The sequence below is a fragment of the Cornus florida genome, unplaced genomic scaffold, assembly GCF_030987335.1.
Source record: "Cornus florida cultivar Cherokee Brave unplaced genomic scaffold, ASM3098733v1 CherokeeBrave_3.0.0_Hap2_Chr03, whole genome shotgun sequence".
Taxonomy (NCBI): Eukaryota; Viridiplantae; Streptophyta; class Magnoliopsida; order Cornales; family Cornaceae; genus Cornus; species Cornus florida.
Window position 1 is genome coordinate 60,761,832 of NW_026775573.1, and position 72,089 is coordinate 60,833,920.

General features: G+C 35.0%; 3 protein-coding genes and 1 pseudogene across 4 annotated transcripts; 3 read left to right on the forward strand and 1 right to left on the reverse strand.

Annotated features, from left to right (window-relative positions):
- The first annotated feature begins 9,497 nt into the window (after positions 1-9,497).
- LOC132301659 (SNF1-related protein kinase regulatory subunit gamma-1-like) lies at positions 9,498-13,715 on the forward strand. Its single transcript, XM_059798898.1, has 7 exons — positions 9,498-9,681; positions 10,449-10,627; positions 11,045-11,152; positions 11,359-11,517; positions 11,860-11,942; positions 12,041-12,232; positions 12,999-13,715. Exons 1-7 carry the CDS (start codon positions 9,498-9,500, stop codon positions 13,384-13,386), a joined length of 1,293 nt encoding a protein of 430 aa, XP_059654881.1. The 3' UTR covers positions 13,387-13,715.
- A 3,720-nt stretch (positions 13,716-17,435) lies between these two features.
- Positions 17,436-24,017, forward strand: LOC132300634 (protein RER1A-like). Of its 2 annotated transcripts, none has more exons than XM_059797810.1 (4): positions 17,436-17,584; positions 18,094-18,463; positions 23,426-23,617; positions 23,788-24,017. In XM_059797810.1, exons 2-4 carry the CDS (start codon positions 18,114-18,116, stop codon positions 23,882-23,884), a joined length of 639 nt encoding a protein of 212 aa, XP_059653793.1. In that variant the 5' UTR covers positions 17,436-17,584; positions 18,094-18,113; the 3' UTR covers positions 23,885-24,017. The 2 variants fall into 2 exon arrangements, with proteins under 2 accessions (XP_059653793.1, XP_059653794.1); XM_059797811.1 differs by having other exon boundaries at positions 23,426-23,606.
- Positions 24,018-26,385: 2,368 nt separating this feature from the next.
- LOC132300635 (phenylcoumaran benzylic ether reductase Betv6) lies at positions 26,386-30,139 on the reverse strand. Its single transcript, XM_059797812.1, has 5 exons — positions 29,849-30,139; positions 29,408-29,542; positions 27,199-27,436; positions 26,811-27,014; positions 26,386-26,721 (listed from the first exon to the last, which is right to left on the reverse strand). Exons 1-5 carry the CDS (start codon positions 30,029-30,031, stop codon positions 26,555-26,557), a joined length of 927 nt encoding a protein of 308 aa, XP_059653795.1. The 5' UTR covers positions 30,032-30,139; the 3' UTR covers positions 26,386-26,554.
- Positions 30,140-66,167: 36,028 nt separating this feature from the next.
- Positions 66,168-66,266, forward strand: LOC132302077 (small nucleolar RNA R71; annotated as a pseudogene).
- The last annotated feature ends 5,823 nt before the right edge of the window (positions 66,267-72,089 follow it).

Genomic DNA, 72,089 nt, shown 5'->3' on the forward strand with positions numbered 1-72,089 from the left:
TGGAAATGGTAAATCTATACATATTTGGAATGATCATTGGTCCTTGCACTCCCTCAGAAACTTTCACCACCACAGGTTGATGTTCCCTTTTGTTTTGTTACGGATATGATTAACCACCAGCAGTCGACTTAGAAAGTGGACGTCTTGCACCAAGTTTTCTCTCCTCTTGAAGTTCAGGAAATTTTACACTTGCATGTTAGTCGATGGGACAAATCGGATGTTCAAATTTGGGCGCCTGAGAGGACGGGTAAATTTTCTGTTCAGTCCGCTTATCATCTTGCTATCTCAATGAGTATGTCTTCGATTAGTGCTTCGGCTAATTTTTCTTGGTCTTCAATTTGGCAGTGCAATACTTTATCAAAGGTGCAACATTTTCTCTGGAGGTGTTGTCATAATGCATTGCCTACTGGTGTCTCTTTGTTGGCGCGTGGTTGTGTTGTGCCGCCTTAATTTGTGTCCATGCTATGGGTTGGAGGAGGAGTCAGTTGTGCATCTTTTATTCTTGTGCCCTCATTCCATACGGGTATGGAAGTTGTCCCCGCTACGTTTTGATTTTTCAGCATCTGTTTTTCCCTCTTTCGTGGATGGGTGGTGTTTTATGGTGAAGCAGACTGTTTCCTCGATGAATTATTTGGGGGTTCTTGGAATAATATCATTTTGTGCTTAGTGTATTTGGAAAGCAAGGAATTGCTTAGTTTTTGAATGGGTGTTATGGAGGCCGGAGAAAGTGGATAAGGCCGTAGCAAGTTTTTGGGAGTTTAAGGAAGCTAAGTCCCAATGTACAGCTTTTGTCCCGGCAAAGGCCTCGCCATCGGTGGTTAGTTGGGTTCCTCCTAGTCTAGGTACGATTAAATGTAATTTTGATGCAAGTTTTTGTTCGGGATTGTCCATGGGTGAGGGAGGAGCTGTTTTTCGTGATTTTAAATTAATGGTTCTTCAGGCAGTTGTGTTTTGCCCGTTTTATGCTTCATCGGCCATGGCAGCGGAGGCTCTAGCTTTTCAGCAAGCTATTTATTGGGCTTCAATTTTGGGTCATTCTTCTTTATGGTTTGAATCTGATGCTAAGGTTGTTGTTAAAGTTGTGAGGGATGGAGCGCTTTGTCCATCTGAAAGCGTCTCTTTGTTTTGATATCAAGGCGGATCTTCAGCGTTTTCCTTGGGCTTCCTTAAGTCATGAGTGGCGTACGGGTAATCGGGTGGCTCATGCCTTGGCGATGCTTTCTCATGCCTTGGTTGCGGCTGATCGAGTGTTGCCTTCGATCTATTCCATCTCGGATAGTGCGCCTTGCTTGGATGATGTTTTAGGTTAAGGTTTTTATTGTTGGTTGTGTTTGTGGCTGGGTGTTTTGTTGTTTTGTTTGGTGTTGTTGCCAGAAAAAATAAAAATAAAAAAAATGTTTTGAGCACCACAAATTGACAAATATGAACCCTATTCTCTTCTTTCTCTCATCTCCATGTGCACTCTTAATCAACATTGCATCAGACTACATCCATACAATAAAGATATCGTTATAACACTCACACACCACATTTATGTCACAAATGCAATAATTATGTAACATATTATATCAAACACTACAACATTATTAAATGGCATTGCATCAAGAATTTATCACTTTAACTAGGGGAAAAAATAAATAAATAAATAAAATTATCACTTTATAAATTATTGCATATTGTTTTAAAATAGTTGTATTATACGCAATAAATGGCCCAGAAACCTTCGTACACTTTTCAAACCCACTGTGATCTCAATACACTTCCTCTACTAGACCATGATAACCCTAACCTTGACCAATGGATACCATCCGCTATCAAATCCTACGCCCTCATGCATACACTCAAAGCTCTGTTACCTTCCCTACTACCTGTGCATTGGCATAAACTGGTTTGGTTCTCACCTTCAATCCCTAAACGCAATTTCTGTCTCGGGACTGTAATCCAAGAAACGTTACTTACACTTGATAAATAAACAAGAATGCAACCTAATGTGTGTATTCTGTGTGTGAAAGCAAAAGAGAGCCATGAACACTTGCTTCACCATTTGTCAAACACATGGCAAAATTTTCTAATATGGGCATATCCTTAAATTGGAAACAAAAATGAAGGATATGAAAACTTACCTTGGCAAGTTATGTATACCACATTTGGAGGAGAGAAACAAAATCTCTCCTCCGAAGAAGACACTGAATGCCATTGTTGACAGCGCGAGATTGAGACTATTCTGTGTCAAAAGATGTAAATGCCCGTATGCCATAACCATTGCAGCTTATTGGAACCTACCAGGCTCTTTCTTTCAACCTCCCCACAACAATCCTTCCTTTCTTCTCTTTTGTCTAGACTTAACAGTGATGCTCTCATGTTTGTTGATTTGCCCGCCCAGGTTTAGATTTGAAGTCCTGTTCTTCAAATGGGAATGGATGGTGCACGTGGACTGATTATGTTTTGTTTGGGCCTGTCATGTGTATGGACTCTTTTGCTTAGGTTGGTTGTTCTGGTTTTGACTCATGGGCTTATATTGTAGCTTTGAGTTTTTGTGCTTCTCTCGTTTCTTGTTTTGGTCTTGGGCCTGGGTATGCCCCTTGTAAAATAATGTACCTAGTACAATTTTTGTTTTCTTTTATATATTAGTATATTACAGTTATTACTCACTTACTTACCAAAAAAATAAAAAATATAAATATAAATCACACGTAGACTTAAATTTTATTTTTATTCCTATTTGTTTTTAAATAAAACAATTCACTCACACACTGTTTTAAGTAAACCTTCCTTTGATTAGAGTGAATTAACAAGAAAGGAAAAGAGAATAAAATTTTTAAATTCTTTTGAGAGTTTGGTTAGACAAAAAATGAAATTTTTGAATGAAATTAGATTCTGCATCTTATGAATTTTTTTAAAACAACGTAAAAATATACCAAGTTAGAGTAGGTTGTTGTGAGAAACAACATAAAAATATGTTAATTTCTTATTATTCTGACCCAAGTTAGAGTAGATTGTTTACATATTAAGTGTTAGGTTATCATATGAAATATCTCCAATGAATGACATCAACTGAAAATTATACACTTAACCATTTATCAACTTATAAATTAATATTGAATAAGTTTTTTTTTTTTTTTTTTTTCGGAGAATGAAGCTAATATTAATAATTAAAGGAGCTGTACATATGAGGCCTTTGGCCCAAACAACTCATACATGATGGAACCAAAGCCCAAAGGCTAACAGATACAAGGGCTAGGCCCAATGAAATCAACAACAGAGCATCAAATAACGGCTAATTAGCCGTTAATGGTGGTCTGATACACATCCGGTGACTGGCTTTTGCAGCGATTGAAACTTAAGGCTTCAAATCTTCAATCAGGTGGACGCGGCGGCTATTGAATAAGTTCATAACTTATATTATATGATAATCCTCATTCATGATATTGAAGTTGAAATCACGACCAACAAATAAAAAATAAAAGGGTAAATTGCGCTCACCACTCTCAGGTTTGAGTTTAAGACACCGACTTATAATTTTAACACTGTTTGAACAATGTGACCCTTAATATTAAGAAAGTTAACAAGCACATCCCAAATCAATTTTTTGGACATTACTACCCTTTAACTTATGAATTGAACAATAAAAATATCATTTACCCATTCATTCCATCTCTAACCTTCTCAGTGTTCATCTCACCGAAAACTTCATCGCCACCTCCACCACCGCAACTTCCACCCTCTCTCGATTCGCAACCGGACCTCCCTCCGCAACCTACCTCCACCGCCACCGCCACCGCCACCGCCACCGCCACCGCCACACCACATCCACATTCTCATCGCCACCACCTCCTTCATCGCCACATCCACCACTGCAACTTCCATCCTCTCTCGATCCGTGACATCATCAACCCCAAACCCAACTTCTCCCAAACACAACCCTCTCAATCCTCACCAAACTCGACAGTGGCGCAAAGCCCGAGGAAACTGCTCTAACCCCCTCCTCTTCTTCCACACCCTCAAACCCCCAATCCGTAAATTAAACCCAATTCTCTCTCTATTTGACATTAATGGAAAATTTGTATTCCATACATCAATCTCCGGCTAAAAAATCACACATCTCCATCCATATCTACACAGATTTTTTTTACAGATAGGAAAAGTATGTTACAGAAAGAGAAAACAATCTGATCAAAATGAACTAAATTAATTATAAAATTGTAGATCTGAAGCTTAGAGGTTGGGAGGACGAAGTAGATCTGCCCAGCCTGAAGCTCATCGCCGGGAGCTAATGCCGGGATGAAGTCTTCGTAATACAGACGGTCGGAATTGCAGACGAATGAGGAATATAACGAATTCTCAGTCTAGAGAACTTGAGAGACTTACCGGAACTTCGTATTCTCGGAGAACGGCAAGATAGAGAGAGAATTGGGTTTGATTTACGGCCGTCCATCACTGTTCCACTGCCCGTCCACCGTTGTTCCGCGCTCTCTGCTACGAACCGTCCATATTCGATTCCAAACAGCCGTCGCTCACCGCCGCAGTTCATCGCCGATTCTGTCCATCCCATGCGTCACCGCCGCAATTCAGCCGACGTCACCACTCGACCGCCGCAGTTCAACGCCGATAGCGAACGGCGGGCACAATGGTCCTCAAACTCAGTTCCACCTCTGATTGCTTCCCCAAAACGGCGGCAGGGCCGGCTCTACTCTTAGGCGGTGGCCTAAGGCCCAGCTAATAGGAAGGGCCCAAAAATTTTAAAATTTACTTATATTAACTTCTATTATAATTATTGTTTAATATTATTAAACCCTAATAAATATAAAAAAATTTATATTAGGCCTCAAATCTTTATATCTTAAAATAATATTTTTGTTTATTCACTATTCGATTTTATATCAGGCCTCAAATATTTCTATTCTAAAATAACTTATTTTTTATCTTTTTTATCTCTCCTTATTTATTCCGATTTTATGTTAGGCCTCAAATATTTATATTCTAATTTAACTTCTTTTTTTTCTCTTTTCTCTCTTCTCTCTCGTTACGTTGAACTCTAATTAATACATAAATTTAATTTTACCCTCCAAAGATTTACTTCCTTATATGACTTTTTTTCCCTCTTTTTTCTACTCCCATTCACGTTTTACAATAAAAACAAAATAGAAATTTAATTTTAGGCCCTAAAAATTTGTATCATTAAATTTTTTTTTTTTTTTTTTCCTCTTTCTTTCTCTCTCATTCATATTTTTTACAGCAACACTAAAAACATTTTGGGTAAGATACACCAACAGTAAAATATTAAATATCTATTTAATATTGTTTGGAAAAATGATGAAATTTTTTCATTATTTATTTTATTTTTTATTATGTTTTATGTTTTTCTTTGAATAAGTCTTCTCCTCTCACTCTCATTGCAAGTTTACAGTTATTATGAACACATTTTTATTTTATTGAAAATTTGTAGAAGTATTGGATTTGGGTTTTCCAAATCAGGTTAAATGGTTCTTTTTCTTTAATTATTTTTTTTATTTTAATAACTTTTGTTATTATAAATTTGGGTGTATATATATTTGTATATTTTGTTTTTGAGTTATGACTAATTTTATTTATATTATTAAAAAGGCTACTTTTTTTTTTTTCGCCTAATGCAAATTAGATTGTAACTCCCGATATAGCAGTAAAAGCAAAACGTGTAGGTGGGTCGACTCATCAAGTTCCCATTGAAATAGGATCCACACAAAGAAAAGCACTTGCTATTCGTTGGTTATTAGCGGCATCCCGAAAACATCCAGGTTGGAATTTTTGCATTTAAATTAAGTTCCGAATTAGTGGATGCTGTCAAATTAGATTGAGCCGCCCCTGAACGGCGGGCATGATGGTCTAAGATTAGCGTCACCACCTTTGTGGTCGTTGTGAGTGGTCCGAGCTCTGCGTCGCTATATATATATATATATACAAATAGAAAAGTTCTCAGGCAATCCAAAAAAGCCGACTATTGAACAGTCTTTTAAGGGGGTAAGTGCATAAAACACCTTTAAGTATACTTTTTGTAGTAACTTTATCCTTTATTTAAAAAAGTGTGTAATAAACACACCTAATTTTTTAAAATTGTGTAAAATTATCCATTTGTCAGAAATCTTACATAAATTATTGTTGTAATACCAATCTTACCCTTTTACTCTTCCGAAAATAACCCATAAAACTGTGTCACTTTATAATTTAGCCTTCAATTATATATTAATATTTATAAAAAAATTGTATTGTTTCTGGTGGCTGTTGGCGACGATGATAATGAAGGTGAAGGAGGTGCCAGAACATGCAGAGATCGTCGGACCAGTTCTATGGCCACAGCTTTCTCTCATCTCATGTCATCACTTCGTATCTGCTTCACCCCCAAATGCAATTGTAACGAGTCAGCCATGGCTGCAGAATGCTCAAAGTTTTGAATGATCCGATCGAATAGCTTACCACTGGCATAATCCGTTGTTTATAATGACGTTGTCGGCGGCGGTGTTGATTGGGTGCTTTGCCATCAATTTCACATTTTATCGATTGCTTGACCAACAAATCCTTTACCTGAAGATGATGACCTCGATTCCCTAAGGTCACGGTCATCATGACGCCGGAGAGAAATTGAAGTCGGTTGAGTGTTTGGAAAGCCGATTTTGAAACTTCATCGAGTTAGCCAGAAATGCATAGGAGCCTTCATCGCCGTCCGGATACGGAATTCCAGCGTAGATCGACCGCAATTTGCCGCCTGCGAGCACCATCTCCGCATGCGGCTCAACACAGCTGCCATTTTCCGGTAGAGAGGAGACTAACGACGCCGTTCACCAAATTCACTATGCGACTATATGCTTTGAACAACAGTGATTGAAACAGAGCTTAAAGACAAAATAAAAAACAAACAAAAACCAAACAGAATGAGAAACAAATCAATTGAATAAGCAAACAGAAAACAAAGCTTTGATCAAATCAAATTAGGTTTTTGATTACCGACTCTCTTGTTCTCCGGCACGGCGGAGATGAAAGCCATGAGTTCATGGTTGCCTCAGCCACCGTCTCCCCCATTAACGCCACAGCCTCCGAGGTCACCGCCACCTGGGACATCTCTCTTCTGATAAAAAAATAACACCAAGCTCACCGACAGTCTAGATGCCTCACTCTTCTATGCCAATTTTCTCCTATAACCCAGACAGAATTGTAGCAAAACGACAATGTTATGTTTTATGGTCCTTTTTGGTCTTTTTACAAAATTTTGTATTTTTATATATTTTATAAAATTATTGACTAAGGGTACTTTGGTCATGTTTGATTTTAAATGTGCAATAGGGACTTAATTGCACCAAATTGAAACTTGAGGGGTGTTTTTTGCACGGGAGTGGTGTGATATGCATTATATGCATACTTGAGGGGTGTTTTTGCACTTAACCCGTCTTTTAAGTGAAGTATATTTTTAGGACTTAAAATCCATGTTGGTGGGACCACTTTTAAAAGGGCGGCTCTTTATTATGTCTCTCTCATCTCTTTGTCTCTCCAACCTAACTTCAAGTACCAAGAGGGGAGATCCGGCGAGAAGCTATTGACGGCACAGTAACCCACGGCCAGAAAACACACACCCACGTGTCCGGCGACACGTTTTCTCTCTCTTCTTTTAGTTTATCAAATTTTTTTCCTGCCGGTGAAGAAACAATCCCACGGGCTTTGTCGTAGCCGGCTTTCCCTATCCTTTGGCGATATGAGAGTTGGTGGATTAGATTTGGGTTTTGCTAGGATTCGACATCAATTGAATACTCCGATGATTGATTAAAAGAAGGGGGAAAAAGTGATAACGAGAGGGGAAAGGGTTTTGCAGAGTAAGGGACTAGAGAGAAAGGATGTGCGCATGAAGAGAGAGAAAGGTTTGTGCAGATTAGATTTCTGAACAACGACAATAATAGTGGAATTTCTGCAATGAGCCCGCAGGCAGTGGACGGATGGTAACAACGGCATGAAGTATTCTTACTGGCAAGCATGGAGTCCGGCAAAGACAACGACTGTAAAAGCCGAACAACCCGAACTGCCGGTAGCCAAGGATGAATCACACCGGCGTTTCTGTTTTAACCGGCGATGCAAGGAGAGTGATAAGGCAAACAACAGACTTAGTCTACGCCGAGAATTGGGTTTCAGTGGTCCCACCAATATGGATTTTAAGTTTTAAAAATAGACTTCACTTAAAAGACCATTCAGGAGTTCGCTTTTTGGATCGCTTGAGAGCCTCTCCCGATATCCAGATAGACATATATATATGTATATGTATATATATGCCTCTGTGTTGAGACTTAGGTGTGTGCAAACATTTGGGACTGGGTGTGCCCAGTTTTCGGTGAGATGAACGCACGAGAATGTTAGAGATGAAATGAATGGGTAAAATGGTATTTTTATTGGTCAATTCATAAGTCAATGGGTAGTAATGTCCAAAAAATTGGTTTGAAGTGTGTTTGTTAACTTTATCTATATTAGGGGGTGTCATTGTTCAAACAGTGTCAAAGTTGTATATAAATGTCTTAAACTCAAACCTGGGGTGGTGAGTGCAAATTACCCAAAATAAAAAAAAATTAATAATCTATATATTTTACTATTTATTTATTAAAATAAACATTAAATATAAAAGGGCATTCATATAACATAAATTTATTTATTTTATAAGTATTTGAAATTAAAACCGTATTTTGATAAGTAAAATCATTTTCTTTTCCTTTTTATGCTATTCAAATTAATAAAATAATATTTTTTCTCGCAATTTTTGTCAAAAAATTTCTTACTAAAATGTATGATGGAAATTGGGCATGAAATAGAAAATTGTATAAAAAAAGTTTAGTTTTCTAAAAATCATTTTCTAAAAACTCAGTTATAAAAAGATTCAGCCTTTACTTAATTTGTAACTCTGTGGACAATTTTCAATTATCAAAAAATTGAAAATAGAAAATTATATAAAAACTCTGCTTGATTCAGTTTTATAAAAGCTATTTTTAAAAACTTAATTATAAAAACACATGTTTTAAAATAATTATCTTTTATTAATATCTAAAATTTATTTTTTATTTTTCTGAATGTCTAAAATCTATCTTTAAAATTACAAAACAAAACCCGCCTTTAATTTTTCTTTCTTTTATTTCACTCCTTTCACTCCGACATAATTTTTGTATCTAACAAAACGGACCTGAAGCATAAGAAGGATGAATCTGATATTGATGGGCACCTGTCCGTGGTTACCTAAAATTGCGTCAGAAAGAATTATGATCCCCACACAAAGGGTACTGTAGACTTTTATGAAGCGCGGGTCCGTTACACGGTGCAAAGCAGACACATGGCGCATGCATGTATCTATTTATAAAGTTAGAAAACATAGACAGAGAGAAAGCGAAACGTGGAAAGCTTGAGCTTTGCCACATGTGCAATGAAGCAAACATGCGTATATAAAAACATATACGTAGTATATAAGAGGGAGAGATATCTCTTAGAACAAATTAAAGATGGATTTGAGAGGAATAGGGCAAGTGATGAAGGACTCAAAAGGTGATAACAACCACCCAGTTTCTTCTTCTTCTGATGGCCGTAGCAACCCACATGCGGATGCGGATTCAGCCACCGCCCTCCAACTCTTTCTCGATCGCATCCCCATCAACTCAATCCCCGGCATCAATAACTCATCCACCGGTAATTTAAATATATACATATATACACGCATGTTCTTATATATATTTATTATATATTTTCTTGGCTAAGTCACACATGTTCATATAAAGTATTATTATTGTCTTCATAGAGCTCAAAGATTCTGGTATGACCCACATTTTGTCAAATTTAATGCACGTCAAAATTGGAAGAAATTAAGTTGTCCAATTTCAAATCCAAATTAAGCACCATTTCTGTGCTTCCTGATGCAATAAATGCTTAATTATTATGCATTTCTAATCTCATATGTTGATTGATTAAAGACAATAGAGTATGTTTCAGTTGTTTTCTTATACTAGCAGATTTGACGTTGAAATTGAACTTATCCACAATGCAATGAAGTGTGTTTTGTATCTTTGGGTGTTCTTCAATTTTTAATAATATGCATGGTAATTGGCTGTTTCTTCAAATTTTATAGTGTTACTGACGATACGATTTTGGACGGATGATTTTAGGGTTATTTGCTAGGGGAAAAAAAAAAAAAATTGAAAACAGACATTATTTTTGGTTATGGAGTTGTCTAGATCGATCGATCAATGGAGCTCAAAGTTTGTGCAATCATTAGCAACATTTTTAACATAATCTGTAGAAAATGCATTTTTACACCCATTAACAACTTAAGGTTTTAGGGAAACGGGTTGTTAATACAAGTGGCAATCTGATACTGGAGCACATGATTTGTTCTTGAACATATATGTATGTATGTATATACTTCTATGATGGTTCTTTTGCAATTTGAACTTTGCAAGTTTCGGAACTCAAAAAGGGAGATTGCCTGGCGGATGCTATTCGTTTGATGTATAAGAAGAATGTGTTTGGTGCTCCTATAGCCGACGATGTGTTAGATAGTGATACCACCACCAATAAATTCTTGGATAAGTTCATGGGTTTCATTGATTTTCCTACCATGGTTCTCTGGTGTCTTGAGGTAATTTCCTTCACATTGGTTTTTATCGATTTTGTTAGCATGGTTCTTTCAGGAATACCAAAATTTTCTGAAATATTCAAAAAAAATTCTCAAATTTATCATATTTCATATTTCTATAATTATAGAATTAAGACCTCATGTTTTTCATATTTCTACCAAATGTTGTGTTTTTTTAGCTCAAAAATGTTTCCAAGATTATGATGTAATTGTTACTCGAATATTTTCCCAAATTGCAATTATTCTTGTACCGTAATTCTGAATTTGGTACTATGTTTCTTGGCCTCTTGAGGTAAATTTTTTTTCCTACAAGCCCAAATTCACATGCATTTGCATAAAAACAGCAAATTGATGGTTTATTACCAGTTAATGCTAGTAACTTGAGCATGCTGACAAAATTCACATAAATGGCCATCGCAGGAATGTGAAGACGTTCATATTCATACGAAAGATGAGGAAGGCAATGAGATGGGCAGCAACAGTTTCTTCTCCATGCTAGATCAGAATCCTCGGGTCGCCCAAACTAAGGTGTCTTTTCCCTTCACTCTGTTGTTGAATTGATTACATGCATCCACAATACTAACTACCAAATGCAGATTTTACACATCGGTTTTTAAGTACATGTTGAATTCTAAAACGAGATGTCAATACATATAGAATGTCCTGTCCAATTCATGGCTTTGTGCGTGTCTCTGCGCATTCTTTACCGCTTTGTTCGTTGTTTAAATGAGCAGATTGGTGAGCTAGCAAAGTCATTCCTTTGGGATCCTTTCTTCCCTGTAAATCTGGAAAACACTCTCTTCCATGTTATGCTGCTGCTTTCCAAGCACCCCCTTCAGTTCGTTCCTGTTACTGAGCAGTCCAGCTCTAAGGTCATTGGCTTCGTTTCGCAGGTAGCTTAACAAATTAGTAATTTTTATCTGTTTGTTGATATAGTAGTTTATAAACTAGACCGAAATGGTCTCATTTGGTATATGAATACATGAATGTGCACGAGAAAACAAATGAAAAAAAATTATCAATATTATCAGGTGATCTGATGTATTGGCTGGTTCAGATTGGAGGATTATTATTATTATTTATTTTTAGTGTGTCCTATTAAAGCATCAAATTGAGGTTCAAATGGCTTGACTCAAAGTGATTCCTTTGGGACGTGTGTTTTTCATCCGATAAATTTTTTTTATATGTATAAACTGCATATTGCAAGTCAATACGTAACTCTTTGCTTCTTGTAGAATGCAGTAATCCAGTTGCTCTTTCAATCAAGTGGACTGGAGTGGTTTGATAGCATTGCAGACAAGGCTCTATCAGAGTTCCAGTTGTGACCAAATTTATTACATTAAGAAATTTGTTTATATATATATATATCATATTAGTTGACCCATACGGAGACCAATTTGTTTGTTCTTTGTTCAGTTACGAAAATGACGAGCATGTTGTTCATGTTTATGGAGACCAGAGCATTGCAGAGGCCATCCACATTTTGTGGAAAAAAAGAATTGGAGCAGTTGCAGTTGTAGAACGTGAAACCAATAGGCTCATTGGTTGCGTGAGGAGCACCGACCTACATCTTCTTCTAGACAATGATGATCTGTTTAGCAACAGAAAGTAAGTTCCGTTTTATTTACCTTGTGGGAAAAAAAAGTAAGTTCTGTTCATTTCATTCTCTTCCGTTCTATGTTTTCCAGGGTTAGTTCTTTAGATCGCAAAAGAATTTGCTTGCCTCACTAGAAGTTATTAAAAAAATTTTAAAAATCCTAATAGACTACTTCAGGTTAGTACTGTACTTTCAAAATTAACAATCTGATCAAGACATACAATTATATTCCCTGAGGAGGTTCCACCCCGTGGAAACGTTCTTTAATGGAACTTTTAGCTTTATCCGGTCGTGACCATGAAACCACTGGATTCACTTGGGCTGGAAATGCCCGACTTTTTGAATTATCCGGTTAGGCAGTTAACTAGGGGCTCATGTTGCCCATGCCGGATTAGTGTATTCTGGGCTGGAGCAGGGATTCACAGATTTTTTGAACAAAACATCAATCTGCCTTTGAGTTGAGATTGGAATTGAATTTTGATTGAAGAAAGAGTAAGCCTATTTATTTCTAGCGGGGTTTGTTGCTAAAGCATGGGTGTTTTGTATCCATCGAACAAATACGGGTTGTAATTGTATAGTGGTATCTGAAAACATATCTTGGGGACGCCCTAAAGCGCTCGTGATAACATTACGAATATAGAAACCAAAACTGTGAAAGCCTAGAAATATATATATATATATATACATGCCCAGTTGAATTGCTTTGATGGACAATTATGAAGTAAACTTGTCGAGTAAGACGAGATGAAACTTGAATCTTGATTGACACAATTTCAGGAGTGTGACAGTGGAGAAATTCATTCATATGGACACCAGCAAAGTAGACTCTGATCCCACCATTGAACGAGACCTTGGGGCTCTTCTTTCAGCGGGGACTCCCGCTCTAAGAAACAACTTCCTTCCGAGGATGGACTCACCGGTCACCAACAGGAAAACCGACACTCTCAAGCAAGCCATGAAAAATTTAGCCGAGAGGAAATGCAATTTCAGTTTCCTAATTGACGAATCGCATCAAGTAAAAGGTATGCTCATATTGAGAGACATTATTACTCAGTTTTCGCCACCTTCTGTCGATTCAACGTTCAAAGGGGGTGGTTTCTTTGACACTGCATTAGAACAAACTGGGTGTCACGTAGAGAGAGGAACCATAATTTGTGATCATTGATATGTTATCTATTCAAGGCTCTATACTTTCATCAACAATCAAAATTTTTATTTTTTTCCCAATTTGTAGTGGCAAGTTGACTTCAGCATATAGATGTACAAACACTAATAATTTTTTTTTTTTTTTTTTGGGAATAGACAGTACGTAATCTCGGTTTTTTGTTGCATAGTGAAATATTTTCGCCAATCCTCATTATGGACGTATGTTATATGCTGAACAACGTAAATCTTTGTAGTTTGCATGGGTTTGTGGTAACATTCCAATTTATGATTGAAGCAGTTTATGCACATTAAAAATCACATAATTAAGCATCACTGAGTATCGAAAAGAAAAATTAAATAATGTCAGGACCCAAGCTGCCCTTTCCAAAAAGACCATTTACTTGTAATATATTTTTCCTTAAATATATACTTGTATGAGAAGTTGGTTCGAGTCAGTTAATTAACATAACTATTTTCTTTTAAACAAAAATAATAATTTTTACTTTTTTTTTTTAACACAACAAAAGAACATAATTAACAACGGTTCCAATTGTCCACAAGCTCATTCATTATATAATAAAGATAGGAAAGAAAGGGAAGTTTTGTCACTGCAAAATAAACATGTTCCCAACTTAAATCAAGGTGATATGTCTTCCCAAAAAGCAATGTACATGTTCGAGTCAAATGTTTATGTTATTTGTGCTTCATTGGGCAGAAAGGAAGGAAGGAGTGTTTTAGAGAAGATACGGAGGGAAAAATAAACTTTTTTCATTCAGTAAAGAGCAGACGATGAGAGAAAAGATGTTTTTCTCTTTTATAAATTTTCATCCTCCAAATAAAGATGATGGATGTTGTTTGGGTTGGTTACTTGAAACACATTCATATAAATATTCACCTAAAAAAAAAACGTACATAAAAAAATGAGGGTGACACATTCCCTTTTATAGGGATGCCCCATCCATTCCTTTCCCTCTCCCTTTTATATATTTTTCCATCCCTCCAACCAAACGAAGTATAATAGTTACACAACTTGGTCATCTACACATAGCATTGGAGGCCTATAAATAGGGTGATTGGGATTACATTCGATGTCAATTTCTTTAAATTATCATTTATCTTTTCATACATTACAATGTTTTGTATTAATTTCAATACAATTTTTTTCATTTAAAGTCTTTGCACTTCAATTCATTTGTATATTTTCGAATTACACTTCAATTCTTTTACATTTCTTACACTTGCATTATATTGCAATGTTTAGACTAAAAGTCTTTTCATTTAGGCATAAAGAATCTAGTTAAAGTTTTTTAATTTTTTTCTACTCAATCGTCTAAATGATATTTTGGTTTGATTCCTCAATTTTTTCTATGACCTGGCACGCCCTGTACACTTCCACAAACAATTCGTGAGCGAACAACTAATATCTCAAAAATTATTGCTCAATGTTATTCAATATTCAACAAGTAATAATTATATTTAGGGTTAAAATTATAAAATTCCTACTACTTTTAAATTTTGATCATAAAACTCTAACTTGTTTCGGAAAATTCCTACATTTTTAAAAAGTGATTCATATTACCCCAATATCCATATTACACCAGTTAACCGGGCTATGAAATGACAAATTTAACTTTACTATTTAATGTAAAATTTAAAATTTAAAATTATTTTTTAAATTTACAAAAATCAGGTTTTAGAGAGGGGGGTGAGTTTTAGAGAGGGGGTGAAGACTGAAGAAGAATGTTAAAGGGTATTTTTGTAATTTTTAAGAAAATAATTTTTAGTTTTTAATTTAACATTAAATATTAAGGTTAAATTTGTCATTTCATGGTCCGGTTAATGATCGGACACGGATATTAGGGCAGTTTGATCACTTTTTAAAAGTGTAAGAGTTTTCTGAAAAATGTTGATTTTATAATTAAAATTAAAAAATAATGAGAGTTTTATGATTTTAACCTTATATTTATTTTTGGAAACATTTAATGTATTTAAATGTATAGGGCAATTGACGTGAAGCTTGATCCAGTTAATCTGCATTATTGTAATCTATTATGCCCTCATTCTTTTTACTCCTAATTCAATGTTCCGAAACATAGTTGTTCTTCATTCTACTTGCTATTGAATATAATGTACATATATATATATATATATATATATATATTCTTTTCAATTATTATTTTTTTTTGTCAAAATGGATGGGCTTTTATCATCAACAACATATACATCAAAATTCAAAGACATTTCATATCTGAAATGGATGGTTGAAAAAAAAAAAACCATTTGCTTATAAGTTAAAGGTATAATATTCTTTCAGATTGAAGGTCTAGATTGAAATAAGGCGAATTGCAAAAAACTTATGAGCTTTGTTAGCGTATGCATTAATATTAAATAAGGCGAATTGCAAAAAAACCCCCACGACTTTCATCTGTTTGCAAAAAATTCCCCTTATGAATATCTTCACTACACAGCACTTCTCAAACGGACCCTTAGCAATTAATCTCCCTCAACTATTATGAGGGAGTCATTTTAACTAACATCTGCTAGAGTGATTGTGTAAAGAAAATTTTTAGACAAAATTACCCTTAACATGAAACATCCATTTGAGTGATTGTGTGATAAAATTTTCGGATGAAATTACCCTTAAAATCAAAACAATACATTAATATTACTAAAGTACCTCCCACTCACTTTTTCTTTTTCTTTTCTTTTTTTTAATTGCATAAAACGCTAAAACGAGGTCTCTAATTTTGAAACGTGACCTTTGATTTTTTCTTTCGAAATGTTCTTGCATTTGTAATATATATAGTTATATGATAGTTATTTATTAGATGTCAACTTAAATTGATTTTGGTGAAAAAGAAAAAAACTTAAATTGATTTTTTATAAAATAAGATAAAGAAAGAGGTATATACAAAAGATCCAAAAATATCATTACCATGATTTTTTATAAAATTTAAAAGTAGAAATTTATCAAACTATGTGGCAAAATCATCTCATAATTAGGAGGAAGTGCTTTTTTCATTTTCTGTGTGTGAGTAGCATATCACAATTTAATTAAAAAGTATTGGAATTAAGATTTATAATGTTGAAATAAATCAAATTTTATGTCATAATAAACACTTTTTCTACAGAATAAATAAATAATTAAAGATAGTCCAAACAAATATTTGTTATTTAAGTGAAATATATTTTGACTATAAAAAAATAAAAAACAAGTGTGAAATATGTTTTGGGGGCTAAGGGAGGGGGATTTTATTTTGATATTATGGTGGACGCCATTAGATTTTTTTTTGGTATGTTATATTCATATTTTTTTAGAATCTTATAAATTTCTACTTTAAAATTTTTTAAAAAATCATTGTACAAGTTTTTTTTTTTTTTCCTTCACCAAAATCAATTTAAGTTGACATTTGATAAATAACTACCATATTACTATATATATTTCAAATGCAAGAACATTTTGAAATAAAAAATCAAAGGCCTCATTTCATAATAAGAGACATTGTTTTAGTGTTTTATGCAGTTAAAAATAAATAAATAAAGTGAGTGATGGGTACTTAAGTAATACTAATGTATTGTTTTGATTAAAATTTTATCACACCATCATTCTAACATAGGTTAGTTAAAATGATGCCCTCATGATAGTTGAGGAAGGTTAATTGCTAAAGATATTCATAAGGGATATTTTTTACTAACGGATGAAAGTCGATAGGATTTTTTTACAATTTGCCCTATTAAATATTCTAAACTATAAAAAGTTACAAATATCTGAATAGCCCAATAGGTTAGTGTCTTCGATTACACCTACTAATCTAACTTTTATTCCGAAATCAATTGACGAACCTATCATTTTTCATATATATAACTATTAAAAGCCTCCAAATTTTTATTTTTTATTTTTATTATTATTTTTTTATATATGTAAATTTTCAAATTACAAAAATAGTATTTTTCGTATACCGAACAAGACTGCGCGTACATCTCACCCTCCAAATTCCGGTTAATGTCCAAACTCGAGCTACCCGGCTCGACTAGGCCCTAACGAGCGTACCCGTCATTTCCCAACTTAAGGACTAACCAAACCTGACTCGGCCCTATTAGCCATTCCCATTCGGCATTCATACGGCTCTAAAAGCATTCAACTGAACTCATCTCTTCGTCTTTCAACCATTCTTCAACCGCTTTTCAATCTCTCCACTGCTTCACAATCTTCGCAGGTAATGCTTCTTTTTCGATGAACTTTTCAGTCATCGAACCATAATCTGATCGTTGATTAGCTCCAACTAAATTTCCCAATATAACATATAGATACATTATATCTCTCTGCATTTCTCTCTGTACATGTTCGCTTTTTGGAAATTAGGGTTTCTAATTTAGTGTCTGTTCACTTTAGATCTAATTCTCGATAATTCTATGTTAAGGGTTACTTCTATGTATTAAACTCTTAACCATTTGTTTGGCTGCTGAAAATTTTATATCATATTATAATGTTGTTTTGATTCTAGTCATTGAATGCTCTCATTAGTGAAGCCAAGTAGCTTTTCAGTGAAACCTTGATTCTCTCATTAAGATACCATAATTTATTTTGCTTCTTTGTTTAGCTTTTTCATGCAACTAAACTGAACATACTATAATTAATTTTGTGTATTTGAACTTTTTCTCAAGTATAAATATATACATGTATCTATATGCTTGAGTTGATTGGGGATTTCTGTGAGATCTGTAGGATTGTGGAGCTTAATTTGCATGGATGGTGTTGGAGGTGATGGTGCTACAGTAGCAAAACCTTTGAACCAATGGAGGCATCATTTGTGGATGTTTTATCAGTCTTATATAGATAAAATTACCCCACATGCTGTTTACAGATGGATCGGAGCCTTCATTTTAGGATCTTTTTATGCTTTGCGAGTCTATTATGCTCAAGGGTTTTATGTTGTCACGTATTGTCTGGGCATTTATATACTCAATATGCTAGTTGATTTTTTGTCACCTATTGATGACCCCGAGCTGGAACCTTCAGATGGGCCTTTGCTACCGACCAAAGGTTCTGAAGAATTCAAGCCTTTCATTCGCCGCCTCCCCGAGTTTTGGTTCTGGTAATTGTATGTCACCCTTTGCCTTTGTTTCTCCTTTTTTCTTTTGTACACTGTGTGCTATTAGGTTTTCCTATTATTTATCTCTTCTCAGCATGCTATAGCCTATAGCCGATTCTTTCATGCTTTGTGCCTTTATAGTTTGTCTAATCTAGTTGTTTTTGAATTGCTGATTCTGTTTCCTTTTAACTTTGAATTATTTGATTTAGAAAATTAGATTTGATATTGGATTGCTTTGGGCAAATTATAACAGCAATACTGGGCAGGATATCTTGGAAATCTTGGGAAATTTGAAAAGGATGTTATCAGATAATAATTTTTTAATTTCACATAAAATAAATGACCCTCAAGAGTCAAGAAATGGGACAATATTATCCGACTATTTTGAAGAAGCTGCATTGCATTTTCCTAAATTTTTATGGTGAACTCATGCCATATCCCTTTCCTTTAACAGTTTTTATTTTATTTTGTTGTAGAGAGGTGGATGTTTCAATAAAGTGGTGTCATATCCCTGTCATTTAGCAGTTCCTTTTTGAGAGTTGGAAAGCCTATTTTAGATAAAGTTGTGCCATAGTCCCCCCTCCCTCTAGATATATGGAAAGTTTGTTTACAATGGTGGAATTCTATTGTCCTCATAAATCATTGCTAATAGAAGATCCTCAAATACAAACCTCAAATTTTTGACATGATATGGGTCAGTTTACTTCATGCATTACCATACTTAAATTGTAATAGCTCCCTATCCTTCTTAAAGTTTGCGTAAGTAGCATTATGTTGCTGGGATTTTTTTCCTCCTTTTTTGATATTCTATATTTGATACTAAAATTAATAAAGCATGGAATGCAACGATTTTAATAAAATTATTGCATCTCATAAGTTGGGGGACTCATTGGAGTAACAAATGCCAGTCATCCTTGGTGATGGCTGTAACCTGTCTAATATTTAACTGCATCATTGTAGAGTTTGGTGATCTAACAGTTTTGGTTTGCAAATGTGCCTTACTGCGTGTTTTTATAAAGGAAAGTGAGATATGTGTTGAAGAAATTTTCATCTCCACAAGTCTGGTTTCATTTCCAAACTCTAAAGTCTCCTACCTTTCAGAACTATGCCAAATGTAGCAGAGGCCTATATCGTGTACATCAAAGTGCTTAAGGGCTCAGATTCATTTTAGATGTCAGGATCTGCCAGTTCCTTGGGTGCAAGGGCCGTGTTGCAAACCACTTCTGCCTAAAACAAATATTTGATAATTATATGATTAAGTGGGTATGACCTGGAGAATAACATTGGGTTCTTCAGGAGGGTTTATATCTATTAGATTGAACTCTTCCTTATTACATATGTTGTTTTATTAAGACTGTATTACAAGGAAATGGCAATTAGAATGGTGTATAATGCATTTTTCTGTAAACTAGATAGTTAGTGATTAGACAATAATGTACAAGGTTAGAAGGAAATTAGGTCTTTCTGTTGGGGAAACGGAAGTTTTTAAATGAGGGATTTTCAAATAAAGATCTTGATTCATGTGTAGAGACAAGTTTTATGCATGAAGAACATAATGATTCATTCAATTAGAGATAGAAAACTTACATCAAGGTTTGAGTAAACCTTAGATCTTTCCTCTAAAGTGAATGTTCTCACTTATTATAGATCCCTTTGCCATATGCCTCTTCCTTGGATCTTCATCTTGTTGGTAATTAACTTGCCTTTAGGAATCACCCATAAGCCTCCATGAATGACCTTGGAGAGTTGAGCTTGTGGGAGCCTCCATCAGATGATAACACTAACCCTAAAATCTTAAAGAGAGAAAATATTTTCTTATCTTCTAAAAATTATTGCACAAAGGCGCACCTAAAATATACATAGACCCCATGTATATATAGGCAAAATAAAAATAATAATTGAAGACAATATATTCTTCTCAATCTCTAAAATTCACGTGATATCTCAAATCTAATGGGCCTCCAATATGAAGTTGGGCTATGAGTGAGAATCCTTTGGGTTTATTATTTTCTTGGCTACAATGAATTAATACTTGGCCTGATCCATTATACCGTGGACCCAATTCAATTGATTCATAAATTAATTTCTACTCCACTAAAAGAAATTAATTGAACTCCAATTAAATAATAAATAACCTCTAATTCAATGTTGTATTTTGACCCATCTATGCATGATTAGTTATCGGATAAATAAAGTCATCAATCCGATTACTAATTTAATATATATTTATTTTGGTACATTTGATTATTTACGACTTGATCACAATAAAATATTTGTTTGACAAAAATAATAATTTAAATAAATAAATATATAGAAAATCATTTTGTCTAAAAACACGAAGGCCTTCGAATTTACTTTATGATCAACCATAATCAATACAAAATAAATACAAGTAGCAATGATGCAAATATTGAAAATATAACCCTCTAACTATTAATTACATAATTACCTAAAGTACCGGTTTATGGATTCCGAAGAATCCACCGAACAAATTAAAGTAATTACTAATTAATAAAAGAGTTTCATGCTTAAAAGTCAAATGCCATGACAGTGATAGGGAGCAATTACATAGGACGACTCTCACAATATATCTCAACCTAACGCGAATCCGGTTCAAGTCTTAGTTAATAATGAGTCCATCGATAATTACTGACTATGAATAATTTATGATTACTATTTATGTTCATGTATTGATCACCATCACGTACATATAAATATCTCTTGTAATTAAATGGACACTATCAATTTCATAATGAATTGAAACATAATACATTGAATTCACCAATTGTATAAAGTATAAATATTTTAGATATGTTAGGAACATATGTCACTTTAATCCAAATAGGAATTCACTATGCCAGGGCATACAAATCCCAACACTTTCATCTAGTATGGTTATAAGGCTAAAAGGAAATTAGGAATTTGATCCAGTATGTCATAAACTTAAAATGAGGCACAACACCAAAAGAAAGTTTTTCTCTTGACATTCCAATTTAGTATGGTAGCAGCTTCATATTTGGACACCTTAAAATTGTTACTTTTCTTATTTGGTCTGGACAACAACTTCTAAACACTGTTGGGAAATTCTGAGAGTCCCCAATAAAGTCAATATATCTTATAAAACTTTTTATTATTCTCTCATAAGCTTCATAATCATTTCACGTGTAACCGTGCATCTGTGCCTGCACCAATGTTTTCATCTGTATTCATGAAATTGCAGCTTTCTCACCTCAGTAGATCCTGCTTGCATTTTTACCATTTATTCCTCTTTATTTATTCAACAAAAAACTTATTATGCTGTGGTAGCATGATAAAGATCTTCTATTCATGTGACAAAAGTTATATATGTATATATATATATATATATATATATATATATATATATATATGTATGTATGTATGTATGTATGTATGTATATATATATGCTATGTGGTTATGTATTCAATCTCGTCATCTGATGCCTTCTCATGGATGAGTTATTCTTTTGCCCACATAGATAGTTCAAATAGTACAGCAGAGAAAAAGAACTCATTCTATAATTGTTGCTAACATAATTCGTACATCATCGGCTTGCTTGATAATATAGCTCATGGTATTTAAGAAGAAGACTTTATTTTAATGTTTTTGAAGCAGTACGTAGCTAATTTTGGCCAAGTTTAATAATGTTTTTACTTGCAGTTGTGAGCAACATTGCAACACGGGTTAATACTTTTTTTTTTTTTTGAATATTAATACTTCCTTCTTCAGGCCATACATTTTTGTCTAAGAATTTTTTTATTTTTATTTTATTTTATTTGTTCAACATTGATATCACCTATTTATCTCTTATTTGTGGCAGTGGGAAGTCACCTTTGTATGCATTGTCTCGATAAATATTAACTTTTTGTGCTTAGTAGTGGCAGTTTTCAATCTAGACCTTCTATCTTCTCAAAACCTATATAAAAAAGCTCTCTCTGTCTCTCTCTGTCCATACGTAGACACATATATTCTTTCCCTCCCTCTCTGTCTCCCCATACATATACACACATATTCTCTCCATACACATATATTTTCTCCCTCTCTCTCTCTCTCTCTATATATATATATATATATCAATCTCTATTTATCTTCCTCTCATTATGCATTTGATCTCCTTATAACTTATATTGCTATATGCATATCTTATATGCTCTCCGATACATTTTTGTTTTCCTAGTTGTGCTTTCCGATACTTTATTTAAAATGTTTTAAATCATTAATTGATCAAAATAAATTCTAGTTTTCCTCATTTTTAGTGCCGTGAATTTTCTTTTGTTCTCATTTTTTGTTAACACTTAACAAGTCCCCATGTCCTGTACGTGCAGAATTTTTACATTTTTATAATTTGTTTAAATTCCATAAATTCACAGGATAAGCCTGTAATTGATGCTTTGTTCAGTATCAATAATTTGTTTTATCATTATCCATTTTTGGACCTCTGAGAACAACTGATCTTAATGGTACACCAAAATTAAGTTGTTTCTCTCTTTTTCTTCAGTATTCTTATTGTAATTATCTTAATCCTTTTGGCCTGGTTATTTCTTTGTTTTGGAATTTAATTTCCTGTGATCGTTAATGTGGTTAAAATGCTGTGTGAACAACCAGACACACACTTTAGGTGGTACCTATATCCATGCAAAACACTGAAGACTTCTGAAAATAGCATGGTTAGGACCCAAGCCTACTAGTAATGACTGAAGACTTACTATTTATCTACTGCACTATGCAAGCTGATCCGACCTAACCAGTTTCCATTTAAAAGCTTCTAGTCATTAACATAATTTCAGAATGTAATTCTTTGGTCATCCCCTTGAGGATGTAAACTTGATAAATTGATATAGAATCTCAACTGAACGGAACTATTTCTCAAATTTCTTGGGGCCAGTTCACAGTATGTTTATTCGTCCGCATTAGTATAATTCTTTTGTTTGTTTTCGTGGTTCCAGGTGTGTAATCACAAGGGCTTTCTGTTTGGCATTTGTCCTGACCTGCTTTTCCACGTTCAATGTTCCCGTCTATTGGCCTATATTACTTTGCTACTGGATTGTGTTACTTTACGTTACAATGAGGCGCCAAATCCTGCATATGATCAAGTACAAATACGTCCCATTCGACATCGGAAAGCTGGTGAGCTCCGGGTAACTTTTAGATATTTTTCCAACTTATGCTTCAACTAGTTATGCAAGCATCTTTTGTTTGCGGCATTGTTGGTATGTGCAACGGTCATGGCCGCCCATCTTGGAACATGTCATTTTTTGAGGTGCTTTTAAATACTAGTACTTTTGTGATTTCTGTTGTTTGGTTGCAGACATATGGTTTCAAGAAAACTGTGGCAAGTAGCAGCAGCTCCTGTGCGGTCTAAAGCTTTGCCAAGTTGTAATTCGGTAATATGGAAAAGGGTGTAAAGAACAAGAAAAAACTAGATAGAAAGATAGAGGCATTCAGGGATTTGAAAACTTACATAGATCTTTATTTTACGAATCGTTGGTCTACACTATTAAGGATTTGATCATGGAATTAGATATAGTAATTCAGTTCTGTCCCATTGTTTGATGATGCTAGCTTTACGTGTCCATGTTGCAAAATAAGTTTAATTAATCTTAGGGCATTACTCAGTAGCCTAGTTGGTTGAAATCCAAATCTCATTTCCAGGTTTATGGAATTGAAATTATGTAATTGAGGTATATGGAATTGAGAATGAATTACAATTCCATACTAGTTTAAGAGAACCGAACAATCAATTTGGAATTGAAAGGTCCAATTCCAAAGAGCCGAACAGACCCTTAGGATTTGTCCCTGCATATTGAAGTTTATGATTGTATACAAGTAGATTGTGACATTTTGACGAATGTTATTTCATATTTGGTTTAAAAAAGTGAGTTGACAATAGAAAGGACAATTGAAGAAAGAGTGGTTTACATTTAATATATTTTTTTATACATTTTTTAAAAGTTGTGACGAATGAACTCCAAGTTCACCTCAAATTTTTATTTTATTTTTGTCACAATAAAATGTGCTTGTATGAATTGACTTGCAACATATGGTTAGGGGATCTAACTGAAATATTGTGTTTCTGAGGTTTATTTGTGTGTTATAAATGCAAACTCATTGTTGCTTAGCAACTCCAATATTCTTGTTTTTCTCACCCGAATGCCCTCATTGTGATTGGGGTCCAGATTATTAGAGATACTAATTGTAATAAGTTAGGTGATTCAAAAAATATTAAGTATTAACACTCAATTCATATATATTTATTTTACTTCCCAATGTGAGACACCTCTAATACACATCAATTATACCCCTTAGGTGTAAGGCCCCACCTGAGAGAGTCTAGTTTAGATTTTAGCCTTTAGGTTCCACAGTAAATTTTCTTGTTACTTAGTAACCTAAATTGTAAACTTAAATTATGCACAAACTTTATATTACTTTTATTACCACTCAGTTCTTTAGTTCATTTGAAATCCTTCTCAGTTATTAACATTAATAAAAATAAACAAATTACTAATTCAACTAGGTTATTATTGAATTTACTATAGTTTGTAACAAAAACAATATTAATACAAACTGTAATCAAATCATTATGACTAAGTCCGAAGAACAAGAAGACCATAAAATGACTATCAAAGAATAGTCTCATGGGCGTTGTAGCAAAGTTTTATTAAAAGACGATGTTGTCTTTCAATAAAATCACTTAGTTCACAATATCCTTATTCTCCGTGTTACATTTTATTGAAAATAATTGCAAAATAATCCTAGTCAAACATGTCATTCTTAAAGTTAAATTTATGAAAAGTATTCATTGAATTTTTTATTTACTTTTCAATTCTTGTTCTTTAGCTTGAATTCAATTAGTTTGTTCTTCCTGAAACGTTTTTGCATGAATGTTTATAATATACGGTCCAACTTACTTGGTGATGTCATTCTTAAAAGTTTCAACTAGAGATCTCCTTTTAGACTTCAAAATATATTCGCAATTAGTGTTAATGTGTTACACCCCTTGGGTGTGCGTGGCATAGAGATATTTCGTCATCTCAAACCTAAAAATTTGAAGGAGAATTTTCAACAACTTTGAGATGAAGAAACTGTAAGGAATAAAGGTTCATACTTTGTAAATATTTATTCAAAATGTGTATATTCTATATAATTAGCATAGTTATGTCAACCTGGTTTAGCGTCCCATCTTTTTATTTTTTATTTTTTATTTTTATTTTAAAAAGTTTTAGGCTTGTCATTGATACCGTAAATTTAATAAATAAAAAAAAGATAATGCTTAGCTACTCACTGGTGAGTAGGGAGAAGCCACTCATTCGTATGTGATCCAATAATAAAATAACACATCACATTTAATAATAAAATAATACACACCTAAAAACACTATATACGTTTATTTAATGGTTGATCCGACAAAATAGAGAAATGTGTGAAGTATTTTATTATTAAAAGTAATGTATTATTTTGTTATTGGACCACATAGTGGTAGCTGAGCATTGTTCATAACAGTATGTATAGACATAATTTTCTGCCAAATACGTAGTGCAGAGGTAAAATGCAATAGTCCCATTTTAGATGTCCGTGTTTGAAAGTCGAACTTTTTAAGAGATTGGTTTTAATATTTTTATTACATTATAATGATTGAATTTTCAAATTTACCCAATGTAATTAGGGTAAATTAAGAATATAACAAAATATAGTTCATTGAGTTTTGAAACAAGACTACTATTGTGGGACAATTAAAAATAAAAAGATCGACAATTTATATGAGAACGAGTGAGCAAGGGAGTTAGGTTCGTTTAACCCAAAAAATGAAGGAGCCAGGGCTGAATATTCTTGAGTGTGGCTTGGTTTACTTAAGAACAAAAAGAAAAATCAATCAATCTGAATATTTATAGTGACCATAAACTATAAATTTCACAACACATAAAACCTTTATATATATATCGATCACTGAAATGAAACGACATAGGTTACAGACTCAGCACATCATCTTTCCTTCTAATCACCCGATAACAACTCTTCTATCGATTTATTTAGACAGACAGAAGCTTAGAATAATACACACTCATCAGTTTAGTTTCTCACACAAATTGGTTAAGGTACTCGTCCACACTGGTGTATTTGACATCAGGATAAAGCTCTGATGCTTCCACTCCAAATGATGGTTCAATCTCGAAATTCGTCTGATCTCCCTTCACGAAAACAGAGTGACTGATCGACAGTATCACATTGACTGGAATCGGAGCTTCTGCAAGAACAAGCAACGTAAAATTTGACATCATTCTAAGCAAATCATAGACCAACTCAATAAGTTTTTGAAGTATATGTCTCACTTACCTAGGATGTTCTTCAGAACTTCCTCTTCCGGAACATATATGCGTTCGAGTGTTTTGCCGATCTTCTTCTCCCACAAGGACACAAGGTCATTGAACGAGTAGATGTTGCCGGGAGGTCTAATGTAGAGGATTTTGTTCAAGGTTCTCGGATCATCCACGGCTTTGATGGTATACGTGCCAATGTCGTCTTCCTTGTTAAAGATCGCTGTCATGAAAGATGACACTGGTAAGATCAATGTGTCTAAAATGTCTATGACACTTGTTTAACTAGGATCGATCACTTAGAATATGTAATAATAATAATATGTAAATACCATTTAAACTTGTAAATTATACGGGACATGTACTCTGTACACTTCAATGCACGTTTCAAGGGAAGTGTTCATTACCTTTCGGATTCCCGTCCCCTAAGATAACAGCTTTATCTCTAGGAGGAGCTGTTGCTCCTGGCTGTGACAACGTTGGAAGAAAATAGCCAGCAAAAAAGTTGGAAGAAACATAAGTATACGGAATTCCCGCAGCCTCGACAGCTCTGCGGACTTGAGCCTTTATGGCGAATGCTGTTTTTGCTGGCTCAACCGCATTGACACGATCCACATCGTTTCCAAACTCCGAAGGGAAGAATCTCTGAATAACATAAAGCATTTTTAAAGCATAAACTTCAACAAGGCTGGAGTTCTCATAATATTAGAACAAAGAGAATCTTAGTTAATTAGCGGCTCAGATGACAATGACCGAGAAATAAGACAACACAAGAAATATATATATTTTTTTTTTGGATAAGTAAAGACAACACAAGAAAACTTGAAGTGAAATTTTAACCAATTCAACGAAGAAGAAAAACAATCTAAAATCCTTAGAGATCCCGGGTCATTTCAGTTTGTTAACTTATTGAACTAATAATATACCTAAATATTTCACCTAAAAACTCCCTAGTTAGGCAACATTTATGTCATCATGTTGAATAATTTGGGAAAAGAGAGAATATCGAGAACCATCAGTAATAGATACGTACTAAAACAACATAAAATAAATAACACAAGATGATTTATGTGCTTCAACATGTAGATCTTATCATAGTTCACAGTCACGGTATCGGTATTGGTCGCGGTGCCTGTGTACCGGATTCGGACAAATATCGATGTAAACCAGCCGAACCGGTTGGTTCATGGAGGTATATAACAGTATGTGACTCTTGAAAAAGGGTTATGAATTGCTCAATATGGCAAACCATGGTTCTTATTCGTTATGTCTCAATGAGTAAATGGAGATCACAAATTAAGTAAAATGAGTGACAACAATTAAAGAACACGATTTAAGGAAATTAGCATCAATCGCTCTCCATATCAACACACAAACAGAAACAAATCCCATAAATCTCTTTACTAGATTGGTGACAAACTGCTAAATCAAGGAGAACACTATTGCAATTGGGAGAAGGTCCTCACAAGTTCTGCTCTTAAAGTTAGTGATCAGCAATGAAACTTAACTCCTGGGAAAGAGATAAAGTCAAGTAATGTCCAACTGTTTTTCTACCAAGAGATCAAGTATTTAAGTTAACAAATTTAAGATGGCAAAATTGCCCTGGCATACAAGAATGATTCAACGTAAAAACAAGGGAAAATTGCATAAAACCCCTCCACTTTCAATTTTTGGCACAAAACCACCCTGCAAATGTCTTTGACATGAACTACCTTTAACTATCCAATTATTGCAAAATGATGTTTTAAAGATGAAAATGCCCCTTAATATAAATTTAACAAAATTTTGGTTTTGTTTTCCTTTTTAATTTTTAGAAAATAGAACTTTAATTTTTTTTTTTTTTTTTTTAAATTACACACCATTAAAGTAATGTTATAATGATGAAAATGCCTCTTAATAAAAATTTTAAAAAATTTAGGTTTTCTCTTAAAATGATTTTCATTGTAAGTTTTTTTTTTAATATAAATTGTTTCAAGGTATTTTCATTTACTTATAGATGCACCATTATTATTATTACTATTATTATTATTATATTTATTTATTTATTTATTATTGTATTATTATTTAATGTTTTTTTTTTTTTTTTGCGAAAATAATTCTCAAGAACACTATGCTAAATGAGTGATTTGTTTTAATTTTAATCTTATATTAAGGGTCACCATTTCCTTAATTTTTATTTTATTTTTTTTATTTTTAATTTTTTTTTTTCTAATTGGGACTTACACACTGCCTTCACACACACTGTCTCAGCTGAGGTTCGAACCCCCAACCTCCGTTTGGAAAATAGGAGCCTTCCGTTTAGAAAATAGGAGTCTTATACAGCTAGGCCACAGTTATAACCTCACTTTGCTATGGTCATGAATCATGAATGATGTGTTCCAATATTATACGAATTTTAGAATTAATGTTGAAAATATTCACACAATATTTGGGATATTTGAGAAAGTGTGAAACTTATTGATAGTTGCAATAACAAGGAATACAAGTGTATGTAATAATACAAAGCATAAAGGACCATTTAAGATCAAGACAACAAAAAATGAAGAAAAGACTTGGAAAAAAAAAAAAATGAAGAAAAGACTTGGGAAAAAAAATGGGAGATTGAAGAGCTTTTACCTTAACATTACCAGCTTCTTTAATGGCGGCGATGAGGTTGACTTGATCGGCCAACTGACCGTGACCAACGGTTGAGATCACCACATCAACCTGCTTTATCGCCTTCACCAAACTCTCGTGATCGTACAGATCTCCCTGTATGTATATATTAGTAGTACCAACAAAACACTCTCAATTAAATGATCAACCAAACAGCCCCTTACCCAAAACACTAACCCAACACTTAAAACCTAACCCTCCAAGAAAAAAGAAAATAGAGTAAAATTAGCAATTCACATTTTACAGACTCATTCCAAAAATAACGCAAAATACATCCACTCAAATTTTAAAAAAGAATAATACTTCATGTGTCATTTTCTTTCATTTTATTCAGTTTTCTAGGGAACCAAACAGATTCAATTCATAAAGAAAATAGAGGAGAGGGAATCGAACTGTACGGACATGGATCAAAGTGACGCCGGAGCTCTTGAAGCTCTCGATGATTTGGGATTTGTCAGGACTTGAAACAGTGGATTCTCTCACAAGAGCAAACGTCGGGTGGCCGGAACTGGCGCTCGCCCGAACGATGAATTTTCCAATGTATCCGGTCCCTCCGATGATCAGAATCTTGCTTTTCTCGGCCATTTTCAGAACTTTCCTTCAAAATTCAGGCTAAGTTTGTGTTTAGCGGTGAGAAAATCAGACAGAGAGAGAGAGAGAGAGAGAGTGAAGTTTAAGCTACACACAGATACTCTTTGCTTAGACAAGCAGAATATATAAATGCTATAAATACTAGAATATAATCCCATGAATTTTGGGGTTAGTGAAATTACATAAATACCCTCATATTAAGTAATATCTTCCAAAATGCCCTTATTGAGTATATAGCCCAAATGAGATGTGGTTCATGTATCCGTCTATGTTCTGATTAGGGAAAAACATGATTAGGAAAAAACATGAGCTGTGCTGTGAATGTGACTGTGACGAGGGCATGACATAATAACTATACTAGGTAGTAGGTAGCATCAGTAGTACTATGTTTATTTTAATTAAATGTTTGCAATTCTGTAACATTTATATATATATATTGATTGAGATAGGAAAGCCATTTTGGTTTATATGGTTGTGGATTTATTGTTGCATGATTCGATTCCTGTTTTTTCGAAATTTGAAAATGACAGGTTTGACAATTACTTCTATTTGTCATAATTATTTTCAAGGCGAAGATTCAATCAATCATCTCTTTTGCTAGTGTTAGGTCGTTGTCTAAAGTTACAGCCAATAGAAATATTTTTATTTTTTATTTATAAATTTGTATTTCTATATATATTATAATATTTTTAATTTTTATATTTTTTTCCTACTTATCTCAATTTTAAAAAGGCATGGAAATAAAATAAAATTTAATAATGAGCTTAAAAGATTTTTATACGTATCTTAAAAAAGAAAAATGAGAATTTTTCTCATAATTCCATATTTTTTATTATCTTCAAGCGTTGTGGGAATCGGTAAAACTTTCCATATTACCCTCTAAATTTTTATCTTCTCTCCATCCTCTCTCTCGTTACATCTTCTGCACTCATCACAATCTCAGCTCACTTCATCTAAATTTTATTTTATTTTATTTATTTTTTTTAAGCATTTGGACCTGATTTTTATAAATCAAGTTCTATTATTCTTTAGCTTAAATTATTTTGTAGTCTTATTATTTTTTATTATCATAAAATTGTATATTTTGTTTGTCACTTGTGACTATTTTTATTTATATGATTGAATATGTCTTCTAAAAATTAATAGAATAATAAATAAACTAATTTAATCTAAAAAATGAGCACCAACTCTTTAAAAAAAAAAAATTATTTCCACCACCAACTTATATTGTATGACCAAAGGTTAAGGTATGTAAAAGAAAAAAAAAAAAAGGAGGAAAATTTGAGAATAAAAAAGGAAAAATAAAAGACTTAAAAATAAATAGTACCACTAAGTTGGTGGTGGAAATAAAACAATTGAAATGTTGGTGGTGTAGACAGTGACAGACCTAGAAAATTTTGTGAGGGGGGACGGCCTTTTAATTTGTGCACTTATATAGTGGGTCCATTTTTTGTAATTTCAATAGGATTTTCGTCATAAATTTTTTAAATTTTAAAGTATAAAATGAAGAAAAAAAAATAGTTCGTTTGGGAAAATTGTAATTTTAGTGGGGACATCTTCATAAATTCTAAAAAAAATAAGGTATAAAATGAAAATATAAAAAATTTAGTGGGGACATCCGCCCCCATTGGTCCTATGCTAGGTCAGTGTCTGGGTGTAAAAATAAAATATGCATAAAGGAAGAAAATGAGGAAATATTCCTCACTAGCTAGGAATAATAAAAACGAAAACGATGAAGGAATAAAATTCAGTTAGTGGAAAATCTCCACATATCATATATATAATAGGATAATGTTTGGCTACTCACCGGTGAGTAGTTTCTGTTGACCTTAATAATTTCATCCAAAAACAATAAAGAGGTTTTGATGATAACAAACCATTAATGGTGTTTAAGGACTAATGTTTACATTGAGTGTAATATAGATTATTCATATTCAAAGGATGACCTCAATGAAGTACGGAAGATCATAAAGTCAATTCCAAGTATTCCATTATTCAAGATCACATCAAGAAAAACAATGGATACAAAGAAGACAAGAAGTTGCAAAGAAACAAATGCAAAGTCCATTCAAAGATAGCTTGGACTACAACGAGTAAGAAAGCAACTCAAAGAAAGGAAGAAAGCAAGTCTACCTAAAAACCTATATGATCATGGACAAAGCGTAAAGAAATGGGTAGATAGGATGGTGAGTGTTTATGATTCAATGTTAAAGTATTTATGAATCCATTTGAAGCTCTTCTCTATAGGACCATGCATATGATATCATCATTTATATGTTCCTATATATATTAGCAATAGACTATGCACTTCATATATAATTGCATATGAAGTCATTGCTAAAGTGTGAGTTAGTTCAAGCTTACATAAGCTTTGAAAGAACTCATCACTTGTGCTAGAAATGCTAAGACCATGCACATCAATCATATAATTCATACTGGTCAACAATTAAGGCATGAGAAGCCTTCATTATCATGAGTTGGTAACTGATATTAGGATCCCTGAATGCACGTCATAAAAAAGTGTGTTTTTGGCTAAGTGTGAAAAATGAATTTTTGAAATAATGATTATTTCAAAATAATTTTTTCCGGTAATAACTCTTTATACTTCAACTAGTCTAAACTGATTTTATCAGAATTTTTGACCAAGTCTACATTGGTCTACACGAGGATTCATTTTTACCAAAACTGTCGGAAATCCAAATTTGTACTAAAACTGAATTTCTACATTTTGATTTAGTTGGATTTCAATTTTCTAGTATTTTTTATTGAATCCAAATGTGGGGTACTTCCTTATTTACATTGTAAATTTAAAGTAAATGGACATATAAATTAACGTAAAGAGATTTACTTTAATGTTTTTAATGAAAATAAGGTATGTGTGGATATCCTGTGCACAGACTGTTTCATCTGTTAACTTAGAACATTTTCTGAAGCATCAGTTCTATTTCGGTCTACCGAAATACAAGACCAAGTTAGTTCGGTCTACCAAACTAAGAAAATGAAATGTTGCTCTAAGAGTTTCAGACGACTGAAACTAAGGAGCCAAATGCATTGGCTCGTCCGATTCTCACAGAATGGTTTTGAATAATGGAGGAAGCAGTTTCGGTTGACCGAACCAAAAGCAAGAATCCTTCGGTCTACCGAAATAAGTATGATGGCCAACCTCAAACAGCTTCGGTCGACCGAACCTCAGTAGTGTTTCATTTCGGTCTACCGAACCAGCGCGAATTCAAATTCAAATGGCTATTTTGCCTTGAACCGCGTGCACAACAGCTATATTTTTGAATTGGCTTATCAAAACTTTATAAATAAAGCTACGGATTTCGAGATTAAGTGTTGCTACCATTGAGAAATATTATATAGCATCCAAAGAGTTTTTGTTCTTTATTCATATCATACTCTCTTATCCTATATCATTAGTAGAGTATTGAGCTTCAATCTATTCATACATATACTCTAGAGTAAGCTAAACTTGTACATCAAATCTGTGAGAGATTATTATGAGCTTTGATTTGCATATCAATCTTTAAGAGATATATTTGTATGCAACAAATCTGATCTTCATTTGTAAAGGCTGGTGTGGCCCAAGAAAGAAGAAGCACGCTAGCTTCATTTTGTAAGGGTTGGTGTGACCCAAAGGAAGACTAAGAGAGGTTGTCTCTTAGCAAAGTGAAACAAGGAATTGCTTTAAATCAAGGTTTACTCTCCACCCGTAAGGAGGTGCCATAGTGGATTGGGAGGTCTCAAAAGGGGTCTTGAGCCGAGGAGTAGGAGTTTCCGAACCTCGCTAAAATCACCGTGTGAATGTTTGCAATCTTTCTTTCCTTATCTCCTTTACATTTATGCTATTAATTGTTCATATTTATATCTTGATAATTGCATAATTGTTAGAAGGGTTTAGTAATATTTGCAAATCCGAAAATTGGCCATTGTTTGCCAAAGACTCTATTCACCCCCCCTCTAGAGTCTATACTTGGGCAACAGTTTTATCCTACTGACCTCTTATGTGTCCCAATAAAAAAATAACACATCAACTTAAAAAAATAAAATCAACAAAATAATAAATAAAAAAAAGAAAAGAAAAGAAAGCTGGATCAACCCATTTTAATTAAAAAGCTCTGTGTGTTTTATTCAATGGTTCGTTGTATTTATAAAAAAAACTTGTACTAGAAAGCATATATCAACCATAAATCAAAATAATAGTGGTCAAATGGAATCAATAGTTTAACTTCTCATGATGTCACTAGAAGAAGTCACAGTTGCACTTATATATAGTTCATGCTTCTTGGAGTAGATCAAGCGATATTTCAAATCGCTCAAAGGAATCAAATGAAGTTGATTCAGTTAATTCTGGTGATACCACCACCACCTCTGCCGTAACCTCCCACCATGGTCTCATGATGTAAATGGATGGATCTAGATTGATCTGTGGGTTACTCCTATGTTTGTTTTTACACTTTTTTGCACGAATCAAGCATGGTGGTGGTGATAAGAGATGTGATATTGTGCAATCACCGATTTGTGGAGAGAGATGGTGGCAGCGGCTGTGGTTGAGGAGAAGTGGTGGCAGTGACGGACCCAGAAAATTTGGTGAGGGGGGGCGAATTTTTAATTTGTGGGTACAAAATTATATGATGGGTTCATTTTTGTAATTTTAATAGGGTTTTTTTCATAAATTTTTAAAAAATTTAAGTATAAAATGAAAAAAAAAAAATTAAGTGGGGCAAATTATAATTATAGTGGGGCATTTTCATAAATTATCAAAATTTGAAGTATAAAATGCTAAAAAAAAAAAGAATCCAGTGAGGGCGAATTGTAATTTTAGGGGGGCATTTTCATAAATTTTAAAAACATTAAGGTATAGAATGAAAATATTAAAAATTTAGGGGGGGCAAATGCCCCCCCTAGTCGCCTGCTGGGTCCGTCCCTGAGTGGTGGAGTATAAGGAGGAAGATGAAGGTGGCGGTTATGGTTGAGGAAATGGTGGTGGCAGGATGTGGTTGAGGAGATGGTGGCAGCGAGATGTGGTTGAGGGTAAGTGGTGGTGGTTGTGGTTAAATGGTTGTGGTTGAGGAGATGATGGCGGCGGGTGAAGAGAGAGAAAGGGTGGGGATCGATGGGTTAGAAGAGCTTGGTAGAAGGGCAAAAGTGTTATTTTAAAATTTTAATATTTTACAGTTACAATTAGTTAAATATTGATGGGCAATTTTGTCTTTTCAAACCTTTTAAGGGTCTGCTTGGCTCCAAATTTTGTTAGGGGGTGTCATTGTCCAAAAAATGTCTAGCGGAAGAGAGGGAAAAACATAAGTATTTTCCTTCCCTTTTCCTTTTTCTTTCTCTTTGTTTTATTCCTTCTCCTCGTCCTTTTCTTTATTTTAGTCTGTTTCATGTTGTTTGGCTTAAAACATCTGCCAAAGCAACTTGGGATGGATGTTTCATATTTTTATCAGACATGCCTTATAGAAATGGGAACATCACTCAAGCTTAAAATAGGTATTGCTTGAGAGGCTCAGGACCTCGGGAGGATTAATAGGTTCTGTGAATGATGTCGGAGTGACTAAGATGTAAAATTTGTAAATTTCTCACGGTGTAGGCAGACGGTTATGCGTTACATCGAGGCATCTAAGGTTAGTTTTGGTGCGCCGATACGGATAGGGACATGTACAAAACTGTCTATAAGAGTAACACCTGGTAGATAGGTGGAAAATTGATAATTGAATATCATTGGAGATTTTTGTCACTTCTTTTTTCAAATTGGGATATGAGATGCATCATCCTCTATATATTTCTTTCTTTAATTTCTTTATTTACTTCCTCACATAACTTACGTAAATAACTTAATACTGAGCGTTAATCAGGCAAAGCTATTTTGTATCCTTTGTTACATAGACTTTTTCATTTCATGATGACATGACACAACATGGGTATCTATCGGTAAAGGATGTGTCCGATTGAAACCCAAATTGGACGTCTTGATCCTTCACAAGACATGGCTAAAAAAGAAGGAACTCAAGATAAAACGTAAGACCGGAACACGAGACTCTGATACAAAGTTATCCAAGGTCCACTAATCTAGACATAGCAAGGTGGTAATATTCCATTGCAGGCAGCACACTTAGATTCTGAAAGTGGTTAAAAAACGGAAGGAAAAAAAAAATTGTGCTATAATATTAGTCTTTAATTAACAAAGACTGTAGTATAGTGGTATATTTTTTATCGAGTTTAAGTTCACGAGGAAACAAATAAGTGTGTCAATTTCTTTTCAATAAAAAAATATAATATTAGTCAATTTCTTGTATTATTATATTACTTTAATTTTTGATGATTGTCTCGAGGCAAACTTCTACTCCAATACAAATATTCATTTGTCCATGGAAAGGAGAAGATTATTATGGCCTTATCATCCTAGTGTGAAAGAATGTACATGTATGCAGCTTATTGCTCCATATAAATTCTATATTTTTAACAGACAGAGAAATTTCTAAAGTTTTTTTGGTTAATGCTAGTTGAGAAATAATATTTTCCATATTTATTCATTTACTTTTCCTCGAGGCCGAGCCTTGGCGCAATGGTAAGGTTGCTCCATTGTGACCCGGAGGTCACGGGTTTGAAACAAGGAAACACTCTCTCTGCATGCAGAGGTAAGGCTATGTATATCTAACCCTCCCCAGACTGCACAATGGCGGGAGCCTCGTGCACTAGGTTTGCCCCTCCTAGACCGCACAATGGCGGTAGTCTCGTGCACTAGGTTTGCCCCTTTTTTTATTCACTTACTTTTCCTTAGCCCTTTACTAGGAAAGGATTTTAGGTTTTTGACAACACTATAACCGTAAATTGGAAAGAAGTTTTATAGGTTATTAAAAAAGATTCTCTATGCCTTTTGGGGTGAATGTGTTTTATGAACATGTGGCAGTGGCACTATCAGCATTAATGCAATAATGCCATTACAGGTTTACTAGAAATACCATTTTACTACCATGTACGTATTTTCGGTTAGATACCGATGCCTGGATCACGCTTCTGCAAATATCACAGAGCAATAGGAATGTAATAAAAACAAGGAACATTACTTCCTTTAGTGATTGATATTGACGTACTTAGATACTCTAAAGCTCTAATGGAATAAAATCTTCTAAAACCAAAACATCATTGATTAGTTGATTAATTTGCTCAAGATATTGGTTAGCCCAGTGCACGAGGCTCTAGCCATTGCGGGGCCTAAGGAGGCTTAGATGTACACTGATTCCATTTGACCATTATTATTTTGATTTATGGTTGATATATGCTTTCTAGTATAAGTTTTTTTTTTTTTTTTTATAGATACAATGAACCATTGAATAAAACATACAAAGCTTTTCAATTAAAATGGGTTGATCCAGCTTTCTTTTCTTTTCTTATTTATTTATTTATTATTTTGTTGGTTTTGTTTTTTTAAGTTGATGCGTTATTTTTTATTGGGACGCATTAGAGGTCAGTAGGATGAAACTACTCAATAGTTTAACTTCTCATGATGTCACCAGAAGAAGAAGTCACTTATATATAGTTCATGCTTGCCTATTAATTGATATATTTGGTCCATTTGACATCACACATAATATTCCCTCTTTTATAAAACTCAACCTGGGCCATCAAGAACAGAAATTAAGAACAAAAATAAATAAATACATAAATAAAGGAAGAAAGAGAAAAAATTGAGAATACTAGCTTATTGAATGATGATTGAAAGCCCCTTTCCAAAAATTAAACCCTAAATGTGCAAAGCAAAAAATTAAATCATACTTCCACTACAAGACCTAGTTGAACTTACAGTTCTTACTTCCTTGTTGAGTGATGATGTTCAATGGAGCACGAGAGAAAAAAAAAAAATTAACCCAAACACGAATCAAATGTACTTGTTTATTGATTGATGATGTCCCATAGAGGTGAGAAGAAGAAGAACAGTGGAGAGAGGAAGGCATGGGTTTGGGAAGCCCTAAAAAATAGAAAGAAAAGAGAAATGGTGATTACCCAATTAAAACGGGTTGATCCGGTTTTCTTTTCATTTTTTTATTTTATTTTATTTTATTATTTTGCTAATTTTGTTATTAAAGCTGAAGTGTTATTTTTTCATTTGGAACACATAAGAGGTCAGTAGGGTGAAACTACTTACCAGTGAGTAGCTAAGCATCATCCTATACAATATATCTTTAACTAACACGTAAGACACAAACATATTCGCCAAATTGGAAAAAAAGAAAGAAATACGGAGTAATATTATATCATCTTGAGAAGTTAGACAGGTTCTAATCGAACATATTATATTGTTATAATGATTAATCTTGATGCATTTATATTTATGGATTGTAATATCACTTTACCTACCATTAGGGTTTCATAAGGGTTTCACTCCCACCTACTCGATTATCATATATAATTGATTTGTACATTACTCACCAATCTCTATTCTTCTCCTATATACAATAGCATTGTTTACATTGTTAATTATTCAATATAAGATATACAGTTCACATATTCATTTTCTTTGATATATTTAACATAGTATGAGAGCTAAGTTCATAAAATCTATTTATGTTTTACTTCTCTTTTGTTTCATTTCTCTGCTTTATTATTATTACTATTATTATTATTTTTCGGTATTTTTCAGGCTAGTGACATAACCACTTTAGTGGTCTCACAATCTGTTCATGGTTAAAAACCGGTCTTCGTGAAGTCCTTTCTCTATTCAGGCTATATCAATTGAAGGTTCAGGCTTAGATCGTGACAACACAACCGAAAATAGCCAGAAAAGAGTGCTCATGCACCCCCACACACCGTTATAAGCCTCTGCCCATTTTTTTTCCAACACGCCCCGCTAGTCACCATCATGCGCTCTCACACACCAGGTTTTCCTCCAATTCGCCACATCATCAACTCTATCCGATTTAGCAGCCTTGTTAGTAACTATGCTACCACTGGTGCCATATCAACAAGTGCCACATCAGACACCACATCAACAATTGGTTTGACTTCTCTGCCACATCAGTTGAATTGCCACGCCACCAAACATAGCAGCAATAGGTTATTTTCTACCACGTTGGCACCTGGTACTCAATTCCTGCCTTTTGTGCCACATCGACATTACTGCCACATCAGCAACGGAGATTTTTTATTTTTATTTTTTATTTTTTATTTTTTTAACATACAATTCTAGCTTAGTTTTTCTTGCTGATTCCAAACTTATGGTCCATTTTTTTATGTTTGGAATATTGTTTGGTGGGAAAGTGTAATCGGTGGGTTGCCACATGGTCAAGAGGGATCTCTGGACTGCGTTCAGGCATGCCAGGATAGACTTTGGTCTAATGTTACAAGAGGATGGGTCGCGGCCTATACTAATTGCTACCAAGCAAAATTTCTAGTGTTGTATGGCTGAGGTGGCTTATAGTCTTAGGCCTATATCTAACTTAAGTGACTGCGGAAAGTATGAAATGATCCCCCCAAAGGTCCTTTATGATACCCCTCAATTCCAGAGCCACGGGTGATTAAGTTCGAGCACAGATTCGAGGGATACCAAACAATTAATATTTAAATAAGCAGGATTACAAAAAGAATTAAGAAATAAATAATAAAGGCTGAAAAGAATTCTAAATAATAATCATTAAAAATGTTAATTAAATAATCCTCCAACAGAATCCATAAAATCCTCCAATAATAGAACAACTCGAGAATCCATCGAGTGGAACCCTAATAAGAAACCCAACTGAAAATAACTGAACTAAAGAATAAACCCAAAACTAAACATTAGTAGCAGGCCTACATAGTCAGAAGAATGAGTGACCGTCTCTACTCAGCACGAACAAGTTCTAAGACTGGAACTATCCGATACCTGAAAAATAATAGTGGGTCAGGCCCACGAACAAGTTCTACTTTAACTACAATTCAAACAGAGACCCGATACGCAGATACATCCTAGATAACTTAACAATAACTATGTAGTCCATAAATATATATAACCACACTAAGGGATTTTCACTAGATTATAAGACGGTCTCAACCTGACTAGTAGGCAACATGCAAAACGTACTTAAAGTGGGCATGAGTACCTAGACCTAACAGGGTACACCTCTACCATCATAGCCAGCTATGCATCCTAATGCATATACGCTCCCTAACCATCGATCCTGAGACTCAAGCTCATATCGTGGTACCATAAATATATATTTATAATCCATCCACAACCAAAGTAGTGCCACTCAACTGTTCGTTACCTTGACACGATATATAAGTAGGATGTAACATTATTATTAATCAATTCCCTTATTCCAGAGTAGGTAGGATTTAGTATTTTGAACTAATCTATCCCTAGCATGCCACCGTCCCATACCGGTGCATACAATCCACAGCATCCATGTAATTAACATAACATAATTTAATGGTTCATCAATTAAAATTCAGAATAAGCATAATAAAGATCTGATAAGTATATGACCAAATTATGCACCCAATACAAGATTTAAAAATCATATCCCAGCCATTTAAATTGCTAAAATCAAATTAAGCAATTAATTCCTTTATATCTGTTAATAGCATGCAAAAATTGTTTAAACTTTCACACTGTGCAAACCATTAACAAATAGACGTAAATTATGCAATAAGGGGTTTTAATACATCATGAAACAATATTTAGAATCCTCAATATTAACCTAAAACAATTCGGGAACCCCATAACATCCAAATAGTGCCCAAAACATCCTCTAGTATGCATTAAAACAAGAGAGCCTGCTCTAAAAAATTGAGAGCAGACTCAACCACATATGGAGCTGGCTCCATACACCTTGGAGCCGGCTCTACACATGAGGGAGCCGACTCCCTAACCCATGGAGCCGGTTCTTTGCTTGAGGGAGCCAACTCCCACTTCCATGGAACCGACTTTCTCTCTCTCTGAGAGCCCTGAACCTGTTTTACCCCTTCTGCCTCATCTCCGACAAGTTTTAACTCTTCTGTTCTTCATTAATACTGATCCTAAGAGTCTGAACTATGTCCTGTACCATCCCAATCATTTATATACAATAGTTTGCATTATTAACAATAAAGGAACAATTAATCATGCCATATGCTTCAAGATCAATTAACTATAATTTAAATTAACAAAACTTGTTCCAGATCAAATTAAATATGAACAGAAGATTAATTTAACATTCAAATAAATTCCTGGAGACTACCTAGGCATGCATAGAACACAAGTCTAAGGGAAGAATTAAGATATAGAACTTGCCTTTGAGATTTTAGAATAAAATCTTGGCATCGTCTTTGGGGGTCTGCCATGGGACCAATGTTTAAAGATGCACTAAGAGTGTTAGTGTCCAATGTGGCCAAGTTTTAAATTTATAAAAGTCACTACTATCTCTAACTAAAAATATAGCTATGGTGAGTAGGGATCGTCCCAAAGGATTATAGGCATGCTTACAATGGAAACAATATATAGGGTTAGTAGGTCAAATGATCAAAAGATGGTTTGTTTGGTTGATTAAACTACAATGCAATTGAAATTAAAGCAAGTAAAAGGTAACAATTTAGAATGTAGGTAAAAAGATATAGAGGAAAGGACTTGGGGTACTAGAGCTCACCACTAAGCTTGACTTCACTAGACACTAGCAATTGTATATCAATGGGGGAAATTGAATTGTAACTTGTGTGTGTGTGTGACATTAATTGAAACTAGGCATGGATGACAAATAAGTATAGATTGTCTAGCCAATTCAAATGGAAAGCACAACCTATCAAATGAGACCAAAATCCATTCAATAAAACCACAATTTATGCACACACAACAATCTAGAAGCATACTCTATTTGCATTCATAAACACCAAGGAACAAGAATAGATTGTCCACCTATCTAAGAATCTAAAGCAATTACACTACATCTATACTAAAGACATGAAAATTAAACTAAGTAAGCTAAAGGTGTGACACAATCCATCAAGAAACAAGTGTGAACCATCAAATAAATTACAAGAGTATTCAATTAAGCACTATGTTTTGACCATATCTAGATTAACTTCATCCATACACATAGACATACATAAACTCCACTAAATTTAGAGAAAAACACATGAATCATCCATTCTAGCATACGTAGACATATGGTTAGAGATATAAAATCAATTAAAAGCATTAAAATCCATACCTATCATGTAGAAACCACAAGATATGTAAATAAATCTAAGATCAAAACATTTATTTCAAGCAAATCCCCAAAAATATACAAAACACTAGGTTTAGGAAGCAAACTTAGGGGTTACTCTAGCCCCAAGTAGATGTCTAGCCACTCATTGAAGTAGTCATCCAACCCTCAAAGGCTATCTCCATGGTAGGCATGACCTCCTTCTTGATGAAAACCCTAGAAGAATGGGAGAACTCCCAAAGATGTGTAAAAGCTCTCTAGTCCATAAACATCCTCTCCAAGATATGAGTTATGATATGTGTATTGAAGATATGAAGATTCTCTCCAGATATGTGTAAAAATGGCTCAAAATTCTTATATATGAGGCTCGAGTGTCACACCCAATGGTCTAGATTCGTGCACTAGGGTCCTTGCAATGATTGCACCATGAGCCAACTTTTAATGAGCTGGAATTTATTTTATTTCGGACTTAAGGAGGTTCGATCGATCGAACTATGTTGAGATCGATCGAACTGAGGTGAGATCCATCTAATACTACAGAGATCGATCATCCTTAGCGGCGCCTTTTTGAATAAAGACAAATCTCTGAGATATTTTGGGATATTTTTGGAAAGAGATAAGAGTGGTAGGTAGGGTGGTAGGTGTGGATAAGATCGAATAATTTCGATCGATCGAAGATAAGTTGGATTAATCGAACATGGTGGAATCTTTTAGATAAGGACAAAGGCTTGGATCCATCTTGAAGTGTCCAGATCGATGTTGCTCTGATCGATCGAAGGAATGTTGAGATCGATCGAACTTGCTAATTTTCCACACTTTGCTTCATTTTGCTTTCACTTTGCTCCTTTCTTCCATTCAGCTTGGGATTGCTTCTTTTAAGCTCTTATTTGGCTGAATTAACTTATTTTTGGGATAAGTACCTAAAAAGGGTAATAACATGAAATTAGTCTAAAATGGAAAAATAAGATAGATAAAGGTCCTAGAATACCTAAGCTTAAGGGGTTAAATTGCGCACTTTTCAGCGCCCATCAGTCTTCCTAACTTTTTCGGCAATCTTTCACTGCTCTAACTCCTCTGTTGCCCCTTGGTTCAACCCACGAGCAACACCCCTTCGTTCTCTCCTTGGCTCAGCCTTAGTCTTAGCCAAACCTTAATTTTCCCTCTATTTATTTTCTCTCAGACCTCTCTGTTCATGAATAGGGTTTTAACCCTATATAGACATATAATGGTATATTTATAGCCAAACTTAATTCTAACCTAATTCTATTCACATGAGAAGCCAGAAAAGAAAAAGAAAAATATATAATAAAATAGATATATGTATATAAGTCGGCGACTTCATAAAATATATATAAAACTCTAAACTATATAATACATATATATTGAATACAGATACTAACATAATCATCAATAATGAATAATAATTAATTAAACCTCATATACATATATACCCATATATATATGTATAACCATCCATGGGTATTAATTGTACCCAGACCCACAAATCCAAATAATCCATGTGACCCCAAATGGTTGGTCCATAACACTATCTAGCCCAACTCCTTAAATTAAAATAAACATTTAATTTAACTTTTACTTTAAGCCCATATAAATACAGAATTTCCATTAAACAAAAAAAATCAATTTAAACAATTAATGCAATACCACATAAGCACACAATTCAATTAAAACAATTAAATCACTTAGACAATTAACCAATTAAATAAATAGCTAAATAAAAAAATACAAAATTTAAGATTTCAAGAAAACCATAAAAGAAAAATACCGAGACTATCCTTTTAAAATTAAGGGTATTACATTCTTCCCCCCTAATAAAAGAAGTTCCGTCCTCGGAATTCGCTCTTACCTTATTCCAGTATTTCAGGAAACTGCGAGCGAATGATATCCTCCCGTTCCCAAGTAGACTCAGCCTCATTATGGTGACTCCATTGAATACGCACTAAAGGTATAACCTTTTTGCGAAGAATTTGATCCCGACAGTCGACAATACGACACGGTGGTTCCATATATGTTGCATCCGGCTGCAACTCAATTTTACCAACATCGATATGCTGATACCGATCCTCATCACGCAGAAATTTCTGCAACATGGAAACATGAAACACATTGTGCACACGATCCTAATGATTCGGAAGTGCCAACCGATAAGCAACAACGCGAACTTGATTTGTAATCATGAATGGATCGACAAACTGTGGTGACAACTTCCCTTTCTCCCCAAAACGCATCACTCTTTTCATAGGAGACACTTTGAGTAGAACCTAATCTCCAACCTGAAACTCCAATGCACGAGTACGAAGATCGGCATAACTCTTCTGCATATTCTGGGTAGTACGCATGCGATCCTTAATAAGAGCAATCTTTTCAGAAGTATCATTAATGAATTCAGGACCTAAAAATCTGCTCTCATTAACCTCCATCCAACAAACAGGAGATCAACACGGTTGGCTGTACAATGCCTCAAACGGTGCCATACCAATAGTCTTTTGGAAGCTATTATTATATGCAAACTCTACAAGTAGCAAATAATCCTCCCAGTGGCCCTTGAAGTTAAGAACACACAAATAAAACATATCCTCCATAATCTGATTAACCCTCTCGGTTTAACCATCTGTCTGAGGATAATAAGCAGTACTAAGATGCAATTCTGTACCCAAAGCTTGCTGAAAACTCTTCCAAAATTCTGACACAAAGCTCGAATCCTTATCCGATATAATAGATAATGGAATGCCATATAGCTTCACAATCTTTGTAATGTAAAGTCTCGCTAACTGCTCCGAAGTGAAGTCAGTGCGAATAGGCAAGAAATGAGCTGATTTAGTCAACCTATCAACGATGACCCAAATTGAATTGTGATCCTTAATTGAATTAGGCAATCCCTCCACAAAATCCATAAAAATGTTCTCCCATTTCCACTCTGGTTGTGACGACCCTGGTTTTTGGGCCAGCGCGTCCAGTAATGAACCGAACGTAGATCCGATAATGAATCCAAAATGCGGTAGTAAGAAACAAGACAACGGTTTCCCAAGGCACAACACACCTCTAAGACACTTTGATGACCTTCCATGAGGTTGTGGAACTCAATGAGAACTGACGCGGAAGTAAAAGATCAGAAAATAACAATTAAGCCCCCAGGGGCAAAATAGTTATTTTACATGGAAATGACGTCCCTAGAATGTATGGAAACGGAAAGCAAGAAAAATTGGACAGAATGGCCCCAAGGGCATAGTTATTTCTGAAACTATGGATTTGGGTGCCATCGAGTACACCACTGGAAAGACAACGAAAAACTATTCAAGATAGACTCAATAATTGCATGATTTGGAGTCCAGATGAAGGAGAAACGGCATGACGAAGAAAAAAGAGCACTTAAGGCTAAAAGGGTAAACTGGTAAATTTTTAGGAAGATTCGGGTGCAACTGAGCACACCTTTGAAAATACAACAAAAAATTAGTCAAGCTCAAAAAAAAGTTCACTCGATTTGGAGTTCGCACGAAGGATAACGAGCGAAAACAAGAATCGACGTCACGATGTCGAGACGAGCACCCCACGAGCATCTTAACATGTTAGGGGAAGAAAAAAAAGGCTCAGCAAGAATTGAGAGCCGAAACGAGGTCCGAAATGACTTTTTCTGGGAAAACACAAAGAAGAAACCCCCCCTAAAATCGAGTTTTCTACCCGACACCACGGAAGAAAACAAAAAAAAGAAAAAAAACTCACTATGAAATACTTAAAATGCCCCTAGATCAGAAGATGTCAAGAGGGCAAAAAAGAACTGCTACAGTAACTGTCCACATCTGAGAGTAGAAACGGGCTATTAAACAAATTTTTCTTAAAAAACATGAAGAAGAAAACTTTCCCAAAATCAAATTTTCTACCCGGCCACGTGGGAGAAAATGAAAAAGACACATGTAAAATGGCCAAAATGCTCTTAGATTAGAAAAGAGTTAAAAACTCAGAAAATGTAACTTTGCACCAAGTATGCATTTGACCCAAAATGCATTTCTAGGTTGAAATGAATGTGCACGCAAGTGTAATAAATAATTTTAAGTGTGCGGGAATGGTCTGCGGTTCCCGAGAAGCCCCGACTCAAAATCTGACCCCCCAATGGCCAAAAATGATAAAAATGAACTTGGAATCGGAATTTTGAAAACCAAAAATGTGAAATGGTTGGCCCTTGGCCACATTTCATACATGATTAATGAGACCCTGTGAAAGAAAAAGAATGGAATTCCCACACCTGATGCAAGCATGGTGAAACAATAACTTGCGATTTTTCAATATTTTCATAATATTTTATGAAGTCAAGAATTTCATAAGATGCAATATAAATGTCATTGGGCTCTGGCCTCATCTCATATAAGTCAAATATATCACAAAATGTGTACTTATGTACACATTACATATATCGAATCAAGGATACAATTTTTGACATATAAGGCTACAAAATGACATTTCATGTTAACATTTGCATGAAATGAAAACTTAAAAAGCTACAAGTCATCCAAGGAATGATGAGCATCATGAACCAATTCTTCGTACCTGAAAAATGCCCCGGTAACTTTGGGGTGAGTAACATAAAGCTACTCGTAGGAGATGGGCATGCATAGACCTAACATTTTATAAATTTATCACCTTAAGGTGAAACATGTTAAAGAGGCTCATGCCACCTAACGTTTATGTCAAAATGAGACCCAGGGAGCATCCTAAGCTACCCTAGAGCATTTCTAGCATAAACTACAATATTTGTACAATTAAACAATATAGAAGCATACTATACAACGCAATAAGATATAAATTCTCAAAGTCATCAACTTGAAATCTAAAACACAAAAATAACTAGAGTGGATCATGCCACCTAACGTCTATGTTCCAAATGAATCTATAGGATCATTCCTAAGCTACATTTGAACATTAAAACATAAATCACGATATCGATGCAATTTAACCAACATTGAAACTTCCAATACAATGCATAAAACATGATTTATCAAAGTTAACATCTTGAAACTTGAATGGGAAATCAAATAAGGAACAACAAGTTACAACATCATCTAGTTATCAACTTGAAATGAAATGCGAAATCAAACAAAGTGGATACTCGGACATCATGCCAGATCAGACCGACACTATAGTTACTTTAGGATTACTAGCCCACGGGTAGCCTCCCTATGTGCGCACTAGACTATAGAGGGACAATCCCCCGTACTAGAACCATGTCCTAGCCATAGTCAAACAACAACATCCCCAAGTTTCTAAAATCAACAAGTTGTGCAACAACGTATATATCAACATGTATATACAAGATAATCAACTATCTACCACGCATAACCAAATTCAGAAACACATACAATACATTCTCTAAGTCCACACCTACTATGGCATGATAAATGTCGAATCTTCAGTGTACGATTCGTTACACGCAATAACAATGTTACTTAATATTGAAAACATAAACTCATGAATCTAAATATAACAACAATGTTATTCAATGCTCAAAATATAACCAAGTGAATGTACTACAAGTCCAAGTCTATGATTTAAATATAGAAATAACTTCCAAAACACAATTAAATCCATGGAGCAATTAGATAGAATTTAATTAAATAAAAATAATTAAATTCTCTTGATTCCAAATCAATTCCAAATAACCTCAAATCAATACATGTTAAAGGACATAGCATGGTCATCACCTATATCTATTCAAAAACTTAATTAGGTTATTAGAACAATAAAGTAGAATTTAATTAAATCATGATAATTTAATCTTTAGATTCTAAAGCAACTCCAAATGGTCCAAAATTAAGACATACTAGTAAATAAGTCCTAGTCATTACAAATATCAAGTTTAAAACTTAATCAAGCCAATAGAACCATTAAATAAATTTTAATTAATTCTTTTAATTCAAATCTCTAGATTTTAAAACTCATCCAAATGTTCTCAAATTAAAGTATGTTATAAAACATTCCAAGACTTGATTTAATAGCCTAATACAAGTGATTTCCATGCAAGCTATAACCATGATAATCAAACCTTCATACAAGAAAAATAATAAATGAAAGGTTTCAAAACCTAATGAAATATTTCTGATTTAATATATGTGAAAGTATATGGCATGCACATCAATAATATCAAGTCGGAAATCTAATGGAGTGAATAGTGCACTTGGAATAAATTAATTAATTATCTTTAGATTTTAAAACACCTCTGATTACTCTCAAATTCACCTATGTTGAAGAGTATGCTAGGGCCTAATAGAATATGACATCACATTTTGATTTCAAGCTAGTTAAGGCCACATGAATTAAATTTTCATTCAAGAAAAATATTAAATAAAAACTTCAATACTTGTTCAAATGCTCTTAATTTAATATATGTCAATGACCATATCAAGAGGTAATATAATGTCATGTCACGTGTTTAAACTAAGTTATAACCAACCGGGTAAATCAAATTTCACATAAGAAAAATAAATAATAAAATCTTTAGATGAAAATGAGTTGCATAAGCATCAATAGCATGCAATACATCAAGAATATAAACTATAACACTCTCTACCTCAATTTGAGATGAAAATCTCAATTCCCCACTGAAAGAAAAATACTCCGAATCCGACGATACCGCGGAGTTATGTCGGGGACAACGAGAGGAATAACTTTAACCTTTAAGGTACTATAAAAATCCAAATCGAAACTTGAAACCCGAACTCAAAAGTGGTCAAAAATGGATTGTAATAAGGGGGAAAGATGCGCGCTGTCAAGACAAACATTAAACACAAAGGCACTACGACTTTTTACACTAGTAAAGAAGGTGGAAAAGAAGAAAAGAAGGTGGCAGCCATGGCTGCCAAGGATGGTCGGCCAAGAGAGGGGAGGAAGATGATAACATCTGACTTCTTGACTTTAAGTCCCCTATTTATAGAAAAACCCTAAAAGTGCCCCGCCGGGTCCGAAAAAGTAGAATTTGAGCAGACGCGCTCAAACGGCAAAATTTTGTGAACAAAAAAGAACCAAAATGAGAGAATATGAATAACAAAAGAAACAACATCAAAAACTAAGTCCCGAGCAGAGAGATATGCCCTAAACAAGTTCGGCAGCAACTAGGGCCAGAAACCCTGAAATTGGGAAAAAATGACCAGAAGGAAATTCTAAGAGTACACGACTCGATGAAATGTGAAAATGAATCTCGTACGAGGATCCAGACTGAAAATAAGGTATTTCTATAATAACTTTAGTTATTTGCACAATGGCCCCTCTAAAAAGTGTTAACTGCGCTAATGGCCTAGAATGAAAATATCTTCAAAAAATATTTTCTTAAAAACCCCTAAAATAAAATACCTTCAAAATATTTTTATGAAAAACACCCCAAGAAAAGAAATTTTTTTTGAAGAACTGTGCATCCATGCCCTTATGGACACCGGGAGCAACCAGAGCACTTATCTACAAAAGTAAAGATACGTATTTTGTGGAAACCAATTAGAATGAAGATACGTAAAGTCAAAAACCAACTCCGAGCATAAAAAGTGAGGTTATGCCAAAAAGTGACAAATAGGGAAAAGATAAAATAGGGAAAAGGACGAAAAGTAAATAGTGTCCAAAAAGTGAAAATACAGAATTAACTCGGTCCATAAAGGAAGTTGTCAATCCACATGAAAGAGTCTCAGAAACCATTTCCAAGCACCAGAGATGACACCTAGTGACGAGAAACAGAACTTGGAAAAGAAAATTAAACGAAAAAAATTTATCCGTAAAATTTGAGAAAAAGGAAAGAAAGGAAAATGACCAGGTCATTACACTGGTATACGTAGTGGTTGTATGTGATACCCCTCGATTCTAGAGCCACGGGTGATCAAGTCCAACCACAGATCCGAGAGATACCAAACAATTAATATGTAAACAAGCAGGAATAAAAACTGAATTAAGAATAAATTAATAATACGCTGAAAGAAATCTAAAATAAAAATCTTCAAACTTTAAATAATAAATTAATATAATTTAAATCCTTCAAATCCATACAACTCGGAAATCCATCTAGTGGACCCCTAATAATTCCAACTGATAAAACGTTTACAAAATTAAAATCCAAAACTAAAGTAAGAAAGAAAATCCTATATAGTCGGAAGAGTGAGTGTCTGTATCTGCATCAACACAATCAAGCTCTAAGCCTGGTACTGACGAACACCTGAAAAATAAGAGTGGGTCAGGCCCACATGCAAGTTCCAATCTACTACAATCCGTACATAAACCCGATACGCAGATACATCCTAAATAGCTCAACAATAGCTAAAGTAGTCCATATAGATATAAGTACACACTATAGAATGTTCGCTAGTCCAGTAGGTCTGTCTCAGCCTGAGTAGAGATACCATGCAAATCACACATAATGTGGTCATGTGTACCTAGACCTACCAGGGAACAACACCTATGTCTAGTTATCCATCCTAGGCGATATACACATTCTTACCGTGATCAAGAGACTCAAGCTCATACCACGGTACCATAAATATATATATAAATTCCTTCCTAAGATTGAAAAATAAAGCAACCATCCATTATGTCGTTCAACTATTTTAGTTGACAGGACATACATCCATGTAGGAGTTAACTATTTTAGTTAATCCATTCCATATGTATGAATGGGTTGGAATTAGCGTTTTGATCTAATCCGTCTCTCCGTATGTCACCGTCCCATACCGGTACATACAATGCAAATGATTCATAAATGATGCACAGTCAATTGAACATCAATTACATCCAGAGACAAACATAATAGCAATCAAATATAGACAAGATCCTATTATGCATCTAGTATATGATTATAATCATAGATCCTCATTTTAAATTGTTAAAGTAATGGTAAACAATTTAAACCCATCCATTTCCATATAATTGACAGAACAAAAATTATAACAGTTCAGCAATTAACAACCATAGCACGACATAATGCTAAACAGAATTGTAACTAAACACATTATACCAGCATGCAAAAAAAATAATACGTCCATATTAGTCCATGTACTTTACTAAAGCAACCCTAGCAATTAAATCCTCCTCAATCCTTGACGACATGCAGATTAATATTCAAATTTCATAATGTCATTTATTCCTCAAATATAAACCCAGAGCATAATATATTGAGGCACAGAAGTGTAAACTAAACACATTATATTTGAATGCCAAAACTACCTCCATACTAGCCCATTTAGTTTTCTAAAGCGAGATTAGCAATTACAACTTCCACTCCTCTTGACAGCATATAATTTAGTATCTAAATTTCATGATGTCTATAACTATAGTAGAAACCAACATTCCTGGGACTTAATAATGTTATATAAATCATTAATATAGAATCCCAAAGTTACCTTTTAATTCAGTCTATTTAATTTGCTAAACAACTAGCAATTAAATCTTCCTCATTCTTTGACAGCATGAGTATTATTTTTTCTATATTTCATGATGTACATTCTCATAGCCTACACCAATAAGCCTAGGTATTTAATGTGTTATAAATATCATTTAAGAACCCCCATCAAAGTTTAGCACTGCTTTTTAGTCCCTGGAGTAACAAAAATTACAAAAATCCACGTACTGGGCACTTATTAAAATTGGAGCCGCCTCCAATTTTAAGTTGAGATGGCTCTACCCACATTGGAGCCGCCTCAACACTTTGTGGAGCCGGCTCCACTTCAATGGAGCCACCTCTATTGAAGTGTGGAGCCGCCTCCACTTCCCCTACCTCCGTTTTTCCTTCTCTGCTTCCTCTGTGTTGCCTTCTTCGTGTCCGGCAAAGCCTTAGCCCTCTGTCCCACCTTTTGTTAAAGATTTCTAAGGTTCAAATTAAGTCCTAACAATCCTAGAAACTTCTCCAACTCCAGAATGAATTACTTGACACAGGCTTAAACTATGAACGCAACAGTTTATGTTTTCTCCGTTTGTCTTCTTCGCGTCCGGTGAAGTTCAACTTTTCATTCTAGAATTTTTTTTCTTACATTCCTAGGGTTCAATTCAAGTTCATTCAATCCTAGAAACTCCTCAAATTCTCTTGTGAAATTAATGACAAAAATTTAAAACAAAAACACAACAGTTCATAGTTTCAAAAACGAACAGGGGTCTAAACTTGTACAGAGACTCTATCATGCATAAAACATCCGTTTTAATAGTTATATTAAATTCCTGGAGACTATAGAGAATGCACAGAACACAAGTTTACAGGAAGGAGATAGAATGAAACTTGCCTTACGATTCTGGTTTGAAATCTTCACCGCCGTCTATGAAGTTTCCGACGAACGGACGACTAGCGGCAACCTTCCTACTGCTCGATCCAGTTCTATTCCACCATCAACCCCTTCCTTCCTTTGTGGCACACCCACAGTCTATAGTTGAAAGCTCTCTGTTTTTCCCCTCAAACCTCTCTGTTTCTCTCTTCTCTAGTTTTCCTCTATGTTTTTTCTCAAGATAATTATGTCATGAATAGGATTTGTAACCTAGCAGACCATCCTGTCTTATATATATATATATAGGTTCCTTCTAAACCCTAATCCTAAATCCACCCCATTCATACGTCCGCTACCCTATTATACATAAATTAAACCCTAAACTTAATTATAAATACAACACACATAAATATTCTAAGCTACCAAAAAATATACGTCAATTAAGTTACGAATAATCAAATAATTAAATCACCAATACACCAATTAAATTAAAACACATAAACCATTACAATTAAATAATTAAAGTAAAATAAATAAATAATTCACAATTAATCAATTATGCAAATAATAAAATAAATAACAATTTCAATTAAACACCTAGCCAGAAAATTACATCAAAGTGCACATAAAACAAATAATCAATTAATCAATTAAAATACACATAAAACAAATAAATAAATTCCAGTTATATCCTTTTGAGAATTAGGGGTATTACATTGTAGAACTCTTGGCGGCCTCTGATGATCAATTTTGATCATCTGATAAGTACTACACCGAGAGACAAAAATAGCAATGTCCTTTTTCATACCTACCTATCAAAACTGCCACTTCATATCCTGATACATCTTATTTTCTCCTAGATCAACAGAAAACTCAGAATGATAAGTCTTAGTCATCACATCCTTCCTCAAATGATCAGTAGAAGGTACCACTAAACGTCCCTTGTATCTCAAACCTCCATCAGTTCCAACATAGTAAAATAGAACCTCCCTAGAAGCTATCTCTGCAACTTTGTCAATGCACTGTTAATCCGTGAGTTGTGCAGTCAAAACCTTATGAATGATAAAAGGTGTAAATACCATGTAAGCCATAAAAGCATCAGATAACTCATCAACTATCTTCAAAGCATTCCACTCAGTGGTGAACAAAATAAAAAGACTCGCATAAGGTTGGCGACTGAGTGCATCTGCCACCACATTCGCTTTCCCTGGATGGTACTGTATAAAGAAATGATAGTCCTTCACGAACTCCAACCACCGGCGCTGTCTCATATTCAACTCCTGTTGAGTGAACAAATACTGCAGACTCTTGTGATCACTAAATAATCTGAAGGACTCTCCCAACAGATAATGCCTCCAAATACGCAAGCAAAGACCACAGCTGCCAACTTCAAATCATGTGTTGGATAATTAAGCTCATGAGGCTTAAGTTTACGAGATCCATATGAAATTTATCGTTCATCCTGCATCAAAACACACCCAAGACCTTGTAAAAAAGCATCTGTGTAGACAAAATACTCTATTCCACTCTGTGGAGTAGACAGAACAGGTGCAGAAGTCAACTTACTCTTTAGCTCATCAAAAGCTTTCTGACAATGTTCATCCCACATAAACCGTACCCCCTTCTTAGTTAAGTGGGTGAGTGGTCCCGCTATCTTCGAGAATCCCTGAATAAACCTACGATAATATCCTGCCAATTCGAGGAAACTCCAAATCTCGGTAGGTGAAGTAGGTTTTCCCCACTCTACTACTGCTAAAACCTTGGCTGGATCTACAGTTATTCCCTTTTCTGACACTACATGACCCAGAAACTTCACTTCCCACTGCCAAAATTCACATTTCTCGAACTGGGCATATAACTGCTATTCACGAAGTGTTTGCAACACTGTGCGAAGATGTCTAGCATGATCATCCTTTGACTTAGAATAAATTAAAATATCATTAATAAAGATGATGACAAATTGATTTAAGTAAGCCCTGAAGACTTTGTTCATTAAATTTATGAAGACTGCTGGTGCGTTAGTCAATCCAAAAGGCATGACATGAAACTTATAAGAACCATATCTAGTGAGAAACGTTGTCTTATGAACATCTTGCTCCCTAACCCGAAGTTGATGATATCCAGAACGGAGATCAATTTTAGAGAAGTATGTAGCTCCCTTCAACTGATCAAAAAGTTTATCAATCCTGGGCAAAGGGTACTTGTTACGAATAGTAACCTTGTTCAATTCCTTGTAATCTATACACAGGTGAAGTGAACCATCCTTCTTCTTTACGAACAAAACTGGTGTTTCCCGAGGTGAAGTACTCCTGCGAATGAAATCCTGACTGAGCAATTGCTGAATCTGATCCCTCAGCTCTCGCATCTTCACTGGTACCATCCTGTACGGTGCTCTAGCAATAGGTGTAGTGCCTGGAGCTAAATCAATCACAAAGTCTATCTCTCGACTAGGTGGCAATCCTAGAATCTCTTGAAAAACATTCAGAAATTCCTGTATAATTGGTATGCTATCCAATGACACAGTAATCTCCTCCTCCATTTCCTCCTCCACACAGAACAAATAAGTGCTAGTGACCCTGTTAGAATGTGGCATAGCGATGACGTACATATCCTGACCAGGTATGGTAAAAACAACAGACCTATCATAACAATAAACTTGGGATTGGTAGTGAGATAACCAATCCATCCCAAGTATTACATCATAAGTGTGCATGTCCAGGACCATTAGATTGGCTAGAAATCTGAGTCTACCAATATCTAGCATCTCAGGCCCATCACTCTCAAGTAAAATGGCAGTATTGCCTAAAGGTGTAGAAATACCATGAGGTCTATCACATACTCGCATCCTCATCCCAGATAATGCAACAAAAGATTTAGATACAAATGAATTTGTAGCACCCGTATCAAATAAAACACGACCCTGTGAACCATGAATAAGAAACATACCCTCAATAGCCTGGGGTGCCTGAACAACCTATGGCATGGGGTTGTACACCCTGCCATAATGCAACTGCTGCGGTGCCTGTCCCTGAGGCTATGGCGGTGTTGGTAAAGCTAGATATGTCTGTCCCTGAACCCGCGGAATCTGTGGAGCAGGTAAAGGTACTGGTGCCCTCTGTCCCTACTGCACATGCTGTCCCTGTCCCTGTCCTACTTTAGGACACTGCTTGGAAGTGTGTTCAAGCTTTCCACATGTATAACAACTACCCTTAAAGGTGCTACACTGTTTCCTCTACAATTAAACTTATAGAATTGATTTCCACAAGTTTCATTTAAAAATTCATTGGTAATCGTCCCGTCTCATCACAACATACCTATAAGCAAAAAAAATATTTGTTTGCTTTCACAAATACGAACTACTCCACTTTGATATTTCTAAATCATCGCATTATCACATTCCAATCAAACCATTTATGGAAATCTAAAAATACTCATATGAAACACAATTGAGGTGCCAAAACCACTAGTTCACTTTATTAAGAACTTCTTTAAACCATAAACTTCCAAAAGAATAATCATAAAATATTTTCTGAAATACTACTAGTTTATGTGATTAAATCAGTACTACACTTCTAATAATACCTCCACTGCTACTAGTAATAAAAATCATATCACTCTTAAAAGAGCTTTCATTCTTGAACTCCAATACCCTCCATCTTGGATGCTCTGGTATCTCCTCCATCATGATCTTCTTCGGTGTCCACCTCTCCACTTGACTCAGCTTCGAGCACCACCGAAGTTGTGTTAGGTCCATAGTATGGTGGCCAATCTTGTACACAAGAAAGCTTCCTTGGCTTATACTCTGAAACAACACCTATTGGAACCAATTTTTTGATCTCTAATTCTGCCTTCTTGGTCTACCTTCGCAGAGGAATCGTCAGAGTAATCTTTTTCTTCTTTAGGATCATTCTTTGTTTTCATTGCTGACCACATCCTTTTCCTAGTGCCAAACATTCTGAAATTACAAAATAAAATTGACATTAGTACATTCAAAGTGAACCGTAAAAAAATACAATGAATCATAAACTTAAACTCTAAATAAGAGAATACGCTACGCGGAAGTCTTAATACAAAATACACTAGAGACACTGAACCTGGAGTGCTCTGATACCAACTGTGATACCCCTCAATTCTAGAGCCACGGGTGATCAAGTCAGAGCACAAATCCGAGGGATACCAAACTATTAATATTTAAACAAGCAGGATTACAAAAAGAATTAAGAAATAAATAATAAAGGCTGAAAAGAATTCTAAATAATAATCCTTAAAAATGTTAATTAAATAATCCTCCAAGAGAATCCATAAAATCCTCTAATAATAGAACAACTCGGGAATCATCGAGTGGACCCCTAATAAGAAACCCAACTGAAAATAACTGAACTAAAGAAGAAACCTAAAACTAAACATAAGTAGCAGACTTACAAAGTCGGAAGAATGAGTGACCGTATTTCCTCAGCACGAACAAGCTCTAAGATTGGAACCGTCTGATACCTAAAAAATAATAGTGGGTCAGGCCCACGAACAAGTTCTACTCTAACTACAATCCAAATAGAGACCTGATATGCAGATACATCCTAGATAACTCAACAATAACTATCTAGTCCATAAGTATATATAACCACACTAAGGGACTCTCACAAGACTACAAGGCGGTCTCAACCTGACTAGTAAGCAACATGAAAAATGCACCTGAAGTGGGCATGAATACCTAGACCTAACAGGGTACACCTCTACCATCATAGCCAGCTATGCATCCCAATGTATATACGCTCCCTAACCATCGATCTTGAGACTCAAGCTCATATCATGGTACCATAAATATATATTGGTAGGTTGTCGTCAACCCCAATCCAAAGTTTGTGCACTAATAGATAGTGGTGTAGGGCTATGGTCAATGTGGCCAAGTTTTACATTTCGAAATTGCCACTACTACCTTTCACTAGAAATATAGTTAGGGCGAGTAGGGATTGTCCCAAGGGATTGGTGGGTCATATTAGGTTGCGGAATCGAGATTAGGGTTAGTAGGTCAAGTGATCAAAAGATTGGTTGGTAGTTGAATTACACTAAGATGCAATTTAAACTAAAGTAAATGATTAAATGTAATCGAGAGAAAATAAGAGAGAAAGATCTTGGGATTTAGAGATCACCACTAAGCATAACTTTTCTACACTCTTAATGAATGATTAATGAGGGGGAAAATACATGTATTGCAACATAGTGTAAGTGTGTGGTTGTTTCAACAAGCATGGATGACAAATTAAGCATATATTGTCTAAGCAACATGGTGGATAGCACAATATATCAAACTAAGCCATTAATCCTTTCTTTGAACCCACAATCCAAACACATCACAAGGTTAGAGATATATGCTACTTGCTTTTATAAGTATGGAACATCAACCAACAAGCATAGATTGTCCTCCCATTTAATATCTACACTACAACTACACTACAATTAACCTAATGACATGAAATTAAACTAATTAAACTAAGGGAGAGGCACAATCCATCAAGAAATGAGTATGAACCATCAAATAAACTACAAGAGCATTCCATTAAGCACTATGCTTGACAATCTCTAGATCTATAGCATTAATACACATAGACATGCATCAATAACACAATAAATAGAGACAAACACATGAACATTTATTCTAGCATATATAGACATATAGATAGAATGAAATGATCAATTGGAAGCATTAAACCACACAAATCATTGAATAAACAAGATCTATATATATAAAAGTGTCAAAACATGTATCACAATACAAATCCCCTCAAAAATACATAAATCAAGATGTAAAAAACATGCTTAGGACTAACTCTAGCCCAAGAGGATGTCTAGCCACTCTTGGATGATGTCCTCCAACTTTCAAGGGCTAACTCCATGGTAGAGATTGCTCCTCTTCTTAGTTGATGGAAGAACTCTAAGCTTGTGTCTCTAGCCTCTTTCTTTCTTCTTTTCTTCCTCACCAAGAATATGGAAAAGTGTCTCTATTCTGTGTATCTACTATCAAGTATTTGCTCTCAAGAATGGCTCATATTCCTTATATAGGTAGGTTAAATATCACCCCCAATGAGTTGGGCTCGTACACCAATATTCCTTCCAATGATTGGATATAAAACAACTTATAATGAGCTGGAAATTGGATTTTCTCGGGCTTTGGGAAGTTCGATCGATCGAACTTGTGGTGAGATTGATCGAATATGGCTGAGATCTATCGAATTTAAGCTGGATCGATCCTCTATGGCGGCGCCTTTTTGGATAAAAATAAATCTAAGATATTTTGAAAATATTTTTGGGAAAGAGACAAATGTGGTAGGTAGGGTGGTACAAGTGGATAAGATGGAATCTTTTCGATCAATCGGAAGAAAGTTGGATCGATCGCATTTTGTGGGATCTTTGGATAAGGACAAAAGAGCTTGGATCCATCTTAGAATGCTGAGATCGATGAACTTTCGATCGATCGAATATTTTCTAAGATCAATCAAACTTACGGAATTTCCACCACTTGCTTCCTTTTGCTCCCACTTTGCTCATTTCTTTGATTCATCTCAAGATTACTTCAATTATGCTCTTATTTAGTTGAGTTAGCTTATTTTGGGGATAAGTACCTGAAAATGGAAATAATACAAAATCAATCTAAAGTGGGAAAATAAGATAGATAAAGGATCTAGAACACTTAAGCTTAAGGGGTTTAAATGCACACTTTTCAGCGCTCATCACACCCCCAAACTTAAATATTACTAGTCCCTAGCAATGAACTAGAAAGTAAAGGAATGAAATGAACAACTATACAACTATGAACTAGGGAGCAATAAATGGATAACGCCACTTTCGTAGGGAACACGATTACATTTAGCATATGCAACAAGGCTTTTAAACCCCTAAGTTACCCCTAGTGGACGAGTGAAGTCTCGTGAGGGTTTCCAGAAATGACACCCACAAACATTAAGCTCATTCTCACAAAAGATGCACCAATATTGCAAACAAGTATTGGGAGAAAACTACCTCAAGTATGCAATTTTTCAACCCTTTCTAAGCAGTCTCCCAAATTTCAACATCAAGCAAGCAAGTATGGTCCTCCACATATCAAGAAAATGATCATGCAAATCAAAACAACTCTAGAATCCTGTTTGAGTGGACCGGCATCAAGTATGTTGCTATCTAAGCCAACTAAAGAAATGATCACATCCTTACCCTCAAACTAGTATACAAATCTAGTCCCGATCATCAAGACAAAGAGTGAACCTTTTATTAAAGCTTATTATTCTAGGTGCGCTTATTCTTTTCACTCGATTTTTTTTTTTTTTTTTTTTTTTTTTTTTTTAACAGGATCAAAGATGGAAGCATGGTGCAATGCGTTGATCTATTAAGCTTTCTAGCGATCCATGAGGTCGAACGTTAGGTCAATGACTCCCAAATCAGACGGCTTTAGGGCATTAGGTGTTCAAACACCCCTAAGGACTTACAAGCTCAAATCAACTAGGCTACAAATCAAGACGACCTCCATCTAATCATTTCTCACTTCTCACCTTTTTGGGAGAAGTCCTCACTTTTTTTATTGCTTTTGTAATTTTTTTTTTTAACATTCAATTATTAACCTAGAGTTTGGGCGCTCCACCTTCGGCGCGAGTCAGTGCTTGATGAGGCAAGAATCCCGGCTACTTAGTGAAAAGGGGTTGTTATCCACCTTTATCAAAATAAAAGCTTTCAATGCACTACTAGCCCAATTGGGATATAACCAATTCAATAATGAATAAAGCACGTACCCCACAATTGAATGCTAGTGTGTGCCTATGCTAGTGTAGAATCCTAAAGTGAATCTCAAAACAATCACAAAATCAGGATGATGTGGACCACAAGTGCAAGCATGCTATTAATCTTTCGAAAAATTTACTCCTAAATGGCATCCACAAGGCATACAAGGAGTATTGGACTCTCAGGTCAAACAATTTTTAAATTTTAAGCAATATAGTCCTCAAAAGATTAAAATCATAACTAGTTATGAACCAATCATAGAAAATTCCTCAAATACACAAGTCATGCTCAAAATTTTGAATTTAAAGCAAACACTGTAAATCACACTATTACCCCCAAACTTAAATGGCACAGTGTCCTCAATGTGCAAAGAGAACAAAAGGAAAAAGTATACCAATGCAACTATAGCAAAGAATAGCTGGGACAAAAGTATCCAAAGTAGGTGGTATAGCCTCCCCAAACTTGGGATTAACTGTGGTTCTGAAAATTTAGAACTTGGATAAAACTCATCAGATAACAAAAGGGATAATAATAGTGCACAGTGGACATACAAGTGTAAGTGGGATAGCAACTGAAAATAAAGAAAGGTATAGGGTGGTCCTAAAAATTTTGGCAGCACTCTCTCTCTTGTTGAAGTCACTGGGATACACCTGATGGAGTCAGTCACAGACAGATATATCAATAGAAGAATATGACATCCAAAAGATCATGGATAAATTAAAAAAATAGAATAAAGTACAGAACATCCAGTGAGATATCAAGGCCAATAGACTGGCCGCAAAAATAATATAACAGTATAAAAAATATGCAGATATCACAGATATATAAGAGGAATAAGAAAAATGGAAAGATCAAGTGGAGGAGGAAGGACGGGCAGGGAGTGCTCCGCTGATGTCTCTGGATAGATCACGTAATGCAGCTATGACATCCGTGCGGAGTGAAGTAATGTCAGCTCGGATAGAGACAATATCTGCTCGGATAGAGACTACGGCATCCTCCATAGCCTGGATGCGCTCTCCAAAGCTGGGTGTCTGTGCTGGAGCCTTAGGTACCGCTGGGTCAGGAAAATGATGTGCATCTTGAGCCTGCTCCTCATCATGATCGGGCGACCCAACCAGAGAGTGATGCTCTGGGTCCTCTACAGGCTGCTTCAAGTCAATATCCATGTGCATGGCAGCCGGATCGACTGGTACATCATCCGCCGCCTGCTCTGCTGCTGCTGTCGTTGCCTGCTCCAAATCTTCTCTCTCTAGCTCCTCAGCTGCCTCAACAGCATCATCCTGCAGACTCTTGATAAGAGCCTTGTAGCTTTTATCCCAATCTTCTTTTGGAATGTGCAGGCCCCAAACTCAGTACGCTCCCGTGGCTGGAAGGGATAGCGCTGGTCTCTCATAATCTGTGTAATGAGATGGCCGAATGGGAGATACTTAGCCCTTTTGGGCTTGGTCTTGCTGATATGGTCAACATACAGCTTCATCATAACGCTCTAGATGAGCACAGGAATGGACAGCCAGTGCCCTGTATAAAAGACGTATAAAGCTGTAAGATAGTTGCCGCGCCTCTGTATCTTATGGCCGGCCATGAAAACATTTCGGTATACACCGAATCGAAGAACCACAGGTCGTCTGGTAGATAAGTCTAAGTGGCGAAAGTCTCGCCACTGGCATAGTGACCTGTGAGTGCAATGGCCATATCTGCATATGAGGGCCTCCATAAGGTAGGTTATGTATCCTGGAGATCGGGAGGAGGGCAGACGTGTGGACAACGGCAAGATCTAGAAAGAGTGGTCACCGTGATACTGATAGGGTAGTTGTCAATGGTAGTCCGCAGCTCCGCCAGGTTACTCGGGGCAGGTCGGAGGTTCTGGAAGAACATCCGGACCAACCTCGGGTACACTAGGTATGTGACAGGGGCTAGTATGGCTGAGATGCCCCTCTGGTCTATATCATCATATGCTACTCTGGTAAGAACAGACCGGGAGAAGTAATCTATGTTGAAGACCGACTTATGCGCCACTCGAAGGCGTGAGTATCTCGGCAATGGCCGGTCTAAGGCCTGGGCTAGCTGAGCTAGTGGTGGTGATGGAGATGGTATGTGCTCAGCGTTAGCACTAGCCTGTGAAGAAGATGCCTCAGCTGAAGACTGTAGTCTACTATTAGCGGACGGAGACTGAGGTGGAGTAGGCTCTGCTGGCTCCTCCTGAATATGAGAGGGCTCTGGCTCGGACTTATGAATGGGGTCCTAGGCGTGAGATGGACCTGCCTCGTCGTCTAATCTTTGCCTGGCCCTGCGGTGATAATGTCCGTGAGCAACAGTCTTGACCCTAGCCATGGCCTACAAAATAAAAGGAAAACTTGCAAAACGGAAGTCAGTGCCAGTATAAAGAATCATGTATGTCAAATAGGATAGACAAAGCAGATATGAAACTTGAATCTATGCAAGTAACAAGGAATGAGTGACATGATGTGAAGCATGCTAGACAGTATAAGTATGGAATGCATCCAATGTGGAAAACACATACATTGGGCATGTATGAGATAGCATGAAACACAAGAGATGTTGTGTGAAATGTGTATCTGTGAAGTTCGATCAATCACAAAAATGTGAGATCGATGCAAGTTTGATCGATCGAGAATAAGTGAGATCGATTTGTTACAGATCAATCGGAGAAAAACTTAGATCAATTGAACTGTGAGGTGAAACTCGAAAAGTCACAGATCTGTGACGTAGATGGCACGGGGGCCTCACAAACAAGCTTATGGGCCCTTCTACATAACAAATCAACATATTTGGTCACTTTCCATGGCCCGTGACCCCCAAAATCTAGATTAAAATCAAGAAAAATATAAAACCTATATATACATATATATACATAGCTTCAAAGCTTCATCAATGGCAAGATTCATCTTCAAAACACCTTAGATCTAACATTTAAAGCATGGAATCATGAAATTAGAGCTTGAAATCAAAAGAGGAGGGTTCGGATCTTACCTCAAACTGAGAGATGAGATGAGATGAAGATGACATTTAAGATCCAAGATAAAGAAGAGAGATTCTAGGTGAGATGGAGTCGTCGGAGGGTTCGCTGGAGGTGGGGAGGTGAGTTGCAGCGGCGAGGGACGAAGGAGAGGGTGTGAAATCGATCTGTGGTATCAATTTAACAACCCTAGATTTGATTTTTAAAAACATTTCGTTACCAGTTCAATCGATTGAACTGAAATCTCAGATCGATCGAACTGTGATCGATCTCTCCTCACTAAAAGACAAAATTATTTTGAAGCTTTTGAATTTTTTTTTTTTTTGAATAAAGAATAAAACTAAATAAAATAAAAATAAAATAAACTATTTTTGGAATATAAAACAAATATATATATATATATATATATATATATATATATATATATAATTTTTTTTTTAAAAAAATTAAACTTAAAATAGTAAATCAAATAACAGAGATCGATCTCTCCAAGATCGATCTCAGATGAACTCCGATCGATCGAACATGCAAAAATCTGCAGACATGTTTGATTGATGGGACAAAGAGCTGAAATGTAGGTGGGATGCAGGTTCAAAATTTTTTTAAGTGTTGAGACTGTAGATCGATCCAAGATGAAGTTGGATCGATCGAAGAACTAAAGATCGATCTAGGAACAAGTTCGAACAATGGGACAGAGAGCTAAAATATGTAGGTTTTCTTCGAATGATTGGACAGAGAGGTGATTGGATGTAGGTTTGATGCAGGTATGGAGTGCGATTGATCGAACCTCCTTGGAGATCGATCGAACTTATGCAAAATGCTCATTGTTAACATGAAAGTGCATGCAATTCTAATCACAGTTCCTAGCAATGTATATGAACCTAAACCAAATATCTAGACTTCGCAAGAAATGAAATTTAAAATAAAAATGAGGGAGGACTAGGGTTGTGACACCCTACGAAATGTACTAGTCTTTAATGTCTCTAATAAGACGTTGGACTCTTTTAGCCCGGGTCAAACATCTTATAGTGTATCCCCTCCTTGATGGGGTGATAAGTGTTTTGAACTCCACCTAACAAATGGTTCTCTAAGGAACTTGTTGGATTAAGCTCAAAAGAAGTTTTTGGTCCTTGTTCAAAATGATCTTTAGGCTTCTATGCCCTTTCAAAACAAGATTTTGAAACAACTTTCTTTGGTTTCAAGGTTGAAGATGAACTTTTTGGAATTTTGGTTTCACACAAAGACTGAATTCCTTCACATGTATGGTCATGACATTTCTCTACAATATTCACTTCTTCATGCTTGTCAAATGAATTAGGGGTCGGATTAAAGATATTCAACTTCACCTTCATGTGGCCAAATGAAATCTTCATTATCCCCGTCCTACAATTAATGTTGGCATTCGCGGTTGCCAAGAAGGGACGGCCAAGAATAACGGGAATTTGGCTCTTAGGATTTGGAACCGGTTCCATGTCGATGACAACGAAATCAAAGGGAAAGAAGAATTTATCAATCTTGATCAAGATATCCTCAATAATACCCCTAGGCTTTTTGATTGATCGCTCGGCAAGTTATAAAACTACCGATGTTGGTTTCAAGTCTCCTAAGCCTAATTTGACATATACCGAGTATGGAAGAAGGTTAACACTTTCTCCCAAATCAAGGAGAGCCCGATTAATGATATAATCTCCAATAATGCATAAAGTGGTAGGTGAACCGGGGTCCTTAAACTTTGGAAGAGTGTTATGTTACAAAATTGAGCTTACTTGCTCAGTTAAGACCACTTTTCTAGGTGGTTGGCTTTTGTTCTTCCTCTTTTGGGTGCATAAGTCTTTTAAGAACTAGGCATAAGCTGGAATTTGCTTGATTGCATTCAAAAGTGGAAGATTGACTTTCACTTGCCTAAACACATCCATAATTTCATTTGTTTTGGCCTCTTGCTTATCATTTGAAATGGATCCTTTTAAGGCATCCGGAAATGGAGCTCTTGGCTCAAAAACCTTTTCAGACATTTTCTTTGAAGTCTCTTCAACACAAGAAGTTTTGAAATCATTTTGCAAATTTTTCTTTTCAAAATCACTTTTCAAGATATTCTCATTTGAAAGATCATGCATATGCAATGAAGGAGGAATAGGATGAGAAACGGGATGGGTGTCAACTTGTGGTTGCATCGGTTCACTCTCTTCATTGGACATACCCACTTGGTTGTCCACAATCTTCCCACTTCTCAAGGTTGTCACTGCATTGACATACTCTATTGTGTGACCTTCCGATGAGGAATGAGTCTCCACAACACATTGTTGCTTTTGTGGGGCATTCAAAGGCATTTTCTCTCTCTAGCATTTAAAGTACTAGCTATTTCCCCTACTTGGATTTCTAGCTTAGCAATGAATTGAGAATGAGAATGAAGCAATTGGAGGTGGAACGAATTTCCCTTGGAAACCACCTTGGGGAGGGTTTGAGCCTTCCCCTTGGTTTCTCCAAGAGAAATTCAGGTGATTCCTCCAACTAGGATTATAGTGATTGCCATATGGATTGTTCCCTTGATTAACAAAAGTTGCATTGACTTGTTCATGATACTCATTTTGCACATGTCCATGGAGACAATTGGAAGTAGAATGTAAAACACTTGAACAAGTCATACATGTCTCATTGGATGCATGATGGGAATGGTTAGGGATGGAAGATACTTGATTTGCCGAGTTTTGGTTGTTAAGAATTGATCAAACCTTTGAGATAAGGATTTCATCTCGGCGGCTATTTCATTGGAATGGTCAACTTGATGTAAGCCAACACTATTCCTTCCACTTGAATTCCTACCATTTTTAGAAGATAGAGTTCGATGCAAAGAATTTTCACTCATGCTCTCATAAAGACGTCACACGTCATCCTCATGCCTATCAATATAAGAGCCACCCATGGAAGCATCGACCATGCCCTTGTAATTGTCCGATAAGCTCTTAAAACAATATTGAACTAATTGCCATTTGGGCATGTCATGATATGGACACTTCCTAAGTAATTCATTGAATCTTTCCCATGCCTCACGGAACGTTTTCCCATCCCCATGTGAAAACTCTTGAATTGAGGTTCTCATGGCATTGGTCTTAGAAACCGGATAATACTTCTTCAAGAACTCTTGTTGCATTTCTGCCCAAGAAGTTATTAAAAAAGGCCTAAGATTGTTAAACCAGTATTTTGCCTTGTCTTTAAGGATGAATGGAAAAAGTTTAAGCCTTAAAACCTCTTCCGGCCTGTCCGTGTATCTCACGGTGGAACATACTTTAAGAAACTAATCCAAATGCTTATAAGGTTCTTCACTTGGAAGTCCATGATAGTTAGGAAGCATTTAAATGGTTTGTGGTTTGATCTCATAGTGGTGTGCTCTAAATGGTGGTAATTGAATGCATATGGGTGCATTGTATTCATTAGGCACATAGTGATCTCTTAAAGCAAGGGGAGGATGAGATGCAACATGGGCACCTTGATTGCCTTGAATGATGGGAGGTGGTGGAGCATAGATTGGCCTTGGCATTCCCAATGGAACTTGGCCTTCTTGTTATGGTGAGTGAATTAATGGCCTAGGCATACCTAATGGTACTTGCATGTTATCATGATGCGCATTGGGGTGGAGGATGCCTTGTTGGTCTATGTGACCAAGGTCCTCCACATAGTCCTCATTATGTCCTTCCATTGATGAAATGGATTGACTAGAACTTCCTCTTCCCCTAGGGTTTCGAATAATGGATTCAAGATGAAAATTAAGAGGGACAAGAGTAGGTTTCAATGATCTACAATCATGCATGCACAACAAAACACAACAAGCAACAAGCAATGAACAAACACTTCACCTTCGCAACAAATCAACAAACTTCCTCCACATACAATGATCCCATACTCCCATGCTATCAACAATATGCAAAGAAAACTAAAATTGCCTCCACGTGGGCTCACGATTTATCTAAGAATTGAAATACAAGTCTCCACACAGGCCAACGATTTAACTAGAGATTGAGTTAAGAAAGAGCTCACAAAGGGTCCTTTAGCACTTCAATTCAATTTTCAATTTTAGTCCTGCAAATTTTTTAGATTTTTGCTTTTTCCTTGCTTTTGCTTAGCTCCTTACTTGAAATGCTCCTTTGCTCACCTTCTTTTCAATGCATCTAGTCAAACAAGAACCAACACAATAAGTAACCAAAATGAAAACAAAGTAAAGACACGATCAAAAGAGTACTAATTCCTAATTGATTTCACAAATACGACATTGCCTTCAATCAATCCCCGGTAATGGCGCCAAAAACTTGGTAGGTTGTCATCAACCCCAATCCAAAGTTTGTGCACTAAAAGATAGTGGTGTAGGGCTATGGTTAATGTGGCCAAGTTTTACATTTAGAAATTACCGCTACTACCTTTCACTAAAAATATAGTTAGGTCAAGTAGGGATCGTCCAAGGGATTGGTGGGTCGTATTAGGTTGTGGAATCGAGATTAGGGTTAGTAGGTCGAGTGATCAAAAGATTGGTTGGTGGTTGAATTACACTAAGATTCAATTTAAACTAAAGTAAATGATTAAATGTAATCGAGAGAAAATAAGAGAGAAAGATCTTGGGATTTAGAGATCACCACTAAGCATAGCTTTTCTACACTCTTAATGAATGATTAATGAGGGGGAAAACACATGTATTGCAACATAGTGTAAGTGTGTGGTTGTTTCAACAAGCATGGATGACAAATTAAGCATATATTGTCTAAGCAACATGGTGGATAGCACAATAAATCAAACTAAGCCATTAATCCTTTCTTTTAGCTCACAATCCAAACACATCACAAGGTTAGAGATATGCTACTTGCTTTCATAAGTATGGAACATCAACCAACAAGCATAGATTGTCCTCCCATTTAACATCTACACTACAACTACACTATAATTAAGCTAATAACATGAAATTAAACTAATTAAACTAAGGGAGAGACACAATCCATCAAGAAATGAGTATGAATCATCAAATAAAACACAAGAGCTTTCCATTAAGCAATATGTCTTGACAATCTCTAGATCTATAACATTAATACACATAGACATACATCAATAACACAAGAAATAGAGACAAACACATGAACATCTATTCTAGTATACATAGACATATAGATAGAATGAAATGATCAATTGGAAGCATTAAACCACACAAATCATTGAATAAACAAGATATATATAAATAAAAGTGTTAAAACATGTATCACAATACAAATCCCCTCAAAAATACATAAATCAAGATGTAGAAAGCATGCTTAGGGCTAACTCTAGCCCCAAGAGGATGTCTAGCCACTCATGGATGATGTCCTCCAACCCTCAAGGGCTAACTCCATGGTAGAGATTGCTCCTCTTCTTGGTTGATGGAAGAACTCCAAGCTTGTGTCTCTAGCCTCCTCCTTTCTTCTTTTCTTCCTCACTAAGAATATGGAAAAGTGTCTCTATTGTGTGTATCTACTATCAAGTATATGCTCTCAAGAATGGCTCCTATTCCTTATATAGGTAGGTTAAATATCACCCCCAATGAGCTAGGCTCGTACACCAATATTCCTTCCAATTATTGGATATAAGACAACTTTTAATGAGCTGGAAATTGGATTTTCTCAGGCTTTGGGAAGTTCTATCGATCGAACTTGCGGTGAGATCGATCGAACATGGCTGAGATCTATCGAATTTAAGCTGGATCGATCCTCTATGACGGCGCTTTTTTAGATAAAAATAAATCTGAGATATTTTGAAGATATTTTTAAGAAAGAACAAATGTGGTAGGTAGGGTGGTACAAGTGGATAAGATGGAATCTTTTTGATCGATCGGAAGAAAGTTTGATTGATCAAACTTTGTGGGATCTTTGGATAAGGACAAAAGAGCTTGGATCCATCTTGGAATGCTGAGATCGATGAACTTTCGATCGATCTAACTTGCTGAATTTCCACCACTTGTTTCCTTTTACTCCCACTTTGCTCCTTTCTTTGATTCATCTCAAGATTACTTCAATTATGCTCTTATTTAGCCGAGTTAGCTTATTTTGGGGATAAGTAACAGAAAATGGAAATAATAAAAAATCAATCTAAAGCGAGAAAATAAGATAGATAAAAGTTCTAGAACACATAGCTTAAGGGGTTTAAATGCGTATTTTTCAGCGCTCATCACATATTTATAATCCATCCACAACCAAAGTAGTGCCTGTAATACCCGATATTTTAAAAGTATTATTAATTAAATTATATTATATTATATTATTATTATTATTATTATTTTTAAATGATTTTTTTTATTTAATTAGGTGCGTTGATAGTTGTGATTTGTTTTATTTAATTAAGTGCGTAGATAAATTGTATTGTTTTAATTAAATTATATTTTGTAATTTTATTTGTTAAATTTATATGGTGTTTGATTTGTGGAATGCTAGTTAGTGAATTGTTTATTTGATTTGTGTGATTTTATGTTGGTGTAACTTTATTGTTAATTATTGGTAGTTATTAAATTTAATTTCATTATTTTAGATATTTAAATTATTTGGATTGGGATTAAGGGAAGTTGGACCAACGAATGTGGTATTGGGCTTGAAGGAAGCCTTGTTGGGTTAATTGGTAAAGGCCTATGGTTGTGAGGATATTTAATAATTATTTTTGCATAATTATACCTATATAATTACATAGGTATAAATTTAATTCATTATTAAATCATGTGGAGGGGTATATATGTCAATATAAATATATATTGATATATATAGGTATATATAATTTATTTAACTAATGGTTATATATGGAAGGTAATATATATATTTATATTAAAATATATATATGTATATATATTATTTAAAAGATAAATATTATTTATTTTATATGATAATCCTAATGGGAAAAGGATTTAGGTTTTTGGATGTGTATAAATAGACACATAAGACTTTAGGGTTAGGAGTTTTTCCACGTTAGAAAAATAAGAGAATTAGAGTGGGAAGAAGAAGGGCTAACGAAGAGGAGGCCGGATCAAAGAACGTAAGAGGAGACCGGATTTGGAAAAGAAAAGTCAAGCTCTTCTCTATTTCTCCTCTTGAAATTCATAAACCTCTCACCTTGAATATGAATTATATTTTTATTTGGTTGATTAAAAACAAGCTATTAATCGAATTTAATGAACATGTTTTCTTTGCAAAGCGATAGATTTAAACATGAGAATAACTATATGAATTATAAAAAAAATAAGTTAGTTTAATATATAAGAGGTTATATTAATTAGGTTTTTTTATTTTCTGTAATTATTAGGGTTTGTTTTGAGTTGGTTTAGCATGATTAATTAAATTTAATGAATTTTAATTTAATTATATTTGTTCATTTATGCCTAAAATAATAAATAAAGCTTTTGGAATTTTCTGAGGTTTTTTGGAAATTTTCTGGAATTAATTTATATTTTTAATGTTATTTTAGAAATTATTTATATATACTATTATATATAAAAATATGTTAAATTGTTTAACATATTACACACTGGAGGCGGTGGTTGGTTGGGCATCAATAGGATTTTGATCCAGTGTGGTCGCATGCGTAGGAAAAGGGTGCACTCGTTGATCTAAGCCATAGGATTAATTTAAATTAGTTGGATTCATCTGGTGTGATGCGGCATATCATAAGTTGTTACACATGCAGCATCTAATGGTTAGATTTAATTGAGGGAGGAGAGATGATTCAGTGCATCATGGTTCATGGGATTAAGATACGCATGCACATCAGGTCTGTTGACTTGGTCTGGTCAACAGAATAGTGATCCTATGTATTGCGGCACACAAGAACAGGAGGGGCAGCCAATCAAAAGCAGCCACACACGCGCCAAGAGTGTAATAGGCGCGTGAGGGCGCGTGGCAGTGCGTGGACGCGCCTACCAGTGAATGATGGTGCGTGGAAGCGCGTAAAGTGAGTCTGGGGGCGTGGGGCGGCGCGTGGGAGCGCGTGCAGAGGTGTTTGAGGACTAGGAAATCTTCTGTGGGGTCTAGTACTTTAACGAAATTAGTTTTTAAGTTGTTAGGGTTGAAAGCTACCGTTAAAGGATGAGTTCGTGGTATTATGAGAGTCATAGAGTGTCACGATGGTATTTAATGTGTGTGCATCTACTTAATTTATAGTTGGGGGTGGAAGGAATTGTATATATATATTTGTTATATATATATGTAATGTATGATTTAATTAATACATAATTACTATGGAAGGAGGTATATATATATATATATATATATATATATATATATATATATTACTTGCGAGTATCTGGATTTACTAATTATTAAATTAATGTTATGTGTGTAATATGCATAAGATGTTTACGTAGGGATTAATTGATAGTTACATTTAAAGGTAGTACATGGTTGAATTGTAGGCATGGATGAGTTGCCAAAGGCTTAAATATACTGCCTCATTAGATATGAATAAATTTCATATATGGGAAGCATGGTTGAGTTGTTAGTTAACTGTATAAGTAAACATACTTAAGGAAGCATGGTTGAATTGCTAGTATATAAATAATGATATTTATAAATGGCATGGTTGACTTGCCAGTGCATAATTAAATTGCTGTGTGTTTAGATGATTAAAATTTCACCTAAGGTCATTGTATGTATAAGTTGGATTATAATTAGCATAATCTAGTACGTACGAGTTAGTGCATTATTTTATATTAATATTGGCAGAGAGATGGATGATTTGTCAAAGCTTAAATTTTGGATGTAGTTTAAACAATCAATAGTGTTATTGGGTTTTGGATTTATTGGATTGTTCTTTAATTGGTAATTTATTACTTTCATGATTAAACTACTGTTTAGGATAGAATTAAGGTGAGTGGTGCTTATTTTGTTTTTATGAACATTATAGATGGGGAATTGTTCTAGATATGA

What these genes read in the sequence shown, in the direction of transcription:
- LOC132301659 (XM_059798898.1), top strand. Translation starts at nt 9,498, where the DNA reads ATGGATTTGAGAGGAATAGGGCAAGTGATGAAGGACTCAAAAGGTGAT. An exon ending in CATCAATAACTCATCCACCG is followed by an intron (nt 9,682 to 10,448) that starts GTAATTTAAATA and finishes GAACTTTGCAAG; the next exon opens with TTTCGGAACTCAAAAAGGGA. An exon ending in CTCGGGTCGCCCAAACTAAG is followed by an intron (nt 11,153 to 11,358) that starts GTGTCTTTTCCC and finishes TTAAATGAGCAG; the next exon opens with ATTGGTGAGCTAGCAAAGTC.
- LOC132300634 (XM_059797810.1), top strand. Translation starts at nt 18,114, where the DNA reads ATGGATGGTGTTGGAGGTGATGGTGCTACAGTAGCAAAACCTTTGAAC. An exon ending in CTCCCCGAGTTTTGGTTCTG is followed by an intron (nt 18,464 to 23,425) that starts GTAATTGTATGT and finishes TCGTGGTTCCAG; the next exon opens with GTGTGTAATCACAAGGGCTT. An exon ending in GGAAAGCTGGTGAGCTCCGG is followed by an intron (nt 23,618 to 23,787) that starts GTAACTTTTAGA and finishes GTTTGGTTGCAG; the next exon opens with ACATATGGTTTCAAGAAAAC.
- LOC132300635 (XM_059797812.1), bottom strand. Translation starts at nt 30,031, where the DNA reads ATGGCCGAGAAAAGCAAGATTCTGATCATCGGAGGGACCGGATACATT. An exon ending in AGGGGACGGGAATCCGAAAG is followed by an intron (nt 27,015 to 27,198) that starts GTAATGAACACT and finishes CTTTCATGACAG; the next exon opens with CGATCTTTAACAAGGAAGAC. An exon ending in AGTTCTGAAGAACATCCTAG is followed by an intron (nt 26,722 to 26,810) that starts GTAAGTGAGACA and finishes TTGTTCTTGCAG; the next exon opens with AAGCTCCGATTCCAGTCAAT.